At 35.7% G+C, this 70738-nt stretch overlaps 3 protein-coding genes across 7 annotated transcripts; 1 reads left to right on the top strand and 2 right to left on the bottom strand.

Annotated features, from left to right (window-relative positions):
• Nucleotides 1-16391: 16391 nt before the first annotated feature.
• LOC132632909 (uncharacterized) lies at nucleotides 16392-18063 on the top strand. Its single transcript, XM_060349055.1, has 2 exons — nucleotides 16392-17648; nucleotides 17740-18063. The coding sequence occupies exon 1, from the start codon at nucleotides 16676-16678 to the stop codon at nucleotides 17645-17647; it is 972 nt and encodes a 323-aa protein (XP_060205038.1). The 5' UTR covers nucleotides 16392-16675; the 3' UTR covers nucleotide 17648; nucleotides 17740-18063.
• A 3241-nt stretch (nucleotides 18064-21304) lies between these two features.
• Nucleotides 21305-39008, bottom strand: LOC132632907 (formin-like protein 20). Of its 5 annotated transcripts, XR_009579494.1 has the most exons (18): nucleotides 38467-39006; nucleotides 37156-37862; nucleotides 36811-37032; nucleotides 34422-36715; nucleotides 34216-34342; nucleotides 33863-33934; nucleotides 32847-32945; nucleotides 32670-32711; nucleotides 30348-30428; nucleotides 30228-30278; nucleotides 30073-30157; nucleotides 29028-29122; nucleotides 24514-24585; nucleotides 24320-24436; nucleotides 23559-23627; nucleotides 23394-23460; nucleotides 21948-22205; nucleotides 21305-21770 (listed from the first exon to the last, which is right to left on the bottom strand). XR_009579494.1 is itself a non-coding variant. In XM_060349050.1 (17 exons), the coding sequence occupies exons 1-17, from the start codon at nucleotides 38537-38539 to the stop codon at nucleotides 22054-22056; spliced, it is 4425 nt and encodes a 1474-aa protein (XP_060205033.1). In that variant the 5' UTR covers nucleotides 38540-39006; the 3' UTR covers nucleotides 21305-22053. The 5 variants fall into 5 exon arrangements, 4 of the variants coding, with proteins under 4 accessions (XP_060205033.1, XP_060205034.1, XP_060205035.1 ...); XM_060349050.1 differs by having other exon boundaries at nucleotides 21305-22205; XM_060349051.1 differs by having other exon boundaries at nucleotides 21305-22205; nucleotides 30073-30154.
• A 10418-nt stretch (nucleotides 39009-49426) lies between these two features.
• LOC132632906 (protein IMPAIRED IN BABA-INDUCED STERILITY 1) lies at nucleotides 49427-57509 on the bottom strand. Its single transcript, XM_060349049.1, has 9 exons — nucleotides 56573-57509; nucleotides 55114-55398; nucleotides 54513-54830; nucleotides 53953-54180; nucleotides 53262-53359; nucleotides 51550-51640; nucleotides 50889-51410; nucleotides 50577-50706; nucleotides 49427-50213 (listed from the first exon to the last, which is right to left on the bottom strand). The coding sequence occupies exons 1-9, from the start codon at nucleotides 56942-56944 to the stop codon at nucleotides 50194-50196; spliced, it is 2064 nt and encodes a 687-aa protein (XP_060205032.1). The 5' UTR covers nucleotides 56945-57509; the 3' UTR covers nucleotides 49427-50193.
• Between the last annotated feature and the right edge of the window lie 13229 nt (nucleotides 57510-70738).

Here is a 70738-nt window from a genome sequence, read left to right as displayed (position 1 = left end):
TTGATCGGTGATGGATCTGTAAAAACTTAGATATTTCATACGTGTCGTTTGTATGTGGTTATGTTTCCATGTTTATGTAAATGAAGTGTGTGTAATGCTTTGTTTAAATAGTAATATATGTAATAAAATGTGTGTAATGCTTTGCCTAATCATAATATCTACTTCGATATTCACTTTATCTATTATTTCATTTTGAAAAATCTATGGAAATTCCTCAAATTTTATTTGGATCAATGACCAATCATGAAGATATTTGTGTGATTGATAGTGGAACAACACATACCATATTCAAAGATGAGAAATATTTTTCTCACTTGCGTAGAAAAAGGGGAAATATTAATACAATTTCTGGCAATTCGAAATTGATTGAAGGCTCCGGAAGAGCTACTATATTTCTGACTAAGGGGACGAAACTTGTTATAGAAGATGCATTATTCTCTTCTAAATCCCCAAGAAACTTGTTAAGTTTCAAAGATATCCGCCGTAATGGATATCACGTTGAGACATTAAACGAAATAAATGATGAATATCTTTCCATTACAAAGAATGTCTCCGGCCAGAAATATGTTTTGGAGAAATTGCCAACTTTGTCTTCTGGTCTGTATTATGCAAAAATTAGTACAATTGAAGCACACTCGATCGTAAATCAGAAGTTTAATGATTCAAGTACTTTTGTGCTTTGGCATGACCGAATAGGTCACCCTGGATCAATAATGATGAGACGAATTATTGAAAATTCAAATGGGCATCCACTTAAGAACCTGAAGATTCTTGAAAGTGGTGAATTTTCATGTGCTGCTTGTTATCAGGGTAAGTTGATAGCTAAGCCATCACCAATGAAAGTTGACATTGAATCCCCCGCTTTTCTTGAACGTATACATTGTTACGTCCCGTATTTTTATACATTGGGACAACCCGGATTAGCTATGATAATTTAAGGCCAAGAATATTCCGGGATTTGAAGTCGGGACTTTTGACATTTGATTTTATTCTGAGACATAAGTTATATATGAAATTGTGGGCATTGAACACTTAGGAAAAATTGGGACCACAATTCATAAAATTGGAATTAAAAATGTGGTGCAAAAATGCCTTGGTGGCCGTGTAAGTTGAAATGGTCCCACACCTTGTGTGGCCAATTTTAATTGGTCCAACACATTGTGTGGGCCAAAGACAACTAAGAGATATATGTGGACTTAAAAAGATGACTCTAAGTCATCTTTTCTCATTCCCACTTCAACACTTAGAAAGAAATAGCAAGACTTGAGAGCTCCATTCTTTTCCACTGTTTTCGGCCAAAGAGGGAGAAAACCAATCCCATTTCTAGCTTCTCTAAAATTATTTCTTTGGTATAGATCAACTATATTGAGGTCCCTAAGTAGCGTGGAAGAGTTGTTTGGGTCATCCAACCATTAGTTGTGCCATTTGCAAACCCTAGTTATTGGTGGAAGTGAAGAACAGAGGTAAGGTTTGATCTTGTTTATGTATTGTGAATCTTGTATGCATATTGTAGTATGCTAAAATGGATAGAAATCATGAAATAGGGAATGTTGAAGTTGGGTTGTGTGTTTGGTATGTTGGCCGTGTGAAGTGGGTGTGTGTTGTGTGGTATTGGATTGATGAATTTACTCTTGTATCATGTTAAATTGTTGTAGAGTGGAGAAGAGAAAACAATCGTCAATATATGTATATATGTATGTGTAGTGTAGCCGTGTGTATAGCTTTTAATGTGTGACGAAGGATGAATTAATGTCGTTTAGCGTCGTAATGGTTGTTGTGATGACTTGTAGGTTGGAAATGAGAATTTAATGTCCCAAATTGACATAGTAAGCGTTGCGGACTGATTTGGAGAACTTTGTGCATTTAATGCAATTCTTATATATGAGAACCATTAACATATATGTATGTGTAGTGTGGACGAATGTGGGTCATATAATATGTCGAAGATCGCATTAATATCGCTTAACGTTTCAATTGTCGTCGTTATGAATTCTAGTTGGAATTGAGCAATTAATAACTCAAGATTTGATGTTGAGAATTTGTGGGCTGAATTGAGGATCATTGCGCGTTTGATGTAATTCGTATATCTATGAGAAGTATATCGTTATATTGTGAATTGTTGATACAAAACATGACTTGAAAATGAGGAAAAATGAAAAGAGGGCTGCTTAGCTAAGGGGACTGTTTTCGGCCAACATAGAAAAAAATTTGTGGATTGTTGGAAATATTATGTGAATTGTTTAGAATGTTCTTGAATGTTGTTAGTATGGGTTTGGGTTAATAATCGAATGTACGAACGATATTGTGGCTTTAAAGTAAGCCATTAAATTGAATAATTGGAAAGTTGTCGAACGGTGTAAAAGAGAGCTACTAATGTTGTTTTGCCTTTCGGATTGATTATTGATGATACTAGGTTGGTTATTGTGGTTGTTGTTGTTGATTTTGAGCGAGTTAAATTCTCGGGATGGCCTATTTACAGGGGAAATGCTGTCGAATTGAGAGTTAGTTTGGAATGAATAATTACTTAAGTGCCTATGGTTAACATTGGATATTCATTGGCATATTTGTAGACCTTGGGGAGCCCGAGGCGTAGATTTGGATTAGCGTTAGATTGGCTAGCTTGGTGTGCGTACAAGGTATGTAAAGCTTAGCCCTTCTTTCGTTTGACATGCTTTAGTTATAAATAGGCTAGACTACTAGCCTTAAGGAAATCCTAAATTCGAAATCCGAGTTCGCTATGATCTTTACATATATTCTTTGGCATTCCTACGTAAGATGTGATGAAATATGAACTGTTATGCCTTTGAAGAACTTGATTTCCAAACTTTGCACAAAAAGTTGTTTTAAAAGAATTTCGAGCTATAAACGCCATATCTTCCTCCGAAAGGTTCGGATTGCTTTAATATTTTTGTAAGAGCTTATATGGCATATGATGAATATATTTCCTATAGGCGGGCCCGACTCGGGTCAATACCCTTCCGTGGGTCCCGCGACTTTCCTTTATGTAATTCGGAGAACTTTTGAAAGAATTTGATATGACTATTATTTCGATTTGCAAGTATGATTATCTTACTTATGTTGAGTTTATGATAATAATGTTATGCATATGACTACTCACGACTCTATTCGTGCATTTTGTTATTCCCTTCACTGAGTCCCGGACCGGTTCTGTTATCGTGCGCGCTTTGATATACTCCGGAGTTATGCTGTGTTTATGGTTCTCCGAGCTACTTGCTAATGAGAGTCGGGTTCCACTTATGTTTGGTGTTATGCTGTATATGGCGTTATGTTGGGTTATGATATGTGACGGGGATTCGGAGAATTGAAACTTACATCTGGTGTTATGCTGTGTATTGGCGCCGTGACAGGCGGGCGACCATATTCTTCTGTACCCTATGCATGACTTACATATTTTTGAAAGTAAACAAATTTTGATATGTTGGATTTGCGCTTATGTTTGATACTTCCAATTCGCTTATGTCTCATAATTGCTTTCTGTACATTCTGCTTTGCATACTCAGTACATATTTCGTACTGACCCCCCTTTCTTCGGGGGGCTGCGTTTCATGCCCGCAGGTACCGACGCACAGTTTGGTGATCCACCGGTGTAGGACACCCCCTTTTGCTGTCGGAGTGCTCTTCTCCTTTCAGAGCATATCTTTTGGTATATACTTTTGTTCGCTATGTGTGTATGTATTCGTTCAGGGGTACGGCGGGGCCCTGTCCCGCCATATGATTCGTTTGGTCTGTTTAGAGGTCTGTAGACGTATTTGTGGGTGTGTGTGCCTACTTCTGTACAGTTGTGTTTATATGATCTCTTTCGTTATGGCAGCCTTGTCGGCGTGCGTTTTGTATATGTTTTGGGCCGTTGTGTCATTTGATACCCTTGTCGGCTTTTGACATACTAGACAGCCTTGCCGGCTTTTCGTTACATATATATATATATATATGTCCGCACACGGTTACGTTGAAATGTGTTTGAAACAGTTTGATGTAGTTTGAGACGGCATATAGCATTTATGGCCGTATATGCTATCTGTCTGTGAGTCGATTGAATAGGTACGTCAGGGTGCCCAGCTAGGGCGCCAGTCACGGCCTACGGGGTTGGTTCGTGGCATACATGGGGATATATGTCGACCTATTCATCCACCTTGTGGGTCATTCAGATATTTTATGGTCCTAATAGACGCATCTTCAAGATGGTCTCATGTGTGCCTCCTATCGTCTCGAAACCTGGCGTTTGCGAAATTATTGGCACAAATAATACGCTTAAGGGCACAGTGTCCGGATTATCCCATTAAGGCTATACGCCTCGATAATGCTGGAGAATTTACGTCTCAATCTTTTGATGATTATTGTTTATCAGTTGGGATAAAAGTTGAACATCCTGTAGCACATGTTCATACCCAAAATGGCCTTGCTGAGTTATTTATTAAACGACTACAATTGATAGCAAGACCACTACTTATGAAAACACGGTTGCCCACTACCGTCTGGGGACATGCTATCTTACCTGCAGCATCTCTTATTCGTCTCAGACCGACTCATTATAATAAATACTCCCCGTCACAATTAGTATTTGGTCATGAACCAAATATTGCTCATCTCCGAATCTTTGGCTGTGCTGTATATGTACCTGTAGCACCACCACAGCGTACTAAGATGGGCCCCCAAAGAAGGTTAGGTATATATGTTGGGTTTGAATCACCCTATATTATTCGCTATCTTGAGCCATTGACGGGAGATTTATTCACTGCCCGATTTGCAGATTGTCGATTTGATGAAACAAATTTTCCACAATTAGGGGGAGAGAGAAAAGAAATCAAAAGAGAAATTGTGTGAAAAGTTCCATCACTATCTCATTTTGATCCACGTGCCCCCATATGTGAACAGGAGATCCAGAAGATCATTCACTTGCAAAAAATAGCAAATCAAATGCCAGACGCCTTTACTGATTTGAAAAGGATAACTAAGTCACATATCCCTGCAGAGAATGTGCCTATCCGAATTGATGTCCCAAAGGGAAAATCTACTAGCGTCATAGCCTCTGAATCTCATACACGCCTGAAGCGTGGTAGGCCATTGGGTTCTAAGGATAAAAATCCTAGAAAAAGAAATACGAAAAATGATCAAAATGACACTATGAAAGAATATCATGAAGATATTCAAGATCTGACTAATCCTGATACTCCTGAAGATATTAGGGAACCCGAGACTCAAGTAAATAAAGAACTATCATTGAGTTCTTCTGGTGATGGGATAAATTTGAATCGATCGAAGATTATGGTGGATAATGTTTTTGCATATAATGTTGCACTAAATATTATGAAAGACATTGACGATCAGGAACCCCAATCTGTCGAAGAATGTCGACGAAGATATGATTGGCCAAAATGGCAAGAGGCAGTTCAATCAGAATTGAATTCACTTGCCAAACGTGAGGTTTTTGGACCTGTAGTCCAAACGCCTAATGGTGTAAAACCAATTGGCCATAAATGGGTTTTTGTGCGAAAAAGGAATGAGAGAAATGAAATTGTGAGATACAAGGCACGCCTTGTTGCACAAGGATTCTCTCAACGACCCGGTATCGACTATGAAGAAACATATTCACCCGTTATGGATGGCATAACATTTCGATATCTCATCAGTTTAGCTGTACATGAAAACCTTGAAATACATCTGATGGATGTGGTTACAGCTTACCTTTATGGCTCACTTGATAATGAAGTCTATATGAAAATTCCTGAAAGATTTAAAATGCCTGAAGCAATTAACTCAAAGTCTCGGGAGATGTATTCAATCAGATTACAAAGATCGTTGTATGGTCTAAAACAATCAGAATGGGCATGGTCGTATGCAAATATAATTACCCAACTATGAGTCGGGGTCGAATCCCACAGAGAACAATATGTAGGCGATTAGAAAAAGTAGGAATTTTCACCAATAATAGCTAAAGCCAAACGATGGATAATATTTTGGTTTTGAAGAAAATTATAACTAATGCAAAAATGTAAACTAACCTAGAAAGCAAGTAAAATGATCAATGACCACAAGCATGGATACAAGGGAAACTACGCTCAAGTAACGATCCAATGTACTTCATGATTTACAAATAATGGTGAGTTTATATTACTTAGCCTCGGATAATGACTCTAAATTAGCTTCTTCCGAAGACTAACTAGACTACCTAATTGAATATCCCTAAAGCAATTAGGAGCATTAAGAACACCCGAATATGGCTACAAGTGGTGTCGCCTATCCCTAGGTCGATTTCCATTAGATGAGGGTTAACACCCCAAATTCTTGTTAATTAATCTTTCCCAATACCGAGTTTGCCTCTTCCAAGTTTAAATCGAAATAAATGGGCAAGTCTTAGGGTTAGCTACTCCCTTAAGAATCATTCAAAATGAGATTAATTAAAGAAACAATAACCCACTTCATTAGGAATAAAATCATTCAACACATAAGCAAAACAAGAGATTCAATCCAAACTTAAACAATATATACTTCCATAAACAAGGTTCAAGTATTGAAATGAAATACTACACACATAAATATTCAATACAAAGCAAGAGTAGAAGAAATGGGTAAAGAATTTCTCATTGGGTGCTTCCAAATCTTCTCTTCCAAGGTGTTGGTGATGAACCCTAGCCTCCAAGAACTTGTGTGTTGTGCCAAAGATGATATGTTTTTGCCCCCTAGTCTTCCTTTTATGTTTCCCAATTTTTCCAAGTCCAAAAAATGACAAAATATGCCCCAGATTTTCGTTTTTGCAGTTCTGCCCGTTTTTTGCGAATCTGTCCCATTTTTGCAAAACTATCCAGTTTTGACAGTTTTGCAAATCTGTCCAATTTGACCTCTTTTTGACTTTATTTTCACTTGGTTTCTTCCGATCACTTATAAATCATATAAAACCTGTAAAATAGATGTAAATGATATTAAATGCACTATTTTCTCAAGCAAACATGGCAAAAATATAAGATTAAAGAAGAGATAAGTTGGTATTTGGTACAATCGCCTCAGTGAATACTTGGTAAAAGAAGGTTATATAAATGATGCCATTTGCCCATGTGTTTTTATTAAGAAAACAAAATCAGAGTTCGTTATAATCACTGTTTATGTTGATGACATAAACCTAATTTGAACTCCAGAAGAGCTCCAGAAGGCGATTGAATATTTAAAGAAAGAATTTGAGATGAAAGATCTGGGAAAAGCAAAACTTTGTCTTGGTTTGCAGATTGAACATTTGACAGATGGGATCTTTATCCATCAATCTGCTTATACCGAAAAGGTTTTAAAACGAATTTACATGGACAATGCGCATCCTTTAAGTACTCCAATGATTGTTCGCTCACTTGAAGTGAGTAAAAATCCGTTCCGACCTCAAGAAGAAAATGAAGAGCTTCTTGGTCCTGAAGTACCATATCTTAGTGCAATTGGTGCACTTATGTATCTTGCTAACGCTACAAGACCTGACATAGCGTTCTTTGTTAATTTGCTAGCAAGATATAGCTCTTCTCCTACACGAAGACATTGGAATGGAGTTAAGCATATATTGCGATATCTGAAGGGAACTAGCGATATGGGTCTGTTTTATACTAACAAAGGTAGTACAGATCTTGTTGGTTATGCAGATGCAAGTTATTTATCTGATCCACATAAAGCTCGATCTCAAACAGGCTATCTGTTTACATGCGGAGGTACTGCTATATCATGGCGATCCACAAAGCAGTCCATTGTTGCTACTTCTTCGAATCATGCTGAGATAATAGCTATTCATGAAACAAGTAGAGAATGTGTGTGGTTGAGATCAGTGATACATTTCATCAGAGAAAGATGTGGCTTGAAGTGTGATAAAAAATTACCCACAGTATTATATGAAGATAATGCTGCATGCATAGCTCAATTAAAAGGAGGATTTATAAAAGGAGATAGAACGAAGCACATTTCACCAAAGTTATTTTTCACACATGATCTCCAGAAGAAAGGTGATATTAATGTGCAACAAATTCGTTCAAGTGACAATCCTGCAGATTTGTTCACCAAATCTTTGCCAACTTCAACTCTTGAGAAGATGATATTCAAGATTGGAATGCGAAGACTCCGACATCTGAATATTGGTCTTCGTCAGGGGGAGTGAAACACGCGTTGTACTCTTTTTTCCTTAACCAAGTTTTGTCCCATTGGGTTTTCTTGGTAAGGTTTTTAATTAGGCAGCTCTCAAAGCGTATTACTAGATATGTGTACTTTTTTTCCTTCATTGAGGCTTTTTCCCACAGGGTTTTTCCTAATAAGGTTTTTAACGATACACATCATCTATGGACATCCAAGGGGGAGTGTTATGAAATATAGAATGGATGTCCACTACACAAATATAATGCCTCTTCCATTATCTTCCACCATATTAATGATTCTTCCATTATCTCATATATTGAATGCATATGTAGCACTATAAATAGAGGCATAAGTTTTCATATGGAAGGTACTTGAAACACATTTTGGAAGAATAATAAAATCTCTCCTCTTTGTCACTCTATGTTTATAGTTTTCATCCTTTAATATTATTACTCTTTTAACTTCATTTTATAACAAATTACTAATTTTTTTCATTATTAAATTTCAAAAACTCTAACTATTATTATTTACAATAACTAATAACATTGTTTCGGAACAACATATATAATTACCAATAATATTTTTCTTTATCCCGAAATTCTTAATACAACTAATGTCTTCTAACAATATTTAGCTTATGACCGCGCGAAGCGCGGATACATTGACTGGTCTCTAATATATTAGTTTCATCAGAATATTTTGACACTTTCATAAGGTGTAAAGGCGCGTAATTAACTAATTAAGTAGTTACTTTTTCTATAAACAAGTTTGGTAATTATTTAAAGCTATAGGGTAATTACACCAAACTTTAGGAACCGTTTGGACATGATTTGAAATCATAATATGAAATCAGTGATTTGAAATCATGATGATCTGAAGTTGAAGTTTTGTTTGGACATACAATTTGGATGTCTGACGAGGCCAATGTGTACAGATTTTTCTGCTCGTACTCCGTCAATTTATTGTAAAGTTTAAGATATCGTCCCACAGAGATTGGAACCACCTATGTTACAGATTTGTATTATCTTTGGTACTATTTGAGAGAATTAAAATGATGAAAGGTGAGTTTGAAATTATAAATTACTTAATTAAAACAAACCACTTCCAGAAGATTTATATCTAAAAAAGAGTTGGGAATGGTTGAATTCACTTGATAAAATTATTATAATAAAATATCAGTCTTCACATGTATTTCTCTAAAGAATAATTGCTAATTGCTAATTCAATTATATTTTGCTCATTAAGAAATAAAGAACTAATTAACACTCCGTGAGGTTATGTCAATTAATTGATTTATTACTAGTGACGATTAAATCAAAATACTTTTCTTACTTGAATTGTGCTACAGGAGTAAAGTCCTCTTACGAATAGCCTTTAAATCAATAAAGTTATTTGAGTCAATCCCTCCGTGAGAATTAGGACTGAAAGAAATAAAACAAAGACCATTTAAATCAATACACTTATTTGAATCAATCTCTCTGTGAGAATTAGGACTGGAAAAAATAAGATAAAAATTTGGAATAATAATACTAAAAATTACTCTCTCTTCTATTTTACAAATTGGTTATTATATATTAATTTTGCTCTGTGAGAATTACAAAATTAATATAAGAATAACTCAAAGATAAAATATGTAGACGTGATAATAATTAATTAAAATTATGATTCCAGCACAGTTTGAAATATAAATTGAAAATTTCAAATCAAGAATGTTTTAAAACTGAGATAGTACTATAATATACCAAGCTTCATCAACTATCCCAACAGAAAAAGATTACTCCATTATGGAGTAAGAAAAACTAAATAGAAATTTAAAAGACTAAGAAAATACTTTTACTACAAGAAAGAGCCAAGAGAGACACCAAGACTAGTTCTTGTGTCCACTTCCATTAGATACAAAGTGGATGATTTTTCCTTACAAACATGTGCATATTTATAGGAAGTTCCTACAGATGTCTAATATGTTTCATAACGGTTTTCAATATGCTCCAAGACGGTTTTCAACATAGTCCAAAACAATTTTCAATATGCTCCAAGACGGTTTTCAGCATGTTCCAAAACAGTTTTCGCTTTATCTTGAGGCTTTGGTGAGAATTTGACATGGCAAATATATCATTTAAGCTTGGTGAGAAATTCAAAGGCCTTGGTGAGGAATTCCATGACTTTGTCTTTATTGCCCTTGTGTAGTTTTTTTTGTCATGGATGCATCTTTCTTCCTTGGCTTTTAGCTTCTTTCTCTCTTATCTCGTTTTTTATGCATTCTTCTTTCTGCTAGATTTGTTAGAAAATATAGGAGAATTGAATATATTTATTCATGTTTTTATTTAAGAATACTAATTTATATATATGAAAATACATGAATAATTTATATTCATCAATGTCTTCAGTTGTATTTTTTCTCATAGACATAAAAACCCACAAGTTGTGAAAACCATCAAAACTTTTTCAATTCTTATACAATCTTACACAAATGAGCAAATCATAGTTCATAATAAAATTAATACGGGGCTCGAAGGCCTTTCTGAAAAACACAACATCAAGTGATCGAACTTTCATTCAATAAAAATGAAAATTGAACATGAGTTGTTTAAGTAGATACAGTTGGTAAGAGTAAATTTGTTACAAATATACTACCAACTTGCAGATCTTTTAATAGTTCATATAAATGGTTGTTAAACATGATTGGTAAATATATCTACCAACTTATGAATATTTTTATTACAAAATATAAACTTATATATGGGTCAAGTTTTACATTTAAAATAATTTGAAATCATGATTGGAATCCCAAATCATATCTTTTTGAAAATTTGGGATTTGAAATCATGATATGAAGTTGAAATTGAAATTTTGTGCAAATTGCATAAACAAACGCTAATTTAAAATTAATATATGAAAATGATTTCATATCGCATGGCCAAATGCCTACTAAGTAATTTAATTTTAGGAGTTGCTAAGTAATTTAATTTTAGGAGTTACAAATTCAAGCTAAATTACATTTCAATTAACTGTGGTTAAGAGATATATAAATGCATGTATGAAAGATTGCATGATATGCCTCAATGAAATCCATATATTTGATGTAAACACAAGGTGCTGATAAATTTTTAGCTACAAATTTATCACAGTAAAACTTCAAATCCAAATTATAACACAGTCGTTAATTAGCACACCTATTTTTGGTTTGAGTATAGCTATATATGTTTTCTCTTCTTAACCTGTTCGTATGAACATATAGATTTGATAATTGCGTTGTAAGAGCCATGTGGCTGTCCTCCTATTCTAATTAACCTCCATTAATTAGTCTAATCCAATAGTTACTCAAAAAATAATCACTTTAGCTTTGTTCGATATATAATACTACTAAAGAGCGTGGCAAAAAGAAGAATTAGAAATTTTCCAAGACTTGGGACTGTTTTAAAACAATAAAATGCAATGCACAATTAGGTATGAAATAAATATGTTGTTCTAAGTTGGAATACTACCATCTTGGGTTAGTTTTAAGTTTAAAATAGCTTTGCTTATTTTCCTAAAAGAATTATTAATTAAGTTGACTACACACCATATGAGTACAATATGTACTGGTGCTACCAAATCTAAAACTCTCAAAGCTAAGTGGATTAAGAACTATTCTTATGTTAGTTAGCACTTTAGCAGTATCATTTTTATATATATAAGGATTAGTTAACATGCCATATGAATCGATTAAACTATGGACTAATATGGGAGTGAGTGAGATTAATTATTATTGTCAGTTAGGAGAAAAATCATAAGTACAATGACTGAACACCAATAGATCATACGTCTATGAATATCTATGCCTTACAACCTAAACAACAAGGATGGAATATGGACCCTCAACTAATTAATCTTACAATAATTAACCCACCTTTCAAGTGTTTTAGTTTGGAAGACTTTGCACCAACTTCATAATGATGACTACATATGTTAAATCATCATTTTACTTCAATATTTTTGCTTTCCTTCGCTTCAGCCCCAATCAACTCTTCTATATTCAATGGCCAACTTGAAAATAGATTAATATTTTGAGCCAGAAATTTATATAAAGTGAATTAAAAAAAATTGCTAGAATGTCACACTTGATATTTAAAATTGTCATGACCTAAATCAACCTTAAAAGCTATTGATACACTAAAACTTTCCTTTTGTCAATTTGATTCAACGACTCTTTATATATGATAATAAAAAAGCCCTATCTGCGCAATTTATCTTTCCAACAAGGGGATTAATTGTACCCTTTTTGTCTCTAGTCTCTACACAGCTCCACTGCTGAATAATTTGTTGTAATTGATTAACTTACAGTAATAATATAAAAATTATTTACACTAACAACGAACCTAAATTCATAGAATAATATGCACCCACAAGCTGAACTCAATCCTTTCTTATGGTGCTAGTTATAAGTTTCCACAAATTAACCTGTTATTGAATGTTTTGGGCAAATCAAATATGACGAGGATGATTAATCCTTAGACTAGACAATGAATTTGAGAGTTACAGGTGCTTAAGAAGTAAGAACCCACAAAGAATATTAAGTGGAATTATGTGTCATCTAAATATCCTTTATATGAGGTAGTTAGAACTTAGCCATGCATGCATGATGCATGTATCACGAAGAATTAGTAAATTGATGAGGAATTATTTTCCTTAATTATTAATCGGTTGCATGGGTCTTGTTTTTTCTTAAAAGCAAGGGGGAAGACAGAAGCTGCTTCAGCTAGGAGATAAAATAATTAAACAAGCATGCAAAATCCATATATAAAAAATGTTTTGATCTCTAACTCTAAGGTCCATGAAATTAACTATATTGGATTTACTTTATACAGTATATATTAACAATGTAAAATAATTTTATACTACCAATAATTGTATACGTTGTAACAGTTTATCTGTCTTAATTTTTTTATATAGGTAATTTAAAGGTGTTTGGCTAAATTTATAAGTTGATAGCTTATAAACACTTTTTGGGCTTATCCACATATATGTTAGGTACAGGGGCAGACCCACCCTATTAGGAGGGGGTCACGTGCCCTCTAACATCGGGAATACCTTGTAGATATATGGTGTATATACCTTAAAGAACGTGTTTATATATATAAAAGGACCCCTGAGAGATCTCCACTGCTTTGGTGCATGGTTGTTGTGCCCCTCAGGTCCTTGTATGATACCTGAGTTCGAGTCTCGCTTGTCAGATTAATAAGCTCAAATACTTTTTTTCTTAAAATTCTTTAGTCCTCCCTTTACCAACACCCCCCCTCCCCCCCAACAAAACCCCCCACACACATAAAAGAAAAAATTAGTAAATTTTTCCATTCTAAACCTGTTTTCCTTCTTCCAATTCTGAAGTTTTATATTTTAAATACTACTTTACTTGTCATAATTATTAAGTTTTCAAAAAGTTGCATGCCAAACTTTCACGGTAATAATTGATATATCTATATTAAGGCATTGGTCATTGATGCCCCCTCTACGTCAAAATCGCGGGTCCGCCTCTGATTAGCTAAATATCAAAAGTAGTATAAGCCAAGTGAATATAAACTAAAATTAGCAAAAAATCATTAAATGATCACTCCTAACTCATGATTTTATAGCTAATTATAAGAACATTTGGTTTGAGAAACCATGATATCTTTTATAGTCTTAAAAATACATTACTAAAACATACTTTTAATTATCTCTCTATTTTATTTCCGTCATTCGTTCCTTTTACTTAATTTTTTAAAAGAGCTTTATATCTTTTATGAATAGCTTTAAGGACATCTCCGTCATTTTAACAAAAAAATATTTATCAGCACCTTTTAAACAAACAAACAAATAACTTAATATCGATTTCACACTTCTATCTAAATACGTAACTAATTATTTATAGAATCAATTTCAACACCTAGAAATATTTTTTAGCACTTGGTACTTATCGGCTATTTTTAATCATCTGACTCATACGGGCTCTTAATTCAACTTAATTATTATGGACAATTCCTTATAGTTATTTTTTAAGCAGTGTAAAAGAACATTTGAATCAATATGTAGATGCAAAATAATTTGGATTATAAAGCACTTTGTAGTTGAAGAACAGGCCAAGAAAGCACGGTCATCAAAAACATCATAAAGAGGATGAGCATTGAACAAGTATTATGAAGGTTATGACTTATATGAATGAGCAAATATTTGACAAAGAAAAGCACACATAATATAAATTTGTCTATTTCGAAAGATGTATATTGCGAATTGCACACCGCTTGGGTTTGTAACTTCTGTGTTCGTTCAGTCCAAGAAAAAGCACAAGTTTCACGTCCAGCTGACAGTGTAAAGGGTGATTAGCAAGGGATGACACAATTGACAACCAAAGGTAGCAGACAAATTGCAAATTTGCCTTTTTTTTTTAAGAATCAAAAATGAAATTAACCGCTCTGCCACCTACCCAGCTTGTCAGTATTCATCTATTTACTCATCATTCATCAGCCCATTGTTCTATTGCATATATAATAGAGTATCTTTTTACATAAGTCAACCATAATTGATATTCAATTATGCTAACAAAGTAAATACTTCATGTGAATTGAGAATTCCTCATGAAACAAACTTGGGGAAGTACTACCTATTGTGATGTCCAATCCTTTTATGTGAAATGAGATTCCTCATTAAACATACACAAGGAAGTACTACTACCTATTGTTATGTACTTAGTTAATACTCCCTTCAGATAAAAAAAAAATTCACTTAGCCTTTTTTTTTTTAATAAAAAAAAAAGTTCACTCAGCAAATCAAAAAAGAATTAGCTTTGTTTTTTCATATTTGCCCCTATTAAGTGTTATATGATCAAATCTCAATGCTTATTTAATTAGGGGTAATTTAGTCAAATTACCTATTTTTATCTAGGAGTTAGTATTTTCTTAAGGGGTGTGCAAATGACTAAGTGAACTTTTTTTTTTGATCCGGAGGGAGTACTAACTTCCTTTGAATTCCAAATACTACTCTTTTATGGCAACTGAATTTATTTCGAAATATTTAACGTGTCACTCCCTTCATTTCATTTTACTTGGTCCTTATTAACTTGACACTCTCTTTAAAAAAAAATATTTATTTGGGGTCTATTTTACTGATTATAATCATTAGTTGTGCTTTATAAATCTAAGTATGAATACTATTATTTTATATAGTTACTTAATGGTAAGATAATATTAAAAGAAATAATAAATCTCTCTTGATTTGCTACAATGGACAAGTTGAAAGGAAAATCTAAGGGTTAAGTAAAATAGTGGGGGCAGTAGAAAAGAAGAAGCATTTGCATATGTTATTTTTTTCAGATTCACCCTTATTGCTCAATTTAGTAATTTAATATATTGTTAATTAAGAAACAATTTTTTAAAGTTACCTTGTTTAACGATTGATATAGTTGGAATAGTCTTTCCATGTTAGCCTTTATATGGATATTCTGTCAAATTTAAGGGATCCCCTAAAGAGTTTCCTCTTTGGCATAATCCCACCGATATGATGGTGTTTTCAAAATTAGATAAAGGAAATATTTTACTATAAAAGGAAGAAAATATTAAATGTCCCACTTTACTTATTTCCTATGCTAGGATATGCATATTGACCACAAGTGTTGTGTAAGATAAGATAATTCCCAATTAAACATTTGGTTTTTGAAGTAAATTCCAAGAAAACCAAAAAGTTCTCTTTTCCATCAACAAGCTAGACATGAAAAAAGCCATAGCTATAGCAAAGGTTCTCAATTGTTAATGATTTAAATGCTTTTCGCATAATTGAAAAAGGTGCAACCATTTTAACCACCCGAAAAAGAATGTGCAACCCCCTCCAAAAGTGTAAATGTCAATTTCCATTAAATTTAGTAGCCAAAATCTATTATATTGGACGAAAATCTAAAGTGCTCATTTTATTTACGAATTTAGAGGATCAAAACTACTAAAAATATATTTAATGACCCATTTCGAACTTAACCCCAAATAATAAATATCATTTTCATTGTGTTTAACATTTCAGGTGGGATTTTTAAAGAATCCGATCAGAGTTACTTTTGCTATAACCGAAGCAATATAAAATAGAAGTAATTTTTATGTTACAAAAGAAAGAACATTGTTCCCTTTAGGTAATATGCACATCATGGATGACCACCCATGAAATTTTCTCTGTAGAAAAAGAAAGAAAAAATGTCCTTCTAAACCCAAATTTTTTTATTTTTTTTTGGTTAACCTTCTAAACCCAAAGTTAAGCTAACTAAGGAAGAAGTTTTTGGAGAACACAAGGACAGAATTTAGCACCAAATTCCCACAAACTCACTGGTAAAAACAAAGCAAAAACAACTCCCACTTCAAACTCCTCTATGTTTTTTGTTATTCTCTAGTTGTTGGCCTATCCATTCCTTCCAAAACACCAACCCTCCAAACTATTTTTCCAAACCACCATTGAAGATTGAGATTCCCCCATTAAAATAGAAGCCTAAAACCTCAATATATATCTCATTTTCTTGATATTCCCAACCATCTTCACATCCCAAAAGAAAAAAGCACCCAAAAAAATGGAAGATCACTCCCCTGTTCCAATGCAAAGAACAACCAAGATCATCAGAAAATCAATCTTTATTTTTCTACAAAACTACCAATCCTTCACCATAACAGCAGCTTTTTTCGCCATTCCTTTTGCTACCTCTACTCTTTTACTACAATCATACATCCTTTCATCATCATTTTACCCAGTAATCTATGAACGTTTGCATTTAATTTTCGATGCTTCTGGATTTCCATCTTCTTCAGAATTCTTCACACTTCTCAATTCCAAGATTTCTCAAACAATTGCCATATCTTTTCTTGCATACCCTTTCACCATTTCATTTTTTCTCTTCAGCAAATCTTTAGTAATTGAATCTCTTAATTACTCAAAACCAACCCAAAATTCTACATTTCCTTCATACTTCCACCTTCTTGTTACCCAACTTTGCAACTCTTCAGTCATCATCTCAGCAAACGCCACGTGTTTCACCCTCCTGTTTTTCAGTTTCAACGTTGTTGATTATTTTTTCGGGCTTTCAAATCCAAGATTAGTTCTTTTGTTATCTGCAACTGGTGCCGTAATTTATTCTATCATTCTTGCAAACACTTTAATTATTTGCAACTTAGCATTGGTAACATCAGGAAGTGAGAAAATTGGAGGGTTTATGGCGATTCTAAAATCTTGTGTTTTAATTAGAGGAAGAACAGCAACAGCATTATCACTAGCAGTGCCATTAAATTTGGCTTTGGCTGCAGTTGAAGCTTTGTTTCAATACAGAATTGTAACGGCTTATTATCAAGAAAAAACAGAGCTTTTTTGGCTAGCTTTAGAAGGAACGTTCATTGCATATATGTATTCAGTTCTTCTGGTTCTTGATACAATAGCGAGCTGTGTTTTCTACAAAAGCTGTAAAACAGATGATGACGTGGCAATTTTGCCAGTTCAAGAAAGAGATCAACATACAGTTCTGAAGATAAAGACAGTAGAGGAGTTCCCTTAAGGTTTTTGTTTTTTATTTTTTTTCAGTGATTCATCAGATTCTGTTTTCTGGTTATTTTTCAATTGGAAAATAAAAAGGCCTGCTTTCTGCAGGAGTAAATATTGTTGGAAAACAGGAAGAGACCAAGCAATTTCTTGGGGTCATTAATGTACCTTTTTTTGTAAAATCCAGAATATCCTTTGATGTAAGCTTTACAACCCCCATTATATTCTCTGTTTTTTATTCTCTTCATGTAAAGTAGCAGCTTTTATTATGTATACAGTTAGAAGAAACTCCGGGAAAAAACTCTTGTAAAACTGTTTATATTTCAATTTGTAATGCAAGGAGAGAAAAACGCGAATTTCTGAAACCAGGCTTATAGTCTAGTGATATCAGTGAAAGTCTCCTTCATAATTGATTGGGTTTGATTCATACTACCCCTTTTTCCTTCTCCTTCCTTTTTTTTTCGGTGTATTAGGAAAAAAAGGAGAGAGAAAGGAATGAGAAAATTTTAGTCTAGTTGTATCGATGGAAGCATTCCACATTAATGTTGCTCGGATCCTCTAAAAATGGTGTCGCATGATTTTCCAACGATGCATAGCTTTTCAGCCAACATAATTTCACATAATATATATGAGTTCAATTTTCTTATGGTCCCCCACTCCCCCGACCTCTTCCTTGATCCCCCAATGTAATAAAAGAAATACAATAAATTCCTTTTTTTTAATTACAATGTAGAATTGAGATAGTTTTCGATTGAGCCATGTTGAAGGTGATTGCTTGTATTGTACCTAAAGTTAGACGAGGTTTCACTTTGCACAACGTAGCAGTCAAGCTATGTTTCTGGTCATAAATAGAAGGCACGTCTACTGCACTAAGAGTTTTGGCCGTGCAAGTTAGTCAAGGTTTTTTTTTTTTTTTTTTTTTGGGTGGTGGTGGGGGTGGGTGGGTGTTGCTTAAGGTAGGACAATATTTTCTTTACTTTTAAGAGAATACTTAGCAAATTTGATCACGGATATCATGAGCTGATGCCAAGTGAAACGAGGACCAAATGTGAAGGTTTGGCAGTTAATAATCCTTGGACTAGTTTATTTATTTCGTTTTGGGAGTATTAAGAACATTTCTTTTAAAATTGGTGGTTGGGGAGTTTGAAGATCCATACAGGTCTCTTTGGCAAGCCAAACTTATTTATTTATGTAATTATTTTCTTACTAGAAGGCCAAGGTTACCACTTGGGAAAAGGCTTAATGGCATTCTAAGTCAACTTGGTTGACCAACATGTAAGTGTTATAATCTATCACCGGCAAGAGTGTTCTGAGATGATTAGAATTCCTTCTTAATCATATGTCCAAAGTTACTTGCAAAATGAAGAATCTTTCAATAGTAAATGTTTTACCCTAGTGGACTTACCCGGCATGAATTTATTTTATTTGGTCCAATATACTTCAAATACCAGATGATTAAGAAGGAAAAAAAATGTGTTACTATGATCTATCACCAAGGTTGTTGACCTTCACTTGAGTAAGCCAGAGCCCATTATTTTCACTTAGTTGAACTACTTAAAGAGGAAAGAAATTATAGTTAGTCATTTGTGGCTAAACACCTACTTCTTCGGAATGGCTTGGTTTAAGTAATATATATGGTCGACACATAGGTCATGCGTCCTATTTTGGTTGAATCCAATTATCTCACGAAATTCAACCATAAAGATCAAGTTAGTTAAGAATTAAAAAAAAAAAAAAAAAAAAAAGGGAGCATTAAATGTTTTTTGTTTCACGAAGAGAAAGTTGTTGGGGTTCTTGGCTTTATTTCGAACTATACATGAAAAAGCGCCTAGTTTTTTTTTTTTTTTTTTTTTTTTTTTTTCCCACCCCATTTAGGAGGATAAGCGCCTAGTTACGTTCAAGGTGAAAGTGACTTTCTTTTAAATTTTTACAGTGGAATTTAAGTTTTATTTCTTCCCACCACCAAAAGAAGACTAAGAGTCGGTCACCCAAACCCTTCTTGCAGTTAGGTGAACTTTGATCAACTTTCTCCATAAATCTCATACAAATTACATTTGCTCAACTTGTGAAAATACACCCTGTGAGCTCATATTCTTGCTTGGGGACAAATATCAAGGATGGCCACTGAACTTTATTCGTTGTATCAATAGACTCAAACAGATATTTTTTACATCATTAATATCATTAAGCTATGTGTTAATTTCTCAAAAAGTACTACTGTATAGAAAAAATTCAAAATTCTGGCACTTAAAAAACCCATGTTTTAGCTTTTGTTGCTCAAGATCTTTTTCGGGAAAGTAGCCCCAACAACTGTATTTTTTAAAGAAATTAACACATGATTCAGTGGTTTTGACGGAGCAAAAATAGTTTTGCAAATTTTATTATACAATTATTAAATTCAGTGACCATGTGCCGGAACTAACCCTTGCCTTGGTTGGAGCCCAGGCACCAAGCTATGGGTGCAAAGGGGTCCATATGTACCCTTTCATTAAAAAAATTACAGTATTACATGGATCAATATTATATTTGTGTACATATTAGAAGTTGAATCTTCTTTATTTCCTTTGTATGTCTACTTTTTATTTTAAATCTCCTCGGTGAAAATTCTAATTCCGTCACCAACTCACTGGAGCCCTTTCAATATAGTCATCCAAGTTTAGGGGAAAATGGATCCAAATTTTTATTCGCATCGTATTTTATTGTCCCTAGAGGAACGATCTTTCCAAATTGAAACGGGGTGTTAAAATGCACATCCTATTACCGTAATTCACTCCCTGTTTGATACCAATTATTCTTTCTAGTAAACAATAACTAGGGGTTTTACACAGAGATCGCCCCAATATAAGGAAGAGTAAAGAATGAAACAGGGATTGCTTTTGACAGTAAAAATGCAAAGAACATCGATCATGAACATTTGTCTTAAATTTGTCTCTCTGATATTCGAACCTGTAGTCCTCCATCATATGAAACAAGGCGCCATTGCTAAAAATCAACTTCCTTAGACAGCCATAAGCTTGCAATGAAATATGAATCCCTCAAAGCTGATTATTCTTGATTCCGGGAGCTTACATTTGATCCCACACAGCGCAATGATTATTTTGGTAAGTGGAAACACTGTTGATCTCTCGCGGATATGAATGTGTGAACAATTAGTTGAATATTATGCTTAACTTTCAAAACTGGTTTTCTGGATGTAATAGGTTTATAACTGGAAAACGACTTACACAAAAACTGAAGAGATCTCTTCATTTAGGATAGTATAGAAAGGGATGTTGGTCTCTACATTATCAGTGATTTTGATGTGTTATCTAAGCACAGTTAACCCTCTATTAATGTAATTTTACACCCTGTTTCCCCCACTGATGAACTTCGGTTAAAATAGATAATGACTTTAACATGTGAATCATCGCATAATTAAATCAAAATTGTCCAACAATTATTAACTTATCTGAGACCCCGCATCTTACAAATAAAGATTAATTCCGCCAAGTCAGATGTTATAAGGATCAAAGTAAAATGTCAATTAATTGAGGGTACAAAGCTCAACTTGGGAAAGGAACATACACAGACGCATAAATCCGAGATCCTTAACCCAAGTAGCTGAAGTTAGAAATCTGGATTAGATAACCTGCTTGAGCACGAAAAAAGCGAAACCTTAAAAGGAAGAAGGAAATGCAGGTAACTTGTGTGATTTGATTACCAAATAAAGATATCAGAAAATTTTCCAAAACTTGTACTATCTAGGAAGGGGGAACTAATCCTACAGCCTACATATTGACACAACACTATTGCTATAAGAACCTATCCCTATCCTCTCCTATGCTTTCTGTACAATCAATTACGTGGCAGGTTCCCATAAAAGCTGACATAATAAGGAACCCCGTTTCCTATGTTACAATGAAAAGAATCAATTTTGAATCTAGATACACTAGCTAGGCTTTATACAAACTGATGTTACACTTCTAATTTACAGTTGACTTGGCATAAGAGCGGTCAACGGTAAACGTTGACATTGTGGCAACTACATTTGTGCCAACACAAAGTCCAGCATGTTGCTCCGTCCAAATTTGCACTCTTGATTGCAGCATCTGTTTAATCATGTAGCAAATTTCTCTGGGTTGGATAGCATTCATGATCACCTGCCAATAACAAAAATCAAGGCGATCAATTTATGGAGCGACAGGTTGCCTGCATCATCCAAGAGCCCCGACAATGATGTGTCCGGTTCAGCTTCCTATCAGCAAAGCATTTCACTGCACTCTGGTTCACAAGCCTGAACATTCTTTCTTGAGTACAAAGAATGCCAAAGCACTTACATTAGGAGGCTTCTGGTCTGTCTTTGCAAGATATCCTCACTTAACATGGTTAACAGACAGATCGTTCGACACCCAATATTCCCTGAAATAATGAAATCATTCCCATTCACTTGAAACCCTTCTTTGTTAAATTAATTCCTTTGGCATTCTCCATTTCAGCCTCCTTCTGAACTTTCTTCCTTTCTAGTTCAGCCTGCTTCAAGTTCTCTTCGTGGGCTTTGCGGAACAGCCTCACAAAATTTAAGAGGGTCGCTGTGACTGTATAGATTGTCGAACAGATGCACCAAATAGACAAAGGAGAAAAAATCAGCACCAGAAAACCTCGAACTATCAAGGGCAGAAGTTAATACAAATGAAAACAGGGGAAGCATGATTGAAGCAAACAAAGGTAACACAGATGCATCTCCAATTGAAGTAAAATGCAGTTATATATACAAGTTCTTAGTAATCATCCACACACAACAAAAAAGAGGTGGTTCATGCTCATTCATATACAGGAAACAAGTCCTTTTTTTTTTTGAAAAAAACTTTATATTGGTTTTCTATTTGTAACATCTACATCCTACCCTTGTTGGAAACTAGTAGATAATCTGGACAGGGTTTAATGTGCTGTGTTGCACCTTTTTTTTTTGTTTTTAATAAGGTAAAGTTTTATTAACAGAAGTACCAAGCTGGTACAAAGGAGACATCAGAAGCAGACACTGTCTACAGAAATAAACATCCAGTTATATTTTTCCTAGCAAACCTAGAAAGTCCATGTACTGATCTATACTCTCCACTAAAGACCTCTTACACCAATAAAACAGATTTTGAAGACAACTATTCTTTTATCTAGAAGGGTGAATCTTTTTGTTCTCAAAACAAGCATCATTCCTTTCTTTCCAGATGGTCCAAAATATGCATAATGCAAAGTTGCACTTTCAATATGGAAGAGCATGTTGATGGTGCCACTAACTTCATAATCTCATCAGTTTTTCCTTCCAATTGGCAAAGAGATACAAAAAATATAAAATTTGTCATAAAGGACAAAATAAAAACTTATCTTTAGCTCAAATATGACAGCTTAAGCTCTATCTCATCTAATGTCCTAAATAGTTTGCTAAAGCTCTAGACACCGGAAACCTCAATGAGGAAGTTCTCAGATGTATCCCAGATCAACCAAATCTCATAAAATTAGCATACTGATTAACAACTCCAGCTCTGACAGAGATAAATAATTGCAGTCATATCTTTCCATAAAATTATGGAGCAGTTTCTATGTCCAAGAGGATCATCACTAGACTATTTTTAGCACACTTATTCATATCTTGTAGTTAGAATAGTAAATGTGTTGGACATTCAAGGCAACAAAGTATAGTCCAAACTCTTGAAGAAGACAACTTTCATCCACTCAATTTTGCCAGCATTGTCATGGAAGGGATTAAAAGTATATTGTACATATGTTACCTTGCTCAAACGGACAGCGGGCAGGATCCTCACCGAAATATAGTGCAAGTGCATCTGCATTTCTGCCCTGTGCAAGTTACAACAATTAAACATTATATTTGCATATAGGAAGATGACTCTGCAACATAATATAACAAAGAGATAATAAAATACAAAGGAAATTACCGCAACAGAATATAACTCCTTGACAGAGCCAACCTGTGCTTCAGCCACACCAACGAACTCCTTTAAGGTCTGGTATGCATGACAAAAGAACAAACCTATAAGGACCAAAATTTTGTTCTTTTTACCCCCTTTTCAGAGAGGGATGGAATGCACTTATGTCATCTACAGAATGATGATAGTGTGCACAGAAACTTAGTACACTTCAAGAAACAATAGAAACAGAACCATGTATGCTGTTATTACATGATTCCATCAACCCTTTTGTTAAATGAATAAAAAGATAAAGGAAAGAGAGGAGACGAAAGGTAAACAAAGTCATCCAATTTCCAGAAATATAAGAGGTGGTACCTGAGTTCAGACTCTTTTCATCAAAAGATGCATGGATTTTTACAGCGGCAGCTTTATGCCAGAATGAAGTTAAATATATCTTGATTCACAATATCTTCATCAGATCAAAGAAATAATAAAATAGAGCTAATTGGGGAAATCATAAGATGCAAAACTTTGAAACAATTGATCCAGAAGCAGATCTTGCATTTAACTTTTTAAATCTCACAAGACATTAGGAGGATATTTGAAATCCTAAAAATTAAGTCCGAGCTAGAAGTAACATCTTAACGTGATGAAAAAAGGAGTGCTCTTAGACATACTAACACCCATGTAGAATAGTTGCACATATAAACAAATAAAAACTAAGACAGTTGAAAAGAAATACAACCACCATCATTATTAAAAAAAAAAAAATGCAACAACCATAATACCTTACGAAAAATTTCAGACACACGGCCATCATTCTCGGATGCCTCCAGTTCCTTTTTAACTTTTTCCAAACCCTTGATGATTGCTTGCATTTCTTCAGCCAGAGACTTCAATTGTATCTGCAAGGAGAAACAAATTTCTAACCAATCCTGATAAATTCAAGGATATATAATCATAAAGAGATAAGACAAGTAACCTTTGACGCAGCTTCCAGGCTTACAAGATCTACATGGAAGTCTAAAAGTGCTGGTGACTTGGCAGCAAGAACCTGAGCAAAGAGATTAATTACTAACACCACACTATCTCAGATAGTCAACCATATTTAAAACCTGAAATCAGGCAGACAATATTAAGACGCCTTTTATCAAATAGATAGTATGCTCAGGTAGATAAACAAATAAGTAAAGAAAAAGGAAAATATGTCTCAGCTACAGAAATGCCAGACCCCTGAGGAAAGAGGTATCTCATGCCAAGAGAATAAAACTAAGAATAGTAGGAATGTCTGCGTTAAACCCTTTACAAACAAAAGAGTGTCTATAACCAATGCATAAGGAGAAGTAACCTTTTAAAAAGCGTGCCTTAATTTGATAGCTTTTGAAATATTGTGACACATAATCAATCATGCACCAAATAATGCCTAAAACTACAGCGCTTTGGCAAGGTGCAGCAAACTATCAGATGATAGCCGATGGCCTAAAGGAATAATTTGAGTTATACTTCCCCTATGGATCAAGGAGGACTAGGCATAAGAGACTTAAGCAAACATAATAAGAGTTTTCTATTTAAATGGTGGTGGAGATTCAGCCAAGGACCACCGGCCCTTTGGAAGGAGGTGATTATTGCTAAATATGGGAGACAAGACAACTGGTGCACTAAGAAGACCAGAGCTCCACATGGAGTGGGACCTTGGAAACACATTAACAACCTGAAGGATGAATTCTTCCAAGAGGTGTCTTTCAGGGTTGGGAATGGTACTAATGTCAAATTCTGGAAAGACAGGTGGTTGCACAATCTTCCTTTGAAACAGTCTCATCCTAGGCTCTTCTTAATTGCTACAGATCCAGATTCAACCGTTGCAAGAAACAGGGATGGCAACATTTGGGACATACACTTCAGAAGAAACTTCCAAGACTGGGAGTTGGGTGAGCTGTTTGATTTATTCAATCTTCTGGAAGGTTCATCGATAAATCCTCAAGTCCTAGACAGTCTCAAATGGAATGGTTCAAGCAAAGGAATTTTCTCTGTCAAGGCAAGCTACAGGAGACTCAATATCCCAAATGCTTTAACTGATCATTGGCCGTGGCAACTGGTCTAGAAAACCAAACTCCCCCCAGAGGTCAAGTGTTTCCTTTGGACAGCTCTCCTAAATGGCACTCTCACTCAAGACAATCTCAAGAAGAGGGGCTTTCATATAGCAAGCAGATGCTTCATGTGCCATCTTAAAGAAGAGACAGTGGACCATTTGTTTTTACACTGCCCTGTGGCAGTAGGAATTTGGTCCATGTATCTAGCAGTTCTTGGCATCAGCTGGTCAACACCCTCCACCTTGAAAGAAGCAGTTGAAAGTTGGAGCTTATGGAAAGTGGATAGATCCATCAAGAGTGTCTGGCAAATGATACCAGCTTGTATATTTTGGTGTCTATGGTTGGAGAGAAACGACAGAAGTCATGATGGGACTTCAACTCCTAACTGCTCCTTGAAATCTAAAAGTCTGATGAATCTTTTTAGTTGGAGCAAATATTCCCCTGTAAATGATGTGATTTCACCTTGTAGATTTCATTAGCTCCCTCTCAATCTTTTTAGTTGAGCTTTGGGTCTATTATGCAAGGCAGCGGGGAGATTGACGAGGATGTCACACATCGTATTGAGGCAGGGTGGATGAAATGGAGGCTTGCTTCCGGAGTGCTATGTGACAAGAAGGTGCCACCACAACTTAAGGGCAAGTTCTACAAAGTGGTGGTTAGACCGACTATGTTGTATGGGGCGGAGTGTTGGCCAGTTAAGATCTCTCACGTCCAAAAGATGAAAGTTGCCGAGATGAGAATGTTGAGATGGATGTGTGGCCACACCAGGAGTGATAGGATTAGGAATGAGGATATTCGGGACAAGGTGGGAGTGGCCTCGGTGGAAGACAAGATGCGAGAAGCGAGATTGAGATGGTTTGGGCATGTGAAGAGGAGAGACACAGATGCCCCAGTGAGGAGGTGTGAGAGGTTGGCCATGGATGGTTTCAGACGAGGTAGGGGTAGGCCGAAGAAGTATTGGGGAGAGGTAATTAGACACGACATGACGCAGTTACAGCTTACCGAGGACATGACCTTAGATAGGAGGGTTTGGAGGACCCAGATTAGGGTAGAAGGCTAGTAGATAGTCTCATTATCCTGTCTTATTAGTAGTCGCATTATCGTAGTATAATTTCTTGTGCTCTGATTTATGCTATTATCTGTTATTTCCTGTGCTTTGATTATTCTATGTTATCTGTGTCGCTTGAGTTACTTCATTCCCATATCGCTTTGAATCTCTTAGCCTTATCTGACCTCTTTTTATGCTTTTTTTATTGAGCCGAGGGTCTTTCCGTCCTACCTTGGTAGGAGTAAGGTCTGCGTACACTCTACCCTCCCCAGACCCCACGTTGTGGGATTTCACTGGGTTGTTGTTGTTGTTGTTTTAACTCCCAGATCTCATTTGTTTTTTTGCAATTCTGGAGTTATCATCTATTTTCTTTGTAACTCTCTTGCATCTTCTTGATGCCTTTTCAGTACAACCTCTTACTTCATCAAAAAAAAAAAAATTATACTTCCCAAGCGGACCATCTTATAGAAAGTCTAATCACACTTGAGCACTTATGTAGCGCAGTAGCGGAATATAGCGATCTCAGAGTTGTTTTCAGTTTACCTGATAATTTCATTAAGTAGAAAAGAGTTGATTCATTTATTATTTGCTGTCACCTATTTATACCCTTAGTTATCAAATCAAAAGCACAAGCGTAACATGGCGAAAAGTAAATGGATGGACCTGCACCTACTTGATAAGGACACAGATACCTGCTCAGGCAGCTATCATAATTTATATTTTGTTTACATAAAGAGGCCAGATTAAAGGGTGTGCTCCTAGTGAAGAGAAGATGGAACAGAGGAAACCAGCTTTGGCACTTCGAATACACATTTGTTTCATTGGCTTCACACAAGGGAGCTACTTAAAGAGAATGTCTTTTCAGCATGGTCAGTTACTTCAGTGAATGATGCAATGCTGATTTCATAGATTATCACGAACCAATAAGGCATATATGCAAATAACATTTGAAATCCTTGATACAGAATTCCCTATATCACATCATAGGTTTGATTACATCCAGGCTCCACAACAGGATGTACTTAGCATCTCTGGACAGAAGATACCAGATCAGATGCAGATCATCTCAGAGAAAACAGGTGAAATGCAACTTGAACCAAATAGAGGTTGTAATTTGACTAATTAGATTCATTTAACCCCTTGATTCTCCCTGCACCAAAATATTAAACTTCGTTCTTCAGTCTGTTTCCACGAAATTCCATTCTGTAAACTTATTACTCCGCCCTTTCCAACTTATGTGATTTTGTTTGACAGGCACAGAGTTTAAGAAAGAGAAACCTTTGAAACTTGTAGTCTAAAACAAACCACAGATATTTCTCTGGCTATAAAATATAAATCATCTCATCAAGGGTAAAATGGGTGTTAAAGTGTGTGACCATCTAATCTAAAAGCTTAAGCTGTTAGATGGAGCATACATTTCTTTACTTAATTATATTATATCTCAACAAGCAGCCTCACATGCAGGCTTGATTCTTTTTCGTCATCCAAACACGTGGAAATTGTTTTTAATAATGAGTGGTGGTGAGACTCGAAGACACTACCTCTGCCTGCTCTAATACCATTTTAGAATGTGTGCCCATCTCATCTAAAAGCCTAAGCTGTTAAAGAGGGCATACATTTATTTACTTAATTAAGTATCTCTCCACAATGGGAAGTTTAAAGCTAAATTGTTTCTAAATGTAAAAGGATATCACTCTTTTTGGTAGAGACTAAAAGGAAAAGAAGTACCACATAAATTGGGCCAGAGGGCATACAAACTACGAATAGGTATATAGTTAGATATGAAATTTATCCTTTCTGGTCTTTAATGTGGTACAAAGTAAAACTGAAGACAGTCCACCAATGCATTACTTCATTTTTCTCAGTGTCATGTCTACCATGTAAAATACTTGTAACCAAAGTGAAATATGCATGACGACGGACGTCATTTTCAACTATAGGACCTTATGGCAAGCCCAATGAAATGCATACACACATGCATCAAATTGATCAATCTTCTTGCGCGAGGCTTCCTCGCAGCATTTCTAACTAAGCACTAGTGTTAAAATGGTGAATTTTTTTTTACGCCATACTAAGAGCAGCTTTTGCAAATCATCACATCTTTTCGGAATCTCATCCTTTTTGTCCTCTGAAGTTAATCTTTTTACAGTGCTTTCAGGCAGTCGGCAGGTGAAAAGGAAAATTAATGGATGAATTTAAGAAGATTCAACATCCACAGTGTTTTCATGAGGTGGCATTGCTGAAAGCATGATCTAACAGTACCATTTCTCAAAGTATAGTACTAATTGGAAAGAAAGCTGAAATAGTTTAAATAATCCCTTTGAAACAACAAAAGTGAAACTGAAAGTACATCCACACCTTACAAAGATAATGCATGAGTGTCATCTTGTTGTTAGTAGCACGTGTATCAGTCAGCTTCAAAAGACTGTCCAACTTAAATCCAACGGCAGAACCTGAATTAAAGAAAGTACCCGAACTTAGCTTTGGAATTCAGTATCAAAATTTCAAACTGCTTGACCACATACATATATCCATAATATGAGACGAGGTCCTTAAGAACTATTTTATATGAAACAAAACAAGCTCCATTGGAATAATAAACATTATAAATCCAAGAAAAGAAACTGAACTGTCCTTGTCAAGGCAAAGAACAATTACTATCACTTTTAAGTAAGAACATATGCTAAAGGTTTCCAGATCTCCAAAATGCGAAAATCATCTAGCTTAGGAGCAGAACTATTGCGCAAAATTTGTTAATCCTCTAGTTCCATCATATAGAACAATGTCCTAAGTCCTCTAATTGATTTGGAACAGCTAACAAGTAAGATAACATAGTTCATTTATCAATCAACAGAAAAGTATTATTTTATCTGACGATTAAAGTCGAAGGAATAAAGTAAGCCAGGCACAACTCCTAACTGATAATCAAAACGGTCCATTTGGTACCCATTTTAGCAATTTTATTCATCATCTACATAAAATAGTCTAAGCAGAACTTTTTCCGCATATATTCTGTACTAGTAATCCACACATTGATGAATATCTCAATTTTATCTAAACTTCTTGTTTGCAAAATTAACAAACTTTAACAGCAATGAATCAATTATGTGACGTACAATATTAACTTGTATGAGCAAACCACCACTTTCAGGGTAAAAGCTCGTGTCCCACTCACTTCAACAGGACTGAGAATAGACAATTGAAACCTCTAGATGCGGTATTTCTAGCAGGGCAAACATTGTATTTAATTTATAAATTTGAAAAGCCACAAGTTTCACATGGCAGCAACTGAATTAGTCATACAAGTTTATCAAACTTTCCCGCATTAGTCCACATTAAGAAAGCTGAGATTTTGAAGAATTACAAGAGGGAATGGAGAAATTCAAGCAACAGAAAGTCTTACCTCTGGCAGTTCCTTGGTTTAATGTATTCCCTAAATACAATATTTTCTTTAATATTTCCTTCAATTTGAGAGAATGTCGGACCTGCTACAAGAAAACTGAGTTATGCTAAGAAAATAGAGAACAAAGAAGACAAATATAGAACCTAGAAAAGTACCTCTTCACAAGCAGAGTTCACAGTGTTTAAGTTTTTTTTGAAGTCCTTGACCTGAGATAGAGCTAATTTCAGATGATACAGAAGATACTTATTTCAGAAGATTACTAGGTGCAAACAAACCTGAGAGTTGAACTGGATCTTGAAGAGAAAAACTCTCATTTTTGACTCGACTCGAGGCACCTTCATGAGCTCCAGAAAAAACTGAAAGACAAACAATATCAGAAATACCACCAGTGCATTAGGATTGAGCCATCAAGGCAGGGAAAAGACCCCATGACTACAAGTATTATCTGAAAAAGGATAATGGAACAAGCAAATCTATTATAAACCAAAATATTCTACAGAAAGACAACAATACAAGAGGGTACAATTGATTATAAAGAATATCTGACGCCTGCCAGCCTCTCAAATTAGTTTTCTCTGAGACACTGAATATAACAGGATATCGTGATGATCTGGATAGAAGCCAAACTGTGTGGTATAAAATATTTTGGTTCTTGTGGTGGTTCTTTGACATATCAGATACGAAAACACCCACTTGCAATTAAATGTTAATAAAAGCAAAAAAGCGTCATATGGTAAACAGGTGATAATACACAGAGATACAAAGATACCAAGTCAAAGCAATTTTATTCCTTCTTTCTTCTCCACATGGTCGGGGGAGTTACTAACTTTTCGAGATCAGACGATCCATTTTCGATTTCTTCCTTGGTTCTTTCCCTTTTTATCCAACTACTCATAATCCAGCGGATCTTCCAAAAAAGAGACTTTATACCGAATAAAGTATATACGACTTTCTTGTGCTAGAACTTTAGCTCGGAACACACAAAAGTACTAGCCCATGAAATCAATGCTGTCACTAGTCAGACCTTTTCTCTCTTAAATCCCATCCACCTCGTTATCAACATTTACATGCTCCTCTATTCTCTCTTCTATCTCCTCTCCACACAGACACAGACACACACACAATGTTTCACAGGACAAGATCTCCACAGAATATACCTCCACAGCTACCTTCGGATGTCCCAATTCTTCCAGACACTTATATTGGGTGCAGGCAAGAAAATGCAGCACATTTTGATGCTAACAGCTGGAACCAACTACCGCTAAGATACAAATCAAATTTGACAGGATAGAACGTTCACATTTAGCAATCGGAACACTAGAATTTCCTATCATCTACTTTCTGAATTTACAAGTCAGGTGTGAATTCTGTTTCGAACAGAATCTGATATAAGTGTTTCAGCAAGTTGAAGCTAAAAATTTAAACGACGACCAAAGTGAGAAAAAGGTTTTGAGTTACTTCACAACCAAATTCTGTTGTTTTTAGCTCAAACAAAATTAGTTAAACTGGAATTCAGTTGCCAAACTATGTGGGTGTGAAGTAACCATACCATTGCTTTCTTTTTTGGGTTTCAACAACCTCAATGGACACAATATATTCAACCTTGCACCCCAGTTCCCCAAACTTTCTCCAAAAATCTGGCACAGCCAGACCTTTCCTCACTCAAGCACTAATCCATTCCTCATCCTGAACATTGTGCCATTAAAGACAGCCTTACAAGCAAGCAACAATATCTACTTCCATACTTTGTCAATCAATTAGCAGAAGATGGTGAACCGCAATGCTGTCAGACTTTGCTCATCTTGTACTTGCGCCAAAAGATAGTCTTACAAGCAAGCAACAGTATCTACTTCCATGCTTTCTCTATCAAATAGCAGAAGATGGATGGTGAACCCCTATCTCCGTAATTATTAGAAGAAGAATTAACCTAAATAACCGTCCACGCAACCGTTTAAACTAAAAATAGCCGATGAATAATATATGTATAATCGATGTATATTCAATGTCTACCAGCTAGGAAAAGTAAACGGTGAATCTGGCTGGCTATTTGTGTAAAGATCCCTAATTACTAGTAATTACCAAATCATATACCAAAGCCAAATTGCAGTAAAGGATTTTCATAATTTTGGAGTACGTGCGCACAGCCAAAAATTGTGAAGAAAGCATATTAAGTCCTCGTAAAAAAAATTATCCACTCCAGTTCCTCGTCAGCCAAAAAAGAAGCAGAAGGGTTGTTTGCATTTATTGATGCTGGTTAATGGTAAAAGAGGGCTTTTGTGTCAGACTGCACTACTTTTAAATTGCAGGTCAAGGGCAGCTACCATGGCTAACCTAAAATAAGACTTAATGTATAGCTTCACCATTTAAGGTCCACGCATCAGCTAAAAGCTCACAAGCACTATTTGGCATCAATTTTCATTGCCAAATGCAGCTGCTGCAAAATGTTCAGATGTTCTCCCTGTTTTTCACTATACAGAAAAACATATGGCAACATATCACAGTAAACCAATGGAACTTGCAAATAAAGAATACCAATCAAGAAATAAAACTGAGAGGTCGTGAACTCAGGAGACAACTATAGAACATGATTGGCTAACCTGTTCACACTTTCCCAGGAGCTCCTTGTCGCCAGTGTAATTCTGAGCAGTTGTAATAGCAAACATTTAGAAGAAATAACGGTGAAAGACTCAATTACTAGAGGAGACAGAGACAGGAAAAGGAGCACGAAAACAAAGTTACAGCTAATAGAATAGCTGCACAGTGCGTAAGTTCACCTTCAGAAGTTCCATCTCATCTTTTGTAGGACAAAACTTGATAAGATTCTCCACCTGATCAGCATCTAAAATTGACTCATCCATTGCGAGGGCAGCTGCCTGCATACCAAAACCAACAACCGTACTTTATTTTTTTATATAAGGTCAGGTAAATCAACCACCACAATGTGAAACAATTCCCTACTAATACTTCTACAATCATTTTCACTCTAGTTTCAGGTTCTACAATCTTTCACTTACAAAGCACAGGATCTAACCTGAATCTTTCCACATTGTTTATCATATGCTAAAATTGAGCGAAAAGAAATAGCAGAGAAATGCAGGTTGTATAACAGCTGAAAGGAAAGTATTCTTATTTTTTCTTGATAAGGAACAGGTGAAAGGAAATTATTACGACGTCTAAGCACATTTCCTTGTGTCCTAGACCATTAGGACCACAACAAAGCATCTCAGTTAACCATGGGTAGCTACAGCCTACAGCCACATACCACACTTTTAAAGCGGAACATGAGAAACTCTCCTTCTCTAACTTCCGTTGAGAACAAAGGTTAGTTGCATTTAGAGTCTCATAAGCATGTCATTTCTATTCTTTTATCTCCTATTTCTTGTGTATTGTTAAAATTATCCAGAAAAAAAGTGTACTGTTATATGTTTTCAGTCTTAAGCATCCTTTGGATGCAAGTTTCCATGACATGACTTGACATTGAATGGCGGTTCGACTGGACCCTTGACATATTATAGAACATCTTTATGCAATTTAGATTTTAATACAGAAATAAGGGCTTTCTCATGTGTATTCCAAGTTCACAGAGAAGCGGAATTTACAGCCTTTAGGATATCAAGCTCCTCCAATCTCAAAAACAGTATATAAATTCCAGGCTATAGTCCGAACATGCCGACAATCAGGAACTTTTCTTTCTGCAATTATCAGGACAGGTATGTTTCTACTAAACCATAAAACAAGCCTCTTTGAGAAAAGGAGAAAGAAATATTGAACAGAATAGCACCAAACTTACCACCATGTCAGGCAGTGGCATTTTCACCTTTGTGAGCATAATTTCAGTATTATTTGCCCTCCTTAAGTCAATCTACCCAAAAAACAAAAGAAACGAATTACTTAAAGGAGAAATAATAGTGTAAATTAAAGAAAACAAGAAGATAGAATTCCTTCAACCACCAAAATCCAATATGCAGGTAACACAACTACAAGCATTCATCTAGCAGGTATCAAGAACAGGTAAAAACTGAAATGAATGGAACAAGCAGAAGCAGGAAAATCACAAGAACAAAGAATTGGATAAGTATCACTCAGAACTCAGATTGTTAGTAAAAGGCCTAAGAGAGGAGGATATTATATCATATTTCTTACCAGGTGAACCTTTTCTGGTTTAGACCCAACAGACTTCCTTCTCCCTCCAGATTTACCCGCATTATCTGACTTGGGGACTGTAGCAGAGAAAAGAGTCTCAAGTTCTGAAAAATCAAATTCTGGTGACCTAGATTTGAAGCAAAAATATTAGTAATTTAATTGACTCAAGTATAAGCAATGTCAAACTTAAAAAGCATCAAACATACAATTGAGACTCTCCGTTTCTTTGCAGCTCATCCCATAAGCTTCCTTGCAGTGCCCTAGATACCTTGCTCCAATGCAACGGCTTTAAGTTAGATCTTCGAGGGGCTACACCACCAGCTGTGCGTGAAAATCCCTGCCCTCTCCCTGCGGGAATGCCTCTGCCAACTGCACCAGGTCCTTTAGCGCCAAATGGTGGTGGTGGGGGAGGCCCACCACCTGGAGGTCTTGGAGCTCCAGGTGGAGGAGGTGGACCAGGTGCGCGTCCTCCCGGAGGGGGTGGGGGAGGAGGACCAGGTGCTCGTCCTCCCGGAGGGGGTGGGGGAGGCGGACCAGGTGCGCGTCCTCCCGGAGGGGGTGGGGGAGGTGGACCAGGTGCGCGACCTCCAGGAGGAGGAGGTGGTGGAGGAGGGCCACCTCCAGGAGGAGGTGGTGGAGGTGGAGGCCCCCGCATAGGAGGAGGTGCTCCAGGAGGTGGAGGTGGACGGCCACCTCCCGGAGGAGGTGGAGGAGGTGGAGGCCCCCACATTGGAGGAGGTGGTGGAGGTGGACCTCCAGGCGGTGGAGGAGGTGGTGGTGGTGCTCTAGAAAAAGGAGGGGGAGGTGGAGGTGGTGCAGATGGAACATTGTATAAAGAAGGCGGAGGAGGAGGGGGAGGGGGAGCATATTTTGAAGGAGGTGGGGGTGGTGGAGGAGGAGCATTTCGCAAAGGTGGCAGGGGCGGTGGAGGTGGAGCAACTTGCGAGGAATGTAGTGTTGGTGGCAGCGGAGGGGGAGGTGGCGCTGAAGAACCAAGTAAAGGAGGAGGAGGTGGTGAAGGCGGAGGAGGAGGAGGGGAATAACCAGTACGCATAGGAGGAGGAGGAGGGGGAGGAGGAGGAGGGGAATAGCCAGTATGCATAGTAGGAGGAGGGGGAGGGGGTGACGGTGATGGTGTGGATACCCCAACGCTAGCTAATCTTGGTACAGTGGATGCATATATAGGTGGAGGAGGAGGAGGTGGAGGCGGTGGAGGTGACAATGAACTGGATACTACTTCTGGCAAGACCCTACCAACATTTATTATACTGGATGATGTGGGCAGAAGCGGAGGAGGTGGTGGCGGTGGGGGAGGAGAAAAGGCACCCACTGGAGTCATCCTTGAACTAGTTGATGGTGGAGGCGGAGGGGGTGGGGGAGGAGGAGGTGGAGGAGGTGAAAATGACTGGACATTACTTGAACGTGGAGTTGCAGAAGCTGATGGTGAATTAGTTCCTGCTACAACAGTGTCAGGCGTTTCATGAGATGAAGTGCTCGGTGATGGAGAAGGCAACGAACTTGGAGGAGATGGATGACCCTGTAGGGTCTGGTGGGTTTCAACTGATTCTGGGGCAGACATTGTAGCAACAGATGCCTCAACCATTGACATACCCGATGCAGGACATGAAGAGTCTTTCCCTGGAACATGACCTGCTTCAGCAGAAACTATAGCTTCTGAAGAAGCTTGAGGAGACGGTGACTTTGATTTAACCCCAGATTGAGAATCCTTGGTGAGAGCAAGCACAGGAGGAGCACTGTTATACCTTGATGGTGGATATGACACATGCATTGAACTAGTATAAGAACCTTTGTTGGGAGGGATCCACCGGGACACTGCATTAGGCTTTGCCTGTCGTACAGTACCTTGGCTATCCTGCTGTTTTGATTTATTTTTCGGACCTACGGCATCGACGGCAGGTTTTGCATTGGAGAATGATTGTTTCTTAAGAGATGAGACTGTCTTGTCACTTTTTTGTTTATTGATATCAGCACTCATCTTCTGTTGCAAACCTTCCCTCTCCAACTTCTTCTGTTTCAGAGTGCCTGCTTTATCTAGCTTTAGCTCCCCATTTTCTGATGCCAAACAATCCCCAGACAATACCTGTTCTGATTCCATGTTGCTAGGACCATTGGTAACTACAACGTTGGAGGGTATAGAGTTGTCTCTATCTCCTAAAATATTCGTTTCTGATGCAGAACGATTAGAATCCATCTTTTTTTCTTGCTTGTTATTTACTTCGTCTGACGCACAATCTTGAAATGCATGATGTTCCACCTCCTCTTTCCAGATTATTTCAATACTATCATCATCCTGCAAACTTTCCTTAACAATGTGGGCTCCAGACTCCCCCTTTCCATCCTGCCCATCAACGGCATTGCTGAATATCTCTTCGACTTCAAAAAACTCCTCAGGTGAAGCACCTTCGGTCCCATTCTCATCCTCACTTGGCACTTCTTCAGTGACAACAGATGGAACAGCATTAGGATCCGAAAAGAGTACCTGATACAGATATGAGCATTCTTCAACTTCGCAATTTCATGAAAAATATTTAAGCGGGGATACAAGACCCAAAGTAAGAGGAATAAATACCAGACCTCTGCTTTGAACCCTCTAGGAAATTGGTCTTTTGCATCCCACAGGACATCAACTTCATCACGCATTAACATCAAAACATTTGAGCGAATAAATGTGGTGTGGAACATGACCCTGAACATCATTTCTTCCCTTACTAGGTCATCTTCCAAATGGACACACTCAAGAACAACATCTCCTTGGACGCGACAATGGATGTCTATTTTCACCAGTGAACACTCTTCCTGCAGTGAGGATTTAGCAGACTACTTCAGATTTCAGCTAACTTATCTTCATAAATAGTCTCAACTTTAAAGCTGGGAATTACTACAGTTACCAATTTAAAAAAAAAAAAAACTGGGAATTACCTGTTGGTAGAAGCGAGCATGTTTTTTTGTCTTTGAAGTTGAAAAAAGGAGCTTAGAGCTCCTATTAGAGGTTGTTGAAGCAGGGTCCTGTCCATAGACGCGAAGTACAGGTCGACAGCCTCTCCCACCATCATATAGAGGAGGGAATCTTAGTATAATGCAATCTAAGGCAAAAGGAGTATCTGATGGCAGCCATTCTGAGCCAAAATTCTTTCTGGAGATGTACTGGAGATATCTAAGCTGAGATGGCTGTGGATTCAGAGGCGACAAAAGATGGAGCAGCTCCCTAGGAGCTTGCTTGTATACCATTTCAAGAGTCTTATGCTCACCAGTGTACTGTTTTCTGTACAAAAGAAGGCCAGCAAGCATGAAAGCAAGTACAGGCCAGCCTCCCCTCTCGCAGTGCATTAACAGGACGTTTTGCTGGCCCTCAAGTGAAAGCCAGCTCTCACTCGAGCGCAAGAAGTGGTGAATCATCTCCAGAGGCAAAAGTGGACACCCTTCATATTGCCGAGGATAATCCATCACAGTCATATCATATTGGGACAATATATCAGATATTTGACTCCTCTTATCACCTTCCCTAAAGTTAAAAACCATGAAAGAAGCATCTGCATAGTGGTCCTGCAGCTGAGCTACAATCCCTCCCATATATGTCTTGTACTCATCTTCATCCAACACGTCGGTGGAGAAGCAACAATCAAACACTGCAAGTATGAAGTACAAAGGAAAAGAAGAGAAAACATCAATATTTGCTCCGAACAACTGACCACTTTGACATAATGAAGATAGTAATATGGTTCTTCAAGAAGAATAGGCGCCCTCCATCCACAAAAATAACACCTTAGCTTCACCTTCTAAGCTAAAAGATGCTAAGAGCAACGCGAGCCACTAAAATTTAGGGTACTAGATTTGCACATTTATTCACAATGAGTTTCATTTCCTCTACTTAGGAGCTCCCGCTTTTTGCTCCCTTTGTGACTCGAGCCCACAACCTTCGGGTTGGAGGTGGATGGTGCTTACCACCTGAGCAAACCCCTCTGTCACATTTCCCCTACTCTAGTACTTCACTTATATTGAAAAGCATCAGCTGTAATTCCAAATGTAGCTAACCGGGATAGTGATCAATAAGGAACTCATAATTGCATAGAAATATCAAAAATGGTAAACATGATAAAAGCAAAGTAAGTCCCAAGTAAAATGCAGAAACAAATAGTTACTGGAAAACCTTCTTAACACAGTTCATCAGCTAAAAAACATAAGGAAACCCAAAATTGCAGACATTTGGGCGAGAAAAAATCAGCAGCTTACCGTAGACCCGCTCAGAAATCTCGAGAAGCCGATCCGGCGGCTTCCTATAGAAGAAGCGTCTGAACAGCGCCATCTAATGGCGCTGTTTCGCTCCCGATCCAATCCAAACCACCCAATTTGAGACGGTCCAAGCTTCACTTGAGAGTACCTAAAACAGATCTCTTACAAAATTCCCAATTCAACAGCTCAATTGACCTCAAATTGGTCGCAGGTTAACTCACTTCGAAAAATGAAAAGAATTTACTTAATGTAGTAAATACAGCTGGATTTCTTCGAAGTTTACCAGCTCAACGAAGAGAATTCTCAAGAAAACACCAGGATTTTAAGTAGAAAAAGTAAACAGTAGAATAAGTAAGATCGAGGTGAAAAATAAGTCGTACTTCCAGGGTTTGTGAGTTGAAAAAAAAAACCAAAAAATGAAAAGAATAGAAGGGAATTAGATGAGAAAGGGAGAAATGATCGTTGCCATTGTTTTTAGGAAAGTCATCACATGGAGAGAGAGAGAGAAAAAAAGCGAGAAGAAACGTAGTGGACTGAAAAGCTTTGAGACGAGTCGTAAACATACAGGAAGTCAGGAACAGTAGATACGACCATTAGACCCGACCCGACCCGAACCCGTCTACGGACGTCGTTGAAATTGAACTACTAGTGCATGTGTGGGTGTCTGTGTGTGTACACGTGGCATATATGGACAGACAAAAGGCCGACAAAAGAAGTGAGAGATAAGGATTTTGGTGTGTAGGGGGTTTGGGACAAAAGCCAATTTTAACTCACATGCGTCACCTAATAATCCAATAAGTCCAAAGCACCCGACCCGACTCAATCGGATTCACTCCTCTCTTTGTCCCAATTTTGGTTTTTTTTTTTTTTCCTTCTAAATTTTTCTCTCCACCAACCACTTGTGGAAATAGTTAATTGAACTATTACAATTAAAATTTGGAAATGATCATTCAAATACTTTTTTTGTGTTATTTTATTATTTTTTTATAAATAATACTATAAAACTAAGGAAATTTTAGAGTTTTGGGTTAAAATTGTCATTTATCTATGAGAGTAGGTTCATTTTGGTCCCTTAAATATTACCCTGAGCAAATTTGATCTCTTATCTATGGGAGTAGGTTCGTTTTAGTCCCTCAAATATAACGCTAAGCGTATTTAATCCCTTAACTATGCTAAGTAGGACATTTTTGGTTCCCTTAATAGAACATTAAAAAGTAATGGTGTTAAACCCATGTAACACTCGCGTGATTTGTAAGAAGCTAAATCCATCAGACAAAAATACTAAACTCATTCACCTTTTTCCCCAACTTCTTATGAAGAAACACTTCACCGGAAAAAATCCTAGCCTCTCTGTAGAAAGCTTTAATTGACTGGAAGAAGAAGAAGAAGCTGGTTTTTTAAAACAGGCAGAAAGTTTATCTAATATATTGAAATTTGCATTCACATGCTTCCGAAAAAAATTGGAGTAGTTCCACCAATTAAGATAATTTATAACAGTTGTTAAAAAGAATTTTAATTTTTTTAGTATTTAACAAAAATAACTTTATATTCACATGCTTCCAAAATAAGTGGAACAGTTCCATGTGTGCTGTCAGATTACCGTTTAAGAGTTGGTTACCAACCATATAATCCAAATATTATGAGTTGCTTTACTAATATCTTATATGAGTTACATTTTTTAGAGAAATGACATTACTCTGCTTTGCATTTGTCCGATGGGTTTAGCCTTTAACGAGTCACGTGAGTGTTACATGGGTTTAGCACCGTTACTTTTTAAACGTGTTCTTCTAGGGGAACCAAAAGTGCCCCACTTTAGCATAGTTAAGGAATTAAATTTGCTTAGCGTTATATTTGAGGGACCAAAATGAATCTACTCCTGTAGATAAGGGATCAAATATGCTCAGGGTAATATTTGAGGGACCAAAATAAACCTAATCTCATAGATAAGGGATAATTTAAACCCAAAACTCAAAATTTTATACCATCTAATAAGAGTGAATAGCACTAAGCTGCCAGGTGCCCGTCAACATGTCTGTTTATGGCAAAAAAAAAAAAAACGTTTTTTGGACATTCTGGTAATTTTGCCATTCTTTTGTGCCTTTGGTTGCTTGTTCTCTATGCATTAGTGCTTTCTTGCAGCCAACAAATGTCCCAAGTTTATCATGTCCTTTTGTAATATGACCCGTGAGGTTAGTTTTGTAAATGCAATTAAATGGAGCAATGCTATTGGTTAAAATACTAATTTACTGTAGCTGTCGTGTAAATATTTTGGCTTCTTCGCCAATTTACCCCTTTGCTTGTATCACCATTATCTGTTCTCATACAATCAGTTCCTGCCATTATGATACGGTGGGACCCACTGAACTTTTTGTTCATTTCACATGCCAACATTATATTTGTGCTCTTCTTACTTCTTAGGAGCCGTTCCTAGGAGCCGTTTGGACATGATTTGAAATTATGAGATAAAATTTTAAATCATATTTAGACATATAATTTTAATTTTTTAAGTTATATTTTTTCTTATAGACATAAAAACCTCACAAGTTGTGAAAACTATCAAAATATTTTCAATTCTTATACAGTCTTACCAAATGAGCAAGTCATAGTTCATAACAAAATTAATAAGCTATTAGAAGGCCTTTTTAAAAAAATACAACATCAATTGATCGAACTTTAATTCAACAAAAAAGAAAACTTGACATGAATAATAATGTAACTACTCTTTAATATAATCCTCCCACATGGTAGACATAAATAATGGTTGGTGGGAGTAATTGTTAAAAATATCTACCAACTTATGGGTCTTTTTTTACAAAATATAAACTTATGGGTCAAGTTTTATAGTTAAAAATTTTGAAACCATGATTTGAAACCCAAAATCATGCCTTTTTGGATAATTTGAGATTTCAAACCATGATTTGAAACCATGAGATAAAATGAATGTCCAAACGCTAATTTCAAATCATAATTTCAAATCGCATGTCCAAACGCCTACTTACTCTACTCACATTGAGGAGGTCATTGTAAGTGATCGTTTTATTTATTTTTTATGACTATAATTATAAACAGTGAATCCTTTGCTAAATAGGATAGGAAAATGAAGACTAAATCTATTTTCCTCATCTGTTATTGTTTGTTAAAAAGTGATAGAAATATGGTTCGACATTTAGTAGTGCATATTCCTTTCTATTCATAGAAAAATAGTACAAGAAAATATTAATTTTCACCTGTGTTGTTGCTCAAGACAAAACTACCATTTGATTTCCAGAACTGTAAAGATTTTCATTAATTGCGATTTGATTTCCACCAATAATAAACGTATCTAATCACTAGTTCAATTACTCCTGTTAGTTCATATACTCGATCAAACAATCAAAGCAAGCAAGATCCTATAAAATTTCCACGCCAAGGTAAACTATTAAAAATAATCTCTGATCTAATTTTTTGTCACGTGGTAGCTCTTTTTTTTTTTTTTTTTTTTTTTGACAGCAGTCAGTGAGAGGCATGTTTGTTAATGCCTAGCGGTGTCTTAAGGTTTATTACTTTATTTGTAAAAGAACCAAATCAGAAGATAAAATAAAACAAGAAAAAAGGAAGTGTTATGCAAAACTTTGGATCACAATCAGAAGCGGAGTCATAATTTTAGTTTTATGAGTTCTGGATTCTAATCTTTTAAGTTATTGGGTTCTAAAGGAATAATGCATGTATATATACTCAATGAATTATAAGATAGATATAAAATTTAAGCCAAAGTATTAAATTTGGCTAAACCCATAACCGATACTCTAGCTCTGAGCCTCTGACCCTGATCACAATATTCATTTGTTTGTCAGTTTCAACCATTAACGAAATTTGAGACGGTAAAAATGGTTAAAATCCAACTAAATTGCAAGGCTATTCACGCCTCACACTTTAAAAAAAAAAAAAAAAAAATTACAAGTTTTGCTATTGTGTTCACAATATTTTCTTTATCTATTTCATGTCCTAATTATTTAAGGGCTCGACTAATCCGGGTTCATTCCAGAAAGTTTCACTTTAGAATAAAGCGCTTCTTAGCAAAGACAATTCTATTTTCAGAGCTCAAATTTGAAATCTTCAATTAAATATAAAAAGATACTTACCACGTCACCACATAACCTTAAAGATGTGTTTACATTATCTAACTTCAAAGTCTAGGTTACATTAATAAAAAACATGCCGTTTATTATTTGCAAAAAAAAAAGTTTATGCATTAATGGAATTTTAATTAATATCTAAGGCGTTATTTAATCTCATTTCCAACTCTTGAAATATTTAACCTGTCATAAACGAATGACAAAGATTTAAGTGTGAAGGTCAAAATGCTTATATATCTGAATTTTGAATTGCATTCGAACATTTGATTAGTTAAATTTTTTAATACTAATTAGTACATAATCTGGAAATTAAATATGTACATCATACGTTACAATTTTTCCTATTTAAATGATTTTACTAACAAAAAGAACTTAAACCGTAGTAGAAAGTTTTTACGATCGACATAAAAAAATAGTATCATATGGAAAAGTGACACAATTGAATTTTTCTAATGATTTAAACGCCCAATTACGTGCATTAAATGATGGAAAAAAGGTAAAATAGGGGAAGGAATAAAAAGGAAATGTTTGAATTTTGGTTTCCTGTATCATTTGTGATATTTACTTTTTTATGGCAACGATTAAGTCACACTACTACCTTGTTATAATACTATCATTTTTTCAAAAAAAAGAATACACAGAATACTCAATTTTAGAACAATCTTATACTTACAACCTTGGTGAAGAAAAACACAATTCCTAGGATGATGAAGCAGTCGACAAGATCGAATTTCTATTATTTTATGTGTATTGATTTATGGAAAAAAAATAAACTAGTAATATTCTCGGTATAGTATATTTTATTTACTTTATAGCAATGGTATGGCTAAAGTGGTTAATTTATTTTTACCTTGGAATTTAATGAGTCGTAGGATAGGAGGTAATTGAAGAAACATTAAATACTTGAAGCAGAAATATACCGAACTCTGATGAAGTATATCATTGATTTATATCTCTCTCTTTGAGATTATATATATGCACATCGAGTTTAAAGTATTGATCATGTTATAAATATGATAGTGAACGAATATCAAATTAATTTTAGAAATAGTTGACTAATAGTCAGATCATATCTCATAAAAGTATAAATCGGATAGTTAAATGAATTAAAATTTCCAACAATTGCAAAAAAAAAAAAAAAGTATCTCATAGTATTGGAATAATGTCAAACATGGCCTTGAACGTTAAATATTGAATAATGTCATATAATTAGGACATGCGAGCAACGTAAAAGTCAACAGATTTGCATTACCTTTTAATTCTTTTTTTCAGCGACAATTGAGGAAAAGAAAATGATTGTACTTTGATATCTCAAGAACGGAAGAGGAGGAGAAAAGAAGAAGAAAAGACAGGAACATACACCAAGGTTATTTTGAGGTAGGCATGATGATCGATCAAACAAAAAATGTGGTAAGAATCAAACAAAGTCATGTGACCATAATTTGTTGTCATGTTCATGAAAATGACATTAACAATCATCACTTTAGTATATATATACTCCAAAGATGCATGGCCATGGAACATAAGGTGGCTCCCGCGAAAGTGAACCTTCGGACTCGTATTGAGTGTTAACATCAAATTATATTTTCTCCGTTCCATAATATGTAATTTTTTTAGCTCATGCACACCCCTTAAGAAATTGTTCACTCCTAAAAAATTAAGAGTGTTTTTATTAACTTATCCCTAATCAAATTGTACCTACATAATTAAATACCTAGAAAAAGAAAAGGTAGTTAATGAATATTGATTATTTAAATAAGGAAAATTTTGAAAGAATTTGCTAAAGTATTCTTAAAATCCTAAAGCACCAATTATTTTGAAAAAAATTGAAAAGCCTAAAAAACACTTATTATGGAACGGAGGGAATATTAATTTATCATGATTAAGTAACTTAATGGGATAAAAAATATATATTATTTATAACTTAGTGAAAACATATATGTACAAATATATAGCATACATTTATTGGTTTAATGTAAATTTTCGAATAAGTATTCAATTTTAGTGGCGGAGTCATCTTTGTTCAAGAGGGGTCAATTGACAATCTTTTGTTGAAAATTATATTGTGTAAATAGGTAAAGAAAAACTTACATACATATATTATTTATTAAATATCCTTGACTATTTTGTGTATTTGCTTTTTTTATTTTTTAATTCTTCTTAACATTTTTTTTTTTTTTAATCTCCGCCATCGAGTTCTAACACCTAACATGAACTTGCAATTTATCTTGTTCCGGCAGCAAAAGAGGAAGTGAAATGTAGTGCTAGTTAGAGTGGTAAGTAAAATAGAAAGGTGAAGGTGGGGTTGGCAGAAGGAGTGGGGACCCACCACGTGTTTGTCATATGCTAATTAGTATTTACAGACACAATTAGTGAAATTTTATAGAAGATGATGATGGTATAAGTTGGAATGTGACTGATGGTGGTAAGATTATAACTAAAAGATCTGACAAAAGGTGGTAAGCCTTTCGAAATTTGCAGAATATTATAGAAGTAAATGACGCCTGGCACCATGTGTTCGCCAAAATTTTGCCGAAAACACAGATACCCACTTAAATTTGACCTTGCTTTCAATTTATAAAATGACTATCTAGCCATCTCAATTCATTTTATTATGTTAGAATAATTTTCTAGATACCTTTAAAATTTATATTTCACGTCAGTTTGGGTGTCTACGAGACAGAGCAAAGACTACTTGAGGTATTTAAATGAACATTCTCAAAGTTAGAATGTAGTTGCCGATTGAGGCCAAGGTAGGGTATCTATTTATGTATTATGGCAATTTCTTCTGCTGATGCGTCAGCAAGAATTTCACCCTGTCCATTTATTTTTTATCTTTATAAATAGTTATGGGATATCTCTATTTGTCAAAATTTTGATAGATAATTTTTTTTCCGCGGAATATCTTAATGTTCACGTAGACTTGGACTTGAAACCTCATATTTATCAACTCCTTTAATTGACAACTAGATCACACCTCACACACCATCCTTTCTTTTATTATTTTCTTTGAGATCTATCTTTTACTAAGAAAAAATTATTTGGGCAAAAAAACAGGGGAAAAGTAAATTTTTCAAAATACAGTAAGACAATTAAGTCGAACTTGATGTTTTCAATTAATAAGCAATATATTTACGAACTTCTTATAAAAATTAAGCAATATATTTATAAACTCTTTGTTACAAAACCAATAAAAGCTTCTACTAATTTGTTTTTCAATCCGTTAATTCACTGCAGGTAAAGTCGATTAGAAAATTACTACTCCACTTGTACCACTTTTTTTCTGTTTTACAAATCACACAAGTTACGATATTATTGGAAATTCTTTTTATGCATGGCTCTTCATAACAGATTTAATTAGTTGAAGTCAAAGGGGGAATTTAGGCAGTTGCTTCTTCCGACTTTCAAGGAAGTGAAGTACAATGCGTTTTGTCTTTGTCTTTCACTAGTGAATTTGTCCGCGCTAAGTCATACAAACCTTATTAAATTTATGATATATTTTTTTATCTAATACATAAATATTAAAAGTAATCACAATATATGTTGTGAAATCTAACATATCCTGTTGATTTTCATAAGATAAACTAAACATATAAGTTTACAAATTCAATCCTTATGTATATTTCAGTACTTAATATATTTGAAAACTAAATCAAAACATCACCAACATTCTTAGAGAAAATAAAAAGAGTAAACACAGCAACACAACAACAAAAAATTCCTGAAATATCTTCGGCATCAACAAAACATATAATATATTGAGAGAAAGGGAAAGAGATGGATGATACAGCTTTAAAAGATTGAGAAAACTTTAAGAAACCAAAAATAGATCTAAAAATCTAATTCTTTTGTATCGCATATACAATATCAATAGGGTTGAACCTTATGAGAGAAATAAAAAAATATTACGAAATTAAACACAAAAAAAAAATAAAAAAATATTACGAAATTAAACACAAAAAAAAAAAAAAAAAAACCCCTCACCTATCCACAACAGAGTATCATAAATCCCAATTTGCCTATAACAATTTTAAGAATAACTATCGTTATATAAGAGAATTCTCTCATCAATTTAACAATATGATAGACTCAATCTTCAGTTCCTTCTCCTCATTCTTCTCGACTTGTCGTTTAAGATTTCATTATCTTGAAAGCTTCCATACGCCTCTAAAACACAAGGATAGCTAGATATAAGCTCTTTTTGTGCTAAAACACAAGGATAGTGATTCCTATCTCCACAAAATTAAAATCTTGCCACCTCATATATTTACATCGTTTGACCTGTCTTGGATTTTCATAAACTAATCAGGGTGCACAACTATAACATCATAAAAAAAATTACACATTTACAAAATAACAAAAGAGAATGACATTGACAATTAGTTGATTTTAAGGAAAAACAATATAGAGAGCCACAATAACGTTACTCGTGCTATCACATATAATAAAAGAAGATAAAAACAAACTAAAAAAGAACGAAATCATCACCGAAATAAGATATAAAGCAAGGATTTCATCACCCAAACTCATATATGCGCAGGCAAATTCTAGTGGCAATTTAGAAGGTGTACAAAAGTTCTTTTTGAAAAAAATGAAGAACCTATGTCCAAGCAATGCAAATTCTAACAATATATATGGTGAAATAAATATCCTCAAATTTGGTTATGGGGAGAAGGCACGATGGGAAGCTGATGGGAGACCTTTTAATTCTCCATTTGCTTACAATAATTATTAATAACTAATGATACTCAATAAATATGTAGAATATATGAAATAATTATCCTTAAATTTGATAATGGAGAGAAGGCATCATGGGAAATTGAAAGCTAATGAGGACTTTTCAATTCTCCATTAGCTTACAATAATTATTAATAAATAATGATTAATGATACTCAATAAATAGGGCAGAATATTGTTAACCTTTTAATTAGAAAATATGGGGAAAGCAGGGAAAAGCCAAAAAAAAAATGAGATAAAAGATAAATAGGAATGGTGGTCATTTAGAAGTGCCACATCACCTTATTTATGTCTAACTCTATAAGTATTATATATAGATATAGGTTCTCTTTAAACTTTAAGGAGGGTGAAAAAGAAGGTTACGACTTTGTGGATAAGTGTTAATCGTTCTTTAATTCACTTTACTTTTAGAGCCTGTTTGGATGGGCTTATGCTTATAAGCTGCAAACAACTTACAAGCTAAAAAAAATAAGTTGGGGTAGTCTAACTTATTTTTTTGGCTTATAAGCTGTTTTCAGCTTATAAGCTGCTTTAGATAAGCTAAGTCAAATGGACCCAATTATTTTTTTTAGCTTATTTTAAGCACAAAATGACTTTAAGCTGACTAACCAAACACTCAAAAAAACTGAAAACAACTTATAAGCAACTTATAAGCCAATCCAAACGGGCTCTTAATTTCATTTGCCCCAGCAGTTGGATATGTGAAAGGAAATTGGAGCAGAAAGAATTATTGCACGTTACAATGTAACTTGAGGGTGGATAAAGTTTTACTGGCTCTCCATATTTCAAAGTAAATCAATAAGTAGTAGAAAACAAGTGTCTTGCTTATAAACTTTTTTTTTGCCTATGATTTTTTGGGGAACGCTGGCCTTTTGGTAAAAAAAGAAAAGTATATGTGGTTTACATCAGAGATTCGAGGGGTGAAACTAATGTGTAAACTTTATAACGAAAATTAAACTATATTTACAAATTCCATGAATCGGTATCTTTGATGGTGTACATATATACGAAGTTAATTAATTCTTTTATGGAAGATAATTTTTTGGTTGTGGGCAAAATTATAGGTCATATGAGTCGATGGTTAATGGTGAGGAGTCACAAGATGAAGGAAGTGGTATGTTTACATATCTATACTTAATGTTTACAAGATACTTTTGAATGCATGACATATGTTTTTCACATACATTTTTATCACTTGTCGTAGTAAGTAAAAGTGTATTATCATCTCAAGCTACTTAACCAGTAACCATGATAAATTCGCGTGGAAGTATACACAATGGATTTGAATAATATTTGTTGTTGTTTTTATGGTAGTTGACTAGTTGGGTTAGCAAAGGAAGTAAGTTGTTGTCCCCGTTTGTTGTAACTATCTTTTCTTTTCTTTTTTTGAACTTTTTTTGTAATAGAATAAGACAACTTAAGATTAAATAATGATTTACTTCATACTAAGTGCTTAAATAAATCCACTTCCGATGGACCAATCTTGTGGTGATAAAATATAACCATACTTCTGATGTTAATTGAATTAATTATTTTACTTCATAGACAGTTTTTGTTACAAGTTTTTACCTTTAGGATGTTGTTGGAAGTGTTCAATATATTTTCCACTTTCATTTTTAATCTTAATTTCCTCTCGTATTCAGCATTTTCTTTTTAATTTAGCTCTGACAATAATTCTATTATCAGCTCGAGCTGGAATCGCATTATCGCACCATTGGTATCCGCGTGAGCTCCGGACCATAATTACAGAGTGCATCATCAGTGTCGCCCAAAGTGAAAACCAAGCAATATTTGAAAGGCCCTTGAGAAAATAGCCCATTGGCCCATTTCCAAAATAATTGCAGTGGTGGAGCCCAATTGCAGTAACTGAGATAGCAAACTCCCATGTCCATGATTTGATATCATGTCAAATTATTATCCTCCAATAGATGTGGTCATCTGGTCCGGGTGACATTTCTTACCCTAATATTACAAGCTATCATTAATCACACTCTATTATCTCATATTAACCCCTCAATTCTTGCTGATCAAACTTGTGATGCCCATGATGGAGGGCAGGGCGATGAGGATGGGTCAAAAAGAATTAACAAGCTTTTAGACAGGCTAGCTTATGAAAAAGGATACATATGATGCTTTAGACGAATCCAACATCGAAATGGGAAAAGAAATGACGAGCTTATAAGGCATAATACAAGTACATGATACACACACTTTTGGACTAGACGATGGTGTACCCCGAGGGACAAGTTTGTGAGGTCTGTTGGGCCAAGGTGGACAGTGCGTGCCATGAGTTTGGGTCGTGACAAAGCTATTCATATGAACTGGTGATTGACCTTCTGGGACTCATATCCTCCCAAACTATGCATCTTTATCCTATATCTACTTGGATTTTCTTGGCAATGACAATGGAGTTTCTCTAACATGCCACAACGCAGCCGGAAAATTGCATCAGCTTCTTAACTCGGTCCCCTTGGAACAAATATATGTATCAGGGCTATCACTTATCAGCAAGGTACAGAATACACTCACTACTCTGTGACAAAGGGTAAAAATGAGTGAGTTTTGACAGCTAAGAACTATATACATTGAGGCCAGGGATGAGAGGGGAGAGACAATTCTCAGGGAATTTATTTTCAGGGCTTTAAGAAATTGAAAGAATGAAGCAGGTTCAGCCCTTGCTTATTTTCTTGAAGCACTTTCTGCTCTTGAACAGAATTTGGTTCTTAACTTTGTTAGTCTCCTGCACACTGCTAGGGATCGAGATCAACAGCTCCACTTGAGTATATGAAACTTCTAGTTTGTTGTGAATCCACTGTCAAAATTCCTGTACTTCATTTCTTTTCTGTATACCGTGTGAAACTGGAGCACCATGCAATCAGTTTCCATTTTTCCTCACTGAAAAGGAAAATAAATAGCTCAGTCGGCTGGTGGTGAAAATAGTTAAGAAAAGAAAGGAAAGCAGATTGCCATCTGTATGGAGTAACAACCCTCAAAATTCGTATATGAATTAGACGAGAAGACCATCGACAGTATATTAATAACTGATTAACAATATATTGAAAAATATAAATAAAAGTGATAGCAATTGTTTGAATGCACGTTTGAGAGGAGTATATTCTCTTGTCAACTTCTAAAACTAACTACTGTAGCAAGAAAGTTAATTATACCTAACTTATTTAATTCAGAGGCCTAATATAATTCAGAGTTCACACATAGCCGTGATTAAAAGGGATCTTCCAAAGTAGTGAAACATTTTACCTCTTTGGAACCATGATCGTCGAACAGCTTGGCGGACCTGGCGCTCATGTTTCTCCAGGAGTTCATCAACTCTGTGTGATTGAGATAGTATGGGTCCTGAGAATTCAACTTTGTCCATAGGATCCTGAACCTGTTCAAGGTACGATTTAAAGATCAATTTAAGCCCAATGACTAAATGTCCAACTCCAGTCTATGAGTTTGCAATTGCCATATTATAATAATCTTATCCCTTTATCTTAAACCGGTGTAAACAATGAGAATAGAAAATGTGTGTTTAATATATTTGAATCCTTAGAGAAGTTTTTGACTCACCACATTGATCCTCTTGAAAGCTGTTTCCTCTTTCAGATAGAGAGCCAGCGACAGTTCTTGTGAGTGGTAACCCTCAGAAGCATCAAACGAATCTGTTTGCTCGAATTGGCTCCAATGTTGTTGCATTGCATATTTGGTGGATTCATAGGTGTCACGACCCTTAGAATTGGTGCGACTTCCATTTTTAGCTTCACAGTTATCTTGTCTTTTTAGCGCCGTGTTATTTTTAATATGAAGTGCACCTGAACAAGGTTCAAACTTTAGGCTTCTTGAACTTGATTTACTCCTTGATGAATCATCAAAACGTCTTTTCGCCCATGCAAAACCACTTGATCCTGAAACTTGAAGAGGGCCTGAAAAGGGAACATCGCCTTGAGATGCATTCTTAATGTGGGAAGCCTCTCCCTTCAAATCAACTGGTGGCTTAGGTCGCTCGAGACCTATAATAATGTCTCCTACTTTTTGAGTACCCAGACTACTGCCATTACTTTTAGGAACGCCTTGCTTTTGGATGGGTAACTTCTGCAGAGGAATAATTCATTTAGTTTTCTCTGCCTATAATATGCAAAGTGAAGAAATAATGCACTTCAAATTTTTGAGAGGAAAGAAGAAATCAACATGCAGCTGTATATAGGTAACGAGAGAGAGAGAAGAGAAAGACCTCTTCAGGTGCCAGTTTATTGGTCGAATTCTGTTTTCTGATTGACTTTCTGGTTGTCTCAGGACCACGGGCTCTTCCACTAGGCTTCTTCCTGAAAATTCTCATATAATTAAATCACAACTTTGCAATATCTATGCCAAAGCTAGAAAACGTAGCAAATGAAAGAGCTAGTGTCAGCACTTAGGAGCAAGATAGTGTTGACCTTAAATATTAGAGTTCATTCCGTAGATGGTCACCCAAGTTGAGAAAATTTCCTACAAAAGTCACTTTTGTTTCATTTAGGACAATACAGTCACTCAAGTATCACTATTTTCCTTAAAAAGTACCTAAACACCTCAAAAGACTTCTTCTCTCCTAGTTGGCATGCCACGTCATTAGAGCCCCATATTTTTGAAATAATAGACTTATTTAACTCATCAAATTCATATTTTATATCCAATCAAATATGACCCGGTTAAAAAGCGACAAAGGAACAAACTAGCATGTAATCTAAATGAATTAGAATTAAAAGATGAATTTTTTAAATCTATAGATAAGTTTAAAAATTAAAATAAAAAATTGAGTTACTATAGAGCTTTAGTTTAATATATTGCTAGATATTAACATGACAAGTTGGAATATCTATAGCATAACATGAAATAAATTAAGACTATATTAAATTTCATATAAGACTAATAATATAATATTTTAAAACAAGTATTATAGTATGAAAATTCTATACCTTTTGGATGAGAAATAAAGACTTCGATGGTATGGAAATGGAAATGCCAAAAATTACACACTACATATATAAGAATATATAACTAAAAATAAAGAGGAAAAATTTACACTATTTTTTTTTAAAAAATATACAATTTAACTAGCTTTTTTAAAAGTTAAACCGATATGAATGTAATCTCTGTGTTATCTGTGTAATTCAATTATTTGTGGAAAGAATATGTTGTTTAATGTGGAAAAAATATGCTATTCAAAAAAACTTGAATTTGAATAGAAAAATTAAATAACTTGAATTGTAATTTAAATTAAAAGATAATATATTTGAATCGAGATTAAAAAAATTTGATTTGAAAAAGTGGCATAATAAAAAGTATGATTTGATTCTTTTGCCCCTTTTTAACCGGATCATATTTAATTGGGTATAAAATATGAATTTGGCTAAATGAATTTGATGAGTTAAATATGCCTATTATTAAAAAATAAAAAAAGAGGCTTTGACATGGCATGCCAACTGGGAGAGAAGGAAGCTTTTGAGGTGTTTAGGTACTTTTTGAGGAAACTAGTGATACATGAGTGACCTTATTGTCCTACATGAAACAAAAATGATTTTTGTAGGAAATTCCCTAAACTTGGGTGACCATCCAAGGAATTAACTCTAAATATTACTATCACAGTGTGGAAGTAATTGTTCTATCAAAACCAGTTTCACCATTCTAGTCAGACAAGCTTATACTTCTTTCTCAGTTATCATGGGTTTAAGAACATTATTGACTTGATTTTGGCATAATCATACCGTTACAGAAAAATGACGGATGGAATGCACGCTTTCTCCTCATCCTTTTCGGTAAGGTTGGTTTTAGGGGACAGGGCGCAGAGGGGCACTGGACAGGGTATATTCCTTTTTTCCAACCATTGTCATTTTCCGTTAAATGTAAATATAACCAGAAAAATGTTCAAAAATTGCTCCTCCTAGCAGAATATTATCAAGTTCTCACCTTTTTGCTTCTTCACAATGTTTGGCATCAATCTCTTTGCTTGGTGGATACTTTGGCAGGCTTGAAGGATCACAGGGGTGAGGCTTTGTCTTGAAGTACTAAGATAAAATCAGAAAGTTACGGAATTAGAGATTTTGAAATTTATGTACTTGTAAGATAAAACAGGTGGAAGAGGAAATCATTGCAAAAAAGTTACTCGTATTTAAAAAGGAATATGGAACTATTTTTTTTTAAAATTAATTAAGTTACAAGGTACAGGCACGATTATTTTCTTAATCATTCATCAAGAAGCTCCCACCAGGGAAAAAAAGGAAAAAAAAAATAGTTTTACACGAGAGGGAGGATACAGGCATTTACTATTAGCTAAAATTAACACATAAATAACTTATCAGAAAAAAAAAATAAAAAAATAACACACATAGATAGTAAGATAGCAAAGGAAAGAAAGTATAGATTAACATTTTTAAGTCTTGGAGAAGAGAACACGAGAAAGATGTCAAAATGCGTCTTGGATGAAGAGAACATGAGAAAGATATCAAAATGCACTTGAACAATGAAAAAGCGAAGAACAAACCATAAAACAACACTTACAGGTTTAAAGATACTGAAGAATCAAGACACAATGATAAGATAGAGAAATTATCATTACCATATCAAAAAAAAAAAAAAAAAAGAGAGATTAAAACAATACCTCAGATGCAAGGGCAGAAGTAGCAGTTCCTCGTTTGGGTGGCTCCACGGAAAGAAGAGTCTCTATGAGTGAGACTGAACTTTTGGTTAGATCTTTAAAGGTGTCCCACAGACAGCTCTCATAAGGTTGTTGCGGTTTAAATAGAGTTGCATGAGGAAGTTTAGATTTCTTCCAGTAATCATCTGGTGGAGATCCACAGAGCTTGAAAATTTTATGCAGTTGTTCAACCTGTAGCACAAAAGAACGATTGTTCAGCTATTAATCATGCAGTAAAATACTAAGAGAGTTAATTGGCTAGTAATGAATCAGTTCACCTAGAAACCTAAACATGGAGTTTGAGCTAAATAGGCACATTGCTTTACTAGGGAAAGAGGAGGATTAACAGTATGATCGGTAAAGTCAGAAAAGTATGTTACTGATCTTCTATTCAAATAGAGTAGCTATGAGAAAAGGTAACTTGAGCAAAGAATTATTTTAATATCAATTGCAAGCTTGTTTAACAAGATTGATGATTTTGACAAGTTCAGTGTGCTAAGAGATCTAATCATTGAAGGAGGTACCTCAGTTCTCCCCTGAAGAATAGGTTTACCAGTGAGAAATTCACCAAACACGCATCCAACACTCCAAAGATCCACAGAGGCTCCATACTCCGTGGAGCCCAACAGAAGCTCTGGAGGACGATACCATAAAGTGACAACTCGGCTGGTTAGTGGTTGCTTCCGTCCAAAGTTATAGAAGTTTGCCAATCCAAAATCTGCAACCTTCAATATTCCATCATTATTTACCAGAAGATTTGCACCTTTGATGTCCCGATGCATTACACCTCGTGAATGACAATGCTCGATTCCAGACAACAACTGCTTCATGTAGCATTTAATCTGTAAAATGAGCCAGCTCATCTTTAGCTCAACAAGAATATTAAGAGCTCACTAGGTGGAAAAAAAGGTAAAGTTTACCAAATAGCTTTACCAACCAAGAAATCAGAAACGAGGAGGTTTTGCTTAGATATAGGCAGATAACCCCCTCCTCTTTCACTCACAAATTTGAAACAAAACGAATAGGATTTTTTTAACCTATATTGGAATTCTTTTTTACGCGAACTTTTATTGAAAAGATTCAGTTGACAAAGCTGCAAGGTAATGTTATGAAAAGTTAGCAAACCTGTGATTCGCTGAACTCAACTTCTGAACGAGACAGGAGTCCTGAAATATCATGTTCCATATACTCGAACACAAGATACATGCTACAAGACAATCTGGAGGTAATTAGACCCTCTAATTTAATGATATTGGGGTGATCAAGCCTGCGGAGGATCATAATTTCTCGTGCCATAAATCTAACACTTTCTGGCTCGAAGTTATCGAATCGCACCTTCTTCAGGGCAACTGTCCTTCCACTTTCTAAATCACGTGCTCTGAATACGCTGCTGTATGTACCCTGACCTATCTGTTAGAGCAGTGAAATGGTATAGGATAAGTATTCATCAATTAGAAACCTAAAGTTAAAGTTGCATAACGGTATTATAAATTGTTAGAAAGTCTACCAAGTAGGAAGAAGCATATTGACCCTAGTCAGTCGATGAGCAGCAAACTTGAATTGGTGCATAGCAAAAAAGAAGCAGTTTTATTTTTCTCCAAGTGTTTTAAGGTGCTTCCATCATTTAACATTTCTTTATGTCAATAACACTCGTAGTAAGTCTCACATTTCAGCACAGCAGCCTTCTTCTCTTGATTCCGAAACGTCGCCAAATAGGTACTAGTAAAATTTTCTCAATTTTTTAAAACTGCTAAGATTTTCACCTATCAGCTACAATGGAACGGTGATCCAAGTTAAATACATAACTTTAAACAGCTGGAGTATCAATGCAACAGTGTTCATGAATTCTTTCAGAGAGTTAATGACTTAGAACCTAGTTGCCTGTTGCAGAAACGTGTATTCTGGAATCAGAATGATTATATTAAATAAGCCAACAAAACTGATCCACTGTAATCCAAACATTAGTGATTTCCAAGGGAAAGAAGCAAGTTAACAACTCAACCTTTATACTTCTCCGGCTTTAAGTTGAATTGAAAGAAGTATACTAAAAAGTTAAAACTTTTCTCATTAAGCTAGCAGTAAACACTACTACCTCCCACTTCTTTTTCCATTTTCGGACAATGCTTTCAACTAACAAGCAAAAAGTCCCCAGGAAAGAAAAGAACAAATCTTTCATCTGTTCTTCCTAATTCTAGTTTTTCGCCTGCCTGCCCCACAGAGCCCTATACCCGGAAAGAAGAAAAAATAGAAGATATGATGCAGTGATTAGTAAGAAAAGAGAGATACATAATTCAATAAATAAGAAAAATCAGTAGGAAACTATCTTAAACAGACTTTGAATTAATTAATTTTTCATGCATTTTGTATGACAAAGAGGACAAACACTACTCAATTTCTAAATCTAATATTCCTAATGAAAGTTACCTGATATAGCACAATCAGATGACAAAGTACTTATGAAACATCTCTAAGCAACAGTAGTATAAGGACAAAAATCAACTAATAAGTACAAACTTCTGCAGCAACACAGATTTATATATAGAAAAAAAAAAAAAAACAAATATGCTTTTATCAACAAACAAACCTTTTCCAATTTCTCAAAAGACTCAGCTCTGAGAGGTACCCATCCTTGTATAGCTTCACCTGCAACAGCACTCAACCAAGCAGGCCAACCAGCAGCCACTTGTTCACCTTCCACATATTTATGCAAATTCCCTAACCTAAAACTAACGGACTCACTACCACACCCATTTGAACTGACCCGACCCGACTCACTCAACTCGCTCCCCCCACCACTCAGACCCGAATCCCCCCTCTTCTTCACCTTCTTCAAATCAAAATCCAATCCGAACCCACCACTCCCGACCCTGCTCCGACCCGACCCGACATCTTCACCTGAATGATCAAATGCAGGTGTTACCGACACTGTTTTTTGCTTGGATGCCACACAACCCATTGTGAGACAAAAATGTTAGTGATCCATTTTAGTCCAAACAAAGACTGACCCAAATGAAATTAGACTAAATCTTGACGTGGGTCAAGCTTAGTTTTGAAGTAGCACAACGCAAATTCCAAAGATCATAGGAATTATATATTTATACAGTGTTTCACTGCAAACAAAGACTGACCCAGATGAACTTAGACTAAATCTTGACGTGGGTCAAGCTTAGTTTTCCAAGTAGCATAATGCAAATTCGGAAGATCATTGAAATTTATATTTATATGATCAAGAAAGTGAGAAACTATGTTCAAAGTCACTTCATTTATCTTCTAACTATTTTATTGCGGCAATTGCGGAAAGAGGGAAAAAATTCCAGGTTATAATAATGGGGTTAGCAGTGATAGAAACAATGGAATGAAGCGTAATCAACGGGGAAAAAACACTGAAAAGAAGTAGCTGGCCTTTTACACTGACGTTAAAAGAATTTATGAGAATAAAGGAAAATGACAAGAATGGCCAGTATTGACTTTTATTATGAGCATTGAGCTACGAAAATTTAAAATTCCCTAGGCTTTGTTTGTTCTAGTATGCGTAGTTAGTTTTAAAAAAAAATCTCATATGAAGTGGTTATTTTTGGATATAAATATTGGCAAGTGTAGACACTGACAAAAAGAGAAGGCTGACAATTTCTATAAAAAAAAAACAAGTACCAAAGAAAGTATGAGTTGCCAATAATGTAACGCGTGGAATAAACTCTCTGTGGAGTATTTTGGAGGAACTTAGGAACATGTAGGTTGAGTTGGTGTTGACTAATAACACTGTGTTTATAATTAAAAAAAAAAAACTAGTGTATGTTTTGGTTCAATTTTTATGTTACAGTTGCGGTCTTAATGGAGGGGCTGGCACAGGGTCCAGCCTTCTATACGGGGTGTTTATACTAAATCATATAAATTTATTATAATTAAATAATTTAATAAGTGAAAAACATAATAAATTAATCATGATTAAATATTAGAAAGTTATGTACAAGCATATGTCATAGGTTTATTGACTTGATATAAATATCAGGTGCGCAGAATAATTTTTATCCCAACATTCTGTATGAGCTTTGAAAGAGAACCTTGAAGCAACGACAAATTTGTTACCGCGTGACCTATAAAGTCACTTATTCGAACCGAAAAAAGCAGCCATTAATGATTATATTAGAATAAGTTGTCTATATCACACTCATTGAGGTGTGGTATTTGCCTGAATCATGCTAACGCGAAATATTTTATGCGCCGGACTTCCTTCTCAAAGAGCTTTGATAGGCTGGATAAGAAAGGGACAAAAATGAAGTGAGAAAAGGAAGGGGCAATTGGTTGAATAAAGAAATGAAAAAGAAAAGGGAAAGTGAATTGAATGATGTAAAGAGGGGGAACAATGAGAGTGGCTTTTTCCTTTTAATGCTTACTAGCTGTTTCAATGTTTTTCCTCTTCGCTTTTTCCACTTAATTTTTTTTTTTTTTCATTTTCCCACGTACATTTTTAGACCCCCTTTTAAGGCGAATTACTCAGTGAATAAGGGGAAGGATTTTGTTTAGATGTGATTTATACATAAAAAAATAATGGATAAAATAGAGTTGTGACAGTTAGACGACTACTCAGATAAATTTCAGCTGCTTAAGATTTTGTTTTTATGTCTTAATTTGTGAAAAAAAGCATCATTTATTTTTCTAATTGGTCAAAAAGACCTAAACAGGTACTCGACACAATATTTTTGAGCATGCTCGAGCCCAATTGCCTGGCTTGATTATGATGTCAAATCATTTTCAGTTGCCTTTTTAAATATAATGATTACCATCTATGTGAAAAAATATATACAGTGGAGTGTCACGCTTCTGTTAGAAAACATTCTTGTTTGCCTTTTCTTTTTTCTTTTTGGTGAGTGTTTGCCTTTTTTCAATTTCCATTTGTCTTATAGTAACCACATTTGTTTTATTAATGTGAACTTAATTATATGTGATGACCAAATCTAAACATTGCCTTCCAAATTCTCATGCTGCTTTGTCACATGCAGAATTTTTTCGTCAGAAAAGTATTTTGTGTCTAATTAGTTATATTCAGACTCTTGGCAATTGGTACTTTTATTAATCACATACTTAACTTTCCACATGTCCTTGCACATCATTGAGGAAAATAATTAATGATCCCAAGACTTAAGAATCTAATTAGAGACCCAAAGAAGGTTACTTCAAAATCTAATCTTGGTATAGAGTAAACCTTGGGGTAGGAGGCCGGCGGGGGGGGGGGGGGGTGTGGAGACTTGAGAAAAAAACATTATGAGATTATGAAGAAAGTAATGAATTGCACTGGTTTTCACGGTTAGGACCATTTGAATTGTACTAGTTTTCACGGTTGGGACCATTTTTATGTAGGATGAGTGATTAGCTACCAACTTCTCCTAGTTTGCATTAAAAATGAATAAGCCATTGCTAGGATAAGTTAATTAAAAGCAGAAACAAATCCATTCATTAAAAAGTGGAGGGAGAAAATCATTACATTTGATCTTTTGGTAAAAAGTTAATCACACATAATATTTCTATCCAACAAATGAATGTAAAATATAATATTTTTTTACTTTTAAAATTAAATTCTTTAATTTGACGTTAAATCAAATGCGAATAAATATTTAACAGAGTATGATATTTTTGGGTCCAATTTCAAAGGATGAAAAGCAAGCAGGTGGTATTTTCTCTTTTACTTTCACCCCAACCAAACACCCGACTCAACATTTAGTAAATACCTACATGGTCGACCCTTTCTTATAGTTCTGACTTTAAAAGGGAGGCAGAGGGTAATAATTATCAGCTCAAAACATATGGAGTAGTAGAACAGGTGTGAAGTGTCGATAATTAAATTTTCAAGTGCTAGATAAAAAACAAATTGATTATCATGAAGAGTAGGTGTATAGACCATTACTCCTTATAATTTTATGTGGCGGAAGTTCCTGGCAATTATGTAGCACGATATTTGACGTTTGATTTTTAAGGGGGGAAAAGAAATTTAAAACGGACCAGTCCCCATAAGTATATAATATAGGCTATAGGAGTTGGTTGAAATTTGTACAGCATGAGTGACGTGGACCAAATTAAATATGCCAAATGCACTAAGGTTAGGGATAAATAATACGGAAAAGGTCTAAAAATACCCTTAAACTATTGAAAAAGACTCATAAATACCCTCCTTCCATCTTTTGGTCTAAAAATACCCTTCCATCCACCTTTTAGGTCTAAAAATACCCTTAAGGTTTGTTTTTGGCTCAAATATACCCTTTAAACTAACAGAATATGTTTTTTTGTTTTTTTTTATCGGAAAAGGTCCAAAAATACCCTTAATCTATTGAAAAAGGCTCATAAATACCCTCCTTCCACCTTTTAGTCTAAAAAAATATGAACGAAATATGTTTTTTTTGCATTTCATGAATAAAAAAATGAAATAGGAAATTATAATTTTTTTTTTTGCATTTCGTGTATTAAAAAACAAAATAGGAAATTATAAATTTTTTTTTGCATTTCGTGTATTAAAAAACAAAATAAGAAATTATAATTTTTTTTTTGCATTTCGTGTATTAAAAAACAAAATAGGATAAAAAAAAATTAATTTCGTTCATATAAAAACGAAATTGGAAAATATATATATATATTTTATTTATTTCGTTGGTATATATATTTTCCAAGTTCGTTTTTATATGAACGAAATTAATTTTTTTTATCCTATTTTGTTTTTTAATACACGAAATGAAAAAAAAAATTATAATTTCCTATTTTGTTTTTTAATACACGAAATGCAAAAAAAAAAATTATAATTTCCTATTTCATTTTTTTATTCATGAAATGCAAAAAAAACATATTTCGTTCATATTTTTTTAGACCAAAAGGTGGAAGGAGGGTATTTATGAGCCTTTTTCAATAGATTAAGGGTATTTTTGGACCTTTTCCGATAAAAAAAAAACAAAAAAACATATTTTGTTAGTTTAAAGGGTATATTTGAGCCAAAAACAAACCTTAAGGGTATTTTTAGACCTAAAAGGTGGATGGAAGGGTATTTTTAGACCAAAAGATGGAAGGAGGGTATTTATGAGTCTTTTTCAATAGTTTAAGGGTATTTTTGGACCTTTTCCGTAAATAATAATATGTCCTTGAAAGTCAAAGATCTCAAAGGGAATAGGTCTGTTGTTTTACTGAGTTTAGGACAAAAGTTAAATTGCCAAATTGGTCCCAATGTATGGGATATTGCCACGATTACATTCCCATCAGATTACTATTTTACTTGAGTTTAGCTTATTTGCAATGATGAAGGTCAACAACTTGTTTACTTCATCAAGTTAAGATGATTTGCAATAACATGGTTTCAAGTGTCTCAATTTGAAATTCGACTATATTAGAGCGAGGATCTTTTTTAAGAAATAAATGTCATAGATTGAGATCAAACAAGGGAGATGGAATAAAGTGGAAACATATTTCATGAAATTTGGGATTAATTTGACAATTTACTCGATTGGAACAAGTGGTGATTTGACTTGATACCTAATCACGAATATTGCGGTTAAAAAAAACTTTAAACATACTTATGAATGATTGCAACACTTTGTGGTCCTGTGAACAATGATTATCGATCAATTGTACTCTGAAAGCTATTCATATTTAGATTTTTTGGCATATTATGCTGAAAACTATTACGTACTTTGAGAAATCTATTTTTTGTTCTTTAAAGAAAAGGCCCCTCTGGCAATTAGGGGCGAAGCTAGGAATGCAAGGCGACCCATTTGAATTTCCTTTATAGTGTCAGAAACTATAATTGTGCATGCGAATTTGATAAAATTTAATAGCTTTAATATATACCTTGTATTTATATTAAAAATCCGCTTTATATATATTATATAATTAGCTGGAGTTCAATAGATTAATTTTTCTTGAATTCAAAATTCATAAACTGAAAGTCCCTCCGCCATTTGCAAGAAAATTGTAATACAGTCAAACCTCTCTATAATGACAGCGTTTGTCGAAAATTTCATGGCTTTTATAGTGAGGTGTTGTTATGTATGTATATTGACATTTGATATTTAGATCTCATTTAGCTATTTGGGATAAAAGTACGCAAACAATTATTTTACTGTACTTTTTATGTTATAAACAAAACAATATACTTGTTAATTTTAAAATCTAAATGATTTTCATATATCATTAATTAAAAATTGAAAAGACAAATAATTTACTAATAAAGCCATAACTAATTGTACCATAGCGATAAAGAACTAAAATCTAAGGAACATATGCATTTGAAATTAATTGAGAATTTACATAATTCAAGTTTGATGTAAGAATTCTGTAATTGTAGGTTGTTTCATATATTTCAGTCTCTTATTGATAATATAATACTTGAATTGACGAAAAAAAATTTCCAAACTTTTAGCAAAGAGAATTCAATAGCTTTTCCTTGATGGCTCTATAGTCTACTATGTCTATGAAATTAATGATGATTGCCATAAAAATTTAAATATTTTATTTTTATACGGGAAAATACATTAAAACCCCCAACGTATAGCCAGATTAATTATGACGCACCCAACCTTTGCGGGCGACCTATTACCCCCCCCCCCCCCCCCGTCTTAATTTTTCAGTATTTTAGTGACCTTTTAGCGCTGATTTGGCACTGTGTGTGACTACACGACCAAGCAGCGCGTGAGGGGGCATTTGACCTGTTATTTTTTGCCACGTGTATAAAATATAACGGGAAAAATCCTGCCCCACCCCCTCCCCCTTTATTTTCTCTTCCTTCTTCTTCATTTTCTAATCTTGACTCTATTTTTCCCAAAGCTTGAAGAAAAATAAAATTGAAATCTGTGTCATGCATTCTAGTGGTAAGTAATATTTTCTCCAAACTCATTATTATTCTCATCTTTTATTTATATGTTATATCTTTCACTTATTGTTTTTTCTAGGGTTCTTAATGAAAGAGTTCAAATCGGAATTGAACAATCTTTGTACTCAAAATGACAATCCAAAGATGCAGTGCACTGTTTACCTTGATAATTTTCAATTTGCACTGCACTATTGAATTTTTATGACTTTGCATTTTACTTGTAGAGGGGAACATGGGCTGCTTTTGCTGCTTCTCAAGCCAGTGCTGCTTCTCAAACATTTGATGTTTCTCAAACATTTGCTGCTTCTCAAGCCAGTATTGCCTCTCAAACTAATGATGCCTCTCAAACCTTTGGTGCTTCTCAGACCAATGCTGCTTCTCAAACAACTGCTGCTTCAAACAATGTCCCAAGGCCAAGGGAGAGACCAAGAAAAGCACCTGTGGTACCTGAAACTCCTCCAAGACCAAGGGGTAGGCCAAGAAAAGATCCTAATGTGCCTAGTGCTCCTCCAGGACCAAGAGGAAGGCCAAGAAAAGAACCTACAGTTGCTACTCCAAAGCCTAGAGGAAGGCCAAGAAAAGAACCTGCAGTTGCTACTCTAAAGCCTAGAGGAAGGCCAAGAAAGGTAACAGAGGTTGTTGCTAGTCCTGCCCCTGATGTTCTCAAAAGAGTTCATTCTGAGGGTCCCCCTTCTTACCCAAATAAAAGATCTAAAACAGTTGGTATGAGAGTCTTTGTTACTGAAAATTGTTATACATCCCTGAATGTAAGTTTAATATTTTCTTTACAATGGCATTGGTATGTGAAGTTGTGAAGCGACTAATTTTCAAATTTTCTTATTGCAGCATGGCATGCCTACCAGTAGAGTGCTGAATTTTGGTGGTAAACATTAAGCAAGTCAGCCTATAAGATCTGCTGAAGTCACAGGAGACCTTGGTCACAACGCACGGCAAGGGATGAGGTACAAAGGCAAACCATGCTACTCAAGAAGCATGCTTGATGAGATTAGAAGGGACAAACTCAACAAGGCCACTAGCAGCAAAGGAAAGAGGCGATGAAAGTGATGACCATTATTTAGATTACTAGAATTAAGTTGTCTTTGGATATTAAACACTTTGTATGAATTAGCAGTTACAATGACTTAATGTTTTCTGCTTAATTAAGTGTTAGAATGACTTATTAATCATACTTGTTTGTGTCCATTGTTTGTGCTCTGTTAGCTGTGGTACTGTGATTTGGGCAGTGTGTACGTTGAGCACTAAAGTTAAATGTGCAGTGTGTGTACTGTGCCGTGTGTGTACATATAAATGTGGGCAGATTTCTGTGGCGGCTTGAAATTAGGTACATTGACTGAAATGAATTCAGTCAGTCTGCATTGGACAATGCAATTCAATCTAATTGAATTCATGTACATTGATTGGTAGTTGGGAAGGCTAATGAGAATTGTAACCATTCAATATCATCAGCATATAAATAGCCTATTAAGCTATCCATTTCAACTCATCCCTACACCATTCCTTCTCATTCAAACAACGAATTTCATAGCAAAATGCCTCTAGGTGAAGATGAACTGATTTACTTCGAAAAGAAACTAACCAAATCATACGTTGACAACGATGACTTTGTAAGTGTTATTTTGCAAACTTATTTCAATTGATGTGTTTACTTATTCATAATGCCTCATGTATTTTGTGCAGATCCTACCTTCTAACATACAAGATTTTCTTCCAAACACAACTACACAAGCTGTTGTTTTCTACGAGCAACGTGAATACAATATGATGTATAAGGTTGGCGCGCATACCGGCCTCTGCCAAGGGTGGAAGGATTTCATTGATGCAAACCTTCTAAGGGAGGGACACGTCTTATGCTTTAATGGTTGTGTACATAATGAGAAAGTAACCTTCTTTGTTAATATCAAGAGGGAAGTTATCGAAATAGATTAGGTTTCTCCCTATTATGTAAAGTTTATGAATTATCATCAATGAAATCTATATCTATGAACTTTATTTTTATCTATGGTTTTTCTTCTCAAGTTGAATGAAGACAACTTTTTAATTGAACAACCATGACAAGAAACTTCTTCAACTTACATACATAAAGTGAATAACAATCACTTAAACATCCTTCAACATACAAACATGTAATCCTACTATGGAAATCGACATTGGTAATGCTTGTTCAAAAACACCCAATAAACCAAATAACAACACCAAAGAACAACACAGAAACACAAAAACAAAAACTTGTTAATAGTAATGCATCTACCCATCTTCTCTTGTTCAAGCTTCATCACTTTCATCTCTTCTTCAAGCTTTGACACTTTCATCTCTTCTTCAACCTTTAACACTTTCATCTCTTCATTTGTAGTGATATTCTCATTACCGATGGCCATTTCCCTATTGTCATTACCAATATCTCCATCAATGCAAGAAGACTCTCTTTCTTCCATTTCATTTGTCAAATCAACTTCTTCGGCCATTTTCTTCTTCAATTCCACTGTTTGCTCTTCCATTTTCTTCTTCAATTCCACTGCTTGCTCTTCCATATTCTTAATCAATTTGTGAATAACAAACTTAGACCTTTCATCAATAGGATCATCCCTGTCACGACCCAACTAGGGGCCGTGACGAGTACCCGATACTTGTACCGAGCACCCCTTATCTATCGTTTTACCTTTACTTCTCAGCGGGCCGTAGGAACTGTGCCATATTTTTTTTTTCGTTACTGAACATTAACATTAGTAGCATCATCGCAAACATAGACTAGTAAACTTTGCTATCACGTTATACGGCGACGTGAACATTCCAAAATACAACACATCTAACTGTACATATCTGTCTACGAGCCTCTAGACATAGTACACATATACATAGAAAGGGGCCGAGTACTGTCGTACCCGAGTATATACACAAAATAGTACCAAGGAACTGGGGCTCCGGAACAACTGGAGCGTTGTCAAATGCCGCTGGTAGAACTCCTACGAATCAAACCCGCCTGTCTGCTGACCTGCGCGGCATGAAACGCAGCGTCCACAAGAAGGGACGTCAGTACGAATAGTGTACCGAGTATGTAAGGCATAACAGATAATACAAGCAGGAACATAGAGTACGATTAACAATATCATGAGGTCGTAGGACATATAATGAGCTAGAAAGTGACCTGTACGTAGGAACGCCCCTTTCAGGCCGGATACCGTGCATGCTTGTCCTTCCTTTTTTAAAACGTTCCTTTTTCATAGGCATAGAAAATAGGGTTTATATCGTGTCGTGTTTTATCATATTATATCCTATCATCTCATAGCGTGTCGTATCATATCGTGTCGTAGCATATCATATAATAGTATATTATGTCATAGCGTATCATGTCATAGCATAGCGTGTCATAGCGTATCATGTCATAGCATAGCGTGTCATAGCGTATCATGTCATAGCATAGCATGTCATGTAATAGCATAGCACCGAACAATGTCGGCTCGCCAGCATAGCGCCGAAATACCGGCTCGCCCATATATCCCGCGTCCGGGCATCCCGCGTCCAGGATGATAAGCCAGCTGACCAGGTGGCAATGAAACATGTTTCCCTTCCCATTCCCCCATGTATCCCTTCCCCCATCCCATGTTCATATACATATCTTATATACATATACATATTTTATATACATTTACATATCTTATATACATATACATATTTTTTTTATACATATACATATTTCCATTAGAATGGTACAATACTTATCGTTTGATAATCGGAACGAGGATCAAAAGTTTCCTTTGGATTCTACTCCAAAATAAGTCAAACGGAGCAATAGGGAAAATCCGGGAACAATGGGCCCACCTCGGGTCAAATGAGGCGGCGTACCATATTTTGTTGCACACTTATCTTATCCTTTTCGATCATGTTCTGGATCTTATGCTTAAGGGCCGGGCAATTTTCTGTGTCATGACCTGGAATATTAGAGTGGTAAGCACAACTCTTGGACCAATCAAAATCTGGCGGTAGGCTTTTAGGGATCCATCCTTTCTTTGGCTTCAGGAGTCCCTTGGCTTTCATTTTCTCAAATATGCTGGTTAACGACTCTTCAAGAGGAGTAAAAGTGCGGAGTTTTGCGTGCTCTGACCGTCGTAAGCTAGACTGTGCTGGATCGGGTTGATATTGAATGCCTCGTTGATGAAGGTATATATGATCACGCGAACATTGATAGTTCTGCCGTGATTGCGGCTGATGTGTAGACCTGATAGCTGAGTCGGTTTCTCTGTTTTTGCCTTGCAAATTGTTGAATGTCTCGACTTGAAAAGTTGCTTGTACTGATGAACTGTCAACAATTCTTCCTGCTCGAATGCCCGCTTCTACTTGCTTTCCAATTTGAATTAGATCAGCAAAGTCGCGCAACCGCGCACATAATAACTTTTCATAATATATGCCCTTTTGTATTTGGATGAAAGTTGAAATCAACTCATTCTCAGGCAACGGAGGACGTATTTTTGAAGCTTCCAATCTCCATCGGATGGCATATTCCTGAAAAGACTCATGTGGCATTCTTTCTATCTCAAGCATATCATACAGATTTGGACTAACCCCGATGTTAAATTTGAAATGTTCTACAAAGTCGCGGGCCATGTCCTCCCATGTGTACCATTTGCGAAAGTCTTGTTCTGTGTACCAATCTAACGCCAACCCTGATAAGCTCAGAATGAACAATTTCATTCTTATGGCTTCATCTTGTCCAATTCCCATTAATCTGCTACAATAGTCCTTCAAGTGCGTAATAGGATTTCCTCTGCCATTAAAGGTGTTGAATTTTGGCACTTTGAATCCTGGCGGCAACTCAACATTTGGAAGTATGCACAAACTTTCATATCTTAAGCTTTGGACATTTCTTGCCCGCATCTCTTCTTCGACAATTCTCCTCAAATTGTGAAGCTCTCTATCCGAGTCATTCTGATTGATTGCGTTCGCTTCATTTCTCAATCTCTTGTGTGGGTATACCGCTAGCTGATTTTGCTGGTTTTCTGTGAAGGGCGCTGCAAGTGCAGGCTTTTGGACATTAGGTATCAATGTGACTTGCAAAGCTTCTGGTTTAATAGAGTATCTTGGCAGTATATTTGTAGGAGCTGGGTGAGGAGAAATAGTGAAAGAAATGTTTTGGGTAGAGCTGGAAGCTGAACTTGTGTTAGGAAGAAGGCTGAGGGTATTTCCCAAATTGACCAATACGCTTCTTTGTACTACATTCTTCTCGCCATCCTCATTTTGCGCTTGCACCAACCCCACACCGGTGTTGAATGACTCAAATCTTTTTGCCATTGTATCTCGTCCTTAATGCAGATTCGCAGCCAAAACAATGTTCAATGCCAGATAACCCATAAAAGAAGGACACAAGAAGCTCTAGAATTTGTAGTCTGACGGTATCGTGACAGGCTGAATTGATGGCACGTAATCCTGATTTGATCTGTCTTTAATCTCGTCAACCTTCAAAAAACAGGTGTATAAAGTTATAGAATTATATTGATAAGAATAAATTAAAAGATAAGGCTGAAAGTAAAGTTGCATGGCTTTTGAGGCGAGGCCACAATGGCCCTGATTGGTAGACTTGATTGTTGATCTCGCGATTTTAAGTTCCTGCATTCAAAGAAAAATTCTCAGTTTGGGAGGGGGAAAGTTGATTCGTGTTGACTCGAAGCTTGACTTTGTTGGCGCCCCATTCATCCTGTTTGTTTGGATCTTGCGGCCTCCGTTTAAAGCCTCGGTAGATGAACAGTAGTGAAATAATTTGAAAGAAAGCCTTCCATTCGAAAAATATATACGTAAGTGTATGTATGTAAGGAAAGATATATATGAAAATATATGTATACAAGTTGTAAGATATTCCTGCTAACTTTCGATTGCGACACTTCCGAGAACTTTGAAAGGTCGTTTGTGTGTACTATTCTTGTCTAGTAGCCTTAATAGCGTCGATGTCCAACTTTTCTCTGGTCTAATCTTCCAAAATATGCCCCAGTTTTGATTCTGGAGGGTATACTAAACCTATGATATGTTGTGACCGAACCTTGTATAGGTTGCCTACGTATCCACCAAGGAATCAGGTCTGAACGTAGTTCGTGACGCATAAAATATTTTGGATTTTTGTTATAAAGCAACTGAACCCTATGTGGGTTGCCTACGTATCCCACCTCGGGATCAGGTCAAGCGTAGTTCGTACGCATGTGAATGGCAAAAATTCTAACCTAGTATGACCGAGTCCCTATGTGGGCTGCCTACGTATCCACCGAGGAATCAGGTCAAGCGTAGTTCGTAACTAAAGGAAATGTTGCAAACCAGGTTGTCTAACCTAATGGCGTACTTTGATTTCTTCTTGAATTGCCAGCTTTTAGGCTTATGTTGTCACCTATCGGCTATTTCAATTTCTCGAGTGGAATCTTGTCTTGTCCCATAGTTTCTTTGTTACTCTTTCAGGATTTGTCTATTCGTTCATGTCACAATCGTAGAGTTGGCAGATTTGATAAGTAAAGTAGAAAATAAATGATTAAGGAAAATCCGAAATGCCTTCATAGTTTTGCAATTCAAGCTTCCACAAGGTGAAGCAAAACAAACAAAATTTTGGGTACGGTTCAAGCATCAATAAAAGAAAACAAGTTCACTACATGTTCATGCCACCAAGGCTCCCGGCGAATCAGGGACGGAGTACAAGTCCAGTTCTTCAGAGTCTCTCCTGGTTTTGTACCCTGGATGGTTGGTGTCTCAGTAGTTGTTGCAGCCATCTTCACTGGCACTTGTTTTCGGATCATCCCCATAGGCGCAACGAACGTTGATGACACGCCTCTCTCCATCTTTTCCAATTGGCGTAACAGCCTCCTTCCGATTCTTAACTTTTCGATAATTATCATGTTCACGTTGGCGTTTTCGTGAGTAGGAAAAGGGATGGCGATCCGTATCGAGTTGAGCTCCAGTGAGCTGGATTGTTCCTTCCTTAATCAAGGCTTCGATTTTGCTTTTGAAGCCATAGCAATCCTCAGTGGCATGCCCCGGAACTCCAGAATGATATGCGCAATGCTTGGAACTATCAAACCATTTTGGGATAGGATTGAGAATTTTCCCTTCAATAGGTTGTACCACGCCTGCCGCTTTCAGTCTTTCAAATAGCTGAGACAAAGGTTCAGCGAACTGAGTGTAATCACGGGTGTTTTTTATGACAGGGTTTGGACGGGCTCTATGTGTGGTATGTGGTCGGTTTCGGTGGGTGGAAATTTGGGCAAATTGGTATGGACGTAAGTTTTGATATTGAGGTGCTCGGGGTTGGCAGTAATTTGGTCGAGTACTATAGACAGGGTAAGGGAATAGTGGAGCTTGGTAGGGTTCAACGTAATGGCAAGGGTAGAAAGGTTGTTGTGGATGGCCAAAGTATGTAAGGGCTTGGTTTGGTGGGTTTAGAGGAGTAATTGTAGGTGGTGGGTTAGTGTTGGTGGGTAAAGCAATGTAAGGAGTGTTACCTAGTGATTGATTTGGTGGGTTGACGGGTGGTGGATCAGGAGCGGCATAGGTAGTGTAGGTGGGTGATTGATTCTGTGGAGGGGTGTAGATGGGCGATGGATTTGGTGGATTTGCGGAGGTGATTGGAGGTAAGTTGTTGTTGGTAGGTGCATTGTTTTGTGGAGAAAAATGTTCTGGAACTAAAGGTTCAAGTGATGGAAAATGAGGCGGGTTTGGTGCGACACTCCTAGGTTCAGGAGGTGGACTTTGGAGTGTAATGGATAAGTTGGTCATGTTTCTAACCCGATTTAGCTCTCCACGTAGATCCTCAATCTCTTGAGTCAGGCGGGCGATATGTTCATCCCGTTGAATAGTAGTTCCGTGTTCAAAAATCTCGGGAGGGTTATTAGAAACCATGATGCTTTCCGGGCTAGTTGA

This window comes from Lycium barbarum, chromosome 3 (genome assembly GCF_019175385.1).
Source record: "Lycium barbarum isolate Lr01 chromosome 3, ASM1917538v2, whole genome shotgun sequence".
Lineage (NCBI taxonomy): Eukaryota > Viridiplantae > Streptophyta > Magnoliopsida > Solanales > Solanaceae > Lycium > Lycium barbarum.
Note: the sequence above shows the minus strand (reverse complement) of the source record. Positions and strands in the feature narration are given on the sequence as shown.

Bases quoted from the DNA above. Each gene is read 5' to 3' on its own strand.
- LOC132632906 (XM_060349049.1), bottom strand. From the start codon at position 56,944: ATGGGTTGTGTGGCATCCAAGCAAAAAACAGTGTCGGTAACACCTGCA. The intron at 55,399-56,572 runs GTTTGTTTGTTG...CTGCTCTAACAG, and splicing joins CTTTTGAGAAATTGGAAAAG to ATAGGTCAGGGTACATACAG. The intron at 51,411-51,549 runs GTCTTTCTCTTC...ATTCCTCTGCAG, and splicing joins ATAAACTGGCACCTGAAGAG to AAGTTACCCATCCAAAAGCA.
- LOC132632907 (XM_060349050.1), bottom strand. From the start codon at position 38,539: ATGGCGCTGTTCAGACGCTTCTTCTATAGGAAGCCGCCGGATCGGCTT. The intron at 30,429-32,669 runs GTTAGCCAATCA...TTTGTCTTTCAG, and splicing joins TCCTGGGAAAGTGTGAACAG to TTTTTTCTGGAGCTCATGAA. The intron at 29,123-30,072 runs GTAAGACTTTCT...TCTTTAATTCAG, and splicing joins AAACCAAGGAACTGCCAGAG to GTTCTGCCGTTGGATTTAAG.
- LOC132632909 (XM_060349055.1), top strand. From the start codon at position 16,676: ATGGAAGATCACTCCCCTGTTCCAATGCAAAGAACAACCAAGATCATC.